We start from the raw sequence: 72,089 nt of genomic DNA on the forward strand, positions 1-72,089 counted from the left end.
GACCCAGGGCACCTGAGAGCAGGAAGGGCTTAGATTGATCTCAGAGGACTCAGGCCTCTGCTGGTGCCTCAGTACAGAGAGCAGAGCTGCATTTCCAGCAGGTTCTGCCACCTGCCCCAGGGGAGACCTTGGGAGCTTAGCAGCAACGTGGCATCTCCTGAGTCGCCAGAGAGAAGCTGCCTTGTTGTACTGAGTGCTGAGGAGGGGCGCCAGGTGGCTTCCCTGGGCAAGCTGGTTGCTGAGCTGCATAGGCCTTTGCATTTTCTGGGCTGTTCCCGTGTTTCATTCCACCCCTTCCCAGACAGTTTTTGAACAACACGTATTTTACTTATGGACTTGTGGATTGCGTGGTCCCACGACATCACCTCATAGATGCAGTCGATGTTTTGTTCCAGATTCAGGCTTGTTTCTGGGAAGTAACCCTAACAGAAATTCAGAAGCACGGGAGCTGCATTCAATTAGGACGTGGATCCATGAAATGCTCGTCTCACGACCTTCTAGAAGAATGAGCTGGGACCCATGTTCCGAGTCCTGCTGGAACCAGAGACCAAGGTAAGGGCACAAACTGTCCCGCACATCATACATGCTTTTTTAAAAATTTCATGGTTATTTTTCCAACCTAGTGAAGTGATTGAAAACTACAGAAAACCTGGTAGGTAAGTCTCATTAACCTTATGTTATCTGTTAATTTAAATTCCAGTGAGTGAAGACACAGTGTAATATTAGTTTCGGGTGTCCAATATAGAGCAACCCTTCCACGTGTCACCCGGTGCTCATCCCAGGTGCACTTCTTAATCCCCATCAGCTGTTTCACCCATTCCCTCACCTCGCTGTGGAACTCCTCAGTTTGTTTCCTAGTTAAGAGTCTGTTTGTCTCCTCCCCCCCCTTTGTTTTGTTTTCTTGCCATGTGTTAGTGAAATCATTGGGTATTTGTCTTTCTCCGACAGGCTTATTTCACCCAGCATAACATTCTCTCTCTCCATCCACCTCGTGGCAAATGGCAAGATTTCATGTTTTTATGGCTAAATAATATTACATTCCATATACCACATCTCAATTTATTCATCCGTTGATGGGTGCTTGGATAGTTTCTGTCATTTGGCTTTTGTAGAAAATGCTGCTGTAAACATCATGGTGCATGTATCCCTTTGAAGATTTTGTATTCTTTGTGGAAATACCTTGTAGTGAAGTTGCTGGATTGTAAGGTACTTCTATTTCCAGTTTTGTTTTGTTTTTTGACATCTCCATGTGGTTTTCCAGAGTGGCTGCACCAGTTTGCATTCCTACCCACAGTGCAAGAGGGTTATTCTTTCCCCACACCCTTGGCAACATCTGCTGTGTCATCCTTCATTGATTTTAGTCATTGTGACAGATGTGATGTGTTCTCTCATTGTACTTTTGAATTGTATTTCCCTAAAGATGAGTATTGTTGAACATTTTTTCATGTGTCTCTTGGCCATGTGTATGTCTTCCTTCGGGAAATGTCCATTCGTGTCTTCTGCCCATTTTTAATCAGATTTCTCATTTTTTGGGTGCTGTATAACTGTATATATTTTGGACACTAACCCTTTATCCGATGTCGTTTGCAAATATCATTCTGTTGATATTTTAGTTTTGTTGATTATTTCCTTGGTGACGGAAGGTTTTAATTTTTATAAAGTCTCATTATTTTTGCTTGTGTTTCCCTTACCTCTAGAGATATATCTACAAAGACGTTTGTACAGGCAATGTCAAGTAAGATACTACCCGTGTTATCCTCTGGGATTTTTATGGTTTCAGGTTTCACATATAGGTCTTTGTCCATGTTGGATTTATTTTTGTGTATGTTGTAAGAAAGTGGTCCGTTGTTTTTGTTTTGTTTTGCAGATTGCTGTCCAGTTTTTCCAAAACCATATGTTGAGGAGCCTTTTATTTTAATTTATGTATTTATTTTGAGAGAGAGAGAGAGAGAGAGAGAGAGAGAGCGCGCGCATGCAGAAGAGGGGCAGAGAGATACAGAGAGAGAGAATCCCACGCATGCTCTGCACTGCCCTGAGATCATGACCTGAGCTGAATCCACCATCACACGCTTTCGTGACTGGGCCACCCACGTGCCCCAAGACTATCTTTTTTTTCCATTGGATGTTCTTTCCTGCTTTGTTGAGAATTAATTGACCATAGAGGTGTGAGTTTATTTCTGGGTGTCCATGCTATTGATCTATGCGTATGAGTTTGTTGTTGTTGTTATTTTTTGTTGTTGGTTTGTCAGTACTGTTCAGTACGGACATACTGATCATACTGTTCTGATCAGTATAGCTTTGTAATATAACCTAAAGTCTGGAATTGTGATGTCTCCAGCTTTGCTTTTCTTCTACAAGTTTGTTTTGGCTGTTTGGGGACTTTTGTCATTCCATACAAATTTTGAGATTATTCTTGTTCTGTGACAAATGTTTTTGTTAGTGTGATATCCCTATCACACTTCATTTCATTATATGTGTAGATTGTTTTGAGGAGTGTAGACATTTTAACAGTATTTTGTGCTTCCCATCCATGAACGTGAAATGTATGTCCATTTCTTTGTGTCATCTTCCATTTATTTCATCAGTGTTTCATAGCCTTTAGAGTACAGGTCTTTCACCTCTTTGGTTAGGTTTATTCCTGGTTTCTTGTGGTATTTGTGAGCCTGTCAATGGGATTGATCCCTTACTTTTTCTCTGTGTTAATTCATGATTTGTGTTAGAAATTCAGTACATCTATGTTCCTTGATTTCTGTATATTGTGACTTGTCGAATTCATATATCAATTCTAACAATTTTTAAGGGAGCCTTTCATGTTTTTTATAGAACATATCATGTCAGTTCCAAATAGCGAAAGTGCTACTTCTTCCTTGCCGATTTGGATGCCTCTGATTTCTTTTTGTTGTCTGAGTGCTGTGGTTAGGGTTTCCCATACTATGTGGGATAACAGTGGTGAGAGGAGTCATTCCTATCTTGTCCCTGACTTTGGAAGAAAATCTTTCAATTTTTACCCATTGAGGATGAGATGAGCTGTGGGTTTTTCATAGATGACCTTTATTATGTGCAGGTAGGTTGACTCTCAATGTACTTTGCTGAGGGTTTTTATCATGAATGGATTTGACATTTTATCAAATAGTTTTCCTGCGTCTGTTGAAAGCATCATATTGTTCTTATCCTTTCTTCTATTACTGTGGTGCATCATGTTGGTTGATCTGTGAATGTGGAACCACCCTTGCAGCCCAGGGATATATCCCACTTGATTATGGTAAATGATTCTATTAATGTATTGTTGACTTTAATTTGAAGGTATTTTAATGAGAATTTCGGCATACATAGTCATCAGGCTATTGCTCTGCAGTTTTGTTTAAAATTTTTTAAACATCTTTTTAAATGCTTATTTCTTTCCTTAGATAGAGTACATAAAAGTGAGGGAGGGGCAGAGAGACAGGGAGAGAGAGAATCCTGGCCATGCCCCACACTGTCATGGCAGGGCCCAACGTGGGACTCGAACCCACGCACTGCAAGATAATGTCCTAATCCAAAATTAAGAGTTGGACAGTAAACCGACTGACCCACACAGGTGCCGCTGCAGTTTTCGGTTTTAGTGGAGGCTTCATCTTGTTTTGGTATCAGGGTAATGATGGCCTCATACGATGAATTTGTAAGTTTTCCTTCTTTTTTTATTTTTTGTAATAATTCGAGGAGAATACATATTACCTCTTCCTTAAATGGATGGTAGAATTCATCAATGAAGCCATCTGGCCATGAACTCTTGTGTTGGGGGGGAGATTTTTTTAATTACTGATGGGGTATCTTCCTGTTTCAGTTTTGGTAGTTTGTGTGTTTCTTGGAATTTGTCCATTTTTCTCAGAGTGTCCAATTTGTTGCATATAGTTTTTCATAATATTATCTTCTAATTGTATTTTTGTGGTGTTGACTGTTATTTCTCCTTTCTTATTTGTGATTTTATTTATTTGCGTCCTTTCTGTCTTCTTTGTGAAGAGTCTTCCTAGGAGGTTTTCAAGTTGATTACTGCTTTCAAAGAACAAGCCCCTGGTTTCATTGATTTGGTCTAGTGTCTTTTTGGTTTCTATATTCCTTATTTCTGCCCTAAACTCTATTATTTCCTTCCTTCTGCTGCTCTTTTTCTCATTCCTTTAGTTGTAAGTTAGGATTGCTTGAGATTTTTCTTGCTCTTTAAGGTAGGCTTGTATTGCTATATACTTCCATCGTAGACTGCTTTTGCCGCATTCCAAAGGGTTTTACCAGTGTATTTTCATTTTCATTTGTTTCAGTGTATTTTCTCATTTATTTCCTGTTTGACCCATTCATTTAGTAGCATGTTATTTAACCTCCCTTTATTTGTGGCCTCCCCCACCCCCCCCCCCCCGCCCTTTTTTTGTGGTTGACTTCAAGTTTCCTAGCTTTGTGGTTAGAAAAGATGCTTGGTCTGATCTCTGTCGTTGGGTACCTCTTGAGGCCTGATTTGTGACATAGAATGTGATCAATTCTAGAGAATGCCCCAGGTATGCTTGAAAAGAATGTGTACTCTGCCATTTTAGTATGGAGTGTTCTGAATGTATCTGTTAAACCCTTCTGGTCCAGTGTGTCATTCAAAGCCATTGTTTCCTTGTTGACTTTCTGTTTATAGGTTCTGTCCATTGATGTGAGTGATGTGTTAAAGTCCTCTACTATAGTTATATTATTATAAATTAGTTCCTTTATGGTTGTTGCTAAATGTTTTATATACTTGGTGATCACATGTTGGGTGCATCAAAATTTACAATCATTGGATCTTTTTGTTTGGCTGTCCCCTTTAGTATGAGATCGTGTCTGTCTTCATCTCTTGTTATGGATTGCTTGCTTGCTTATTTATTTATTTATTTATTTATTTATTTATTTATTTTAATTTAAGTCTTAGTTGACATACAGTGCATTCTCAGATTTAGGAGTAGAATTCGGTGATTCATCGTTTACATACAACACCCAGTGCTCATCACAAGTGCTCTCCTTAATACTCGTCCTCCATCTAGCCCAGCGCTGACCCATCTCCCTCCATTAACTTTCACTTCTTTTTCCTCTAACATTAAGAGACTCATGTGGTTTGTTACCACGCTTCTCTTTTCCTGCCTCCTTCCCTAGTTTTCATGTGTTTTGTTTCTTAATTTCCACATGAGTTAAATCATATATGTGTCTTTCTCTGATTGACATATTTCACTTAGCATAATACATTCGAGCTCCATCCACATCGTTGCAAATGGCAAGATATCATTCTTCTTGAAGCTGAGTTATGTTTCATTGTATATACGTATGTATGTATATATGAACATACACATATGTCTATATGCATATACATACGTATACATACACACACACACCACAACTTCTTTACACCTTCATCAGTTGATGGATACTTGGGCTTTCTCCATAGTTTGGCTACTGTTGATAATTCTGCTATAAATATTGGGTGCATGCAATGTCACTATTAGGTATTTACCCAAAGGGTACCAAAATAGAGTCTCGGGTTTAAAGTTTATTTTGCCTGATATAAGTATTGCTACTGGCTTTCTTTTGACATTATTGGCATGATAAATATTTCTTCATTCCCTCACTTCAAATCTGCAGGAGACTTAAGTCCAAATAAGGCTTTGTAGGCAGCATCTAGATAGACATTGTTTTTTGTTTGTTTGTTTGTTTGTTTGTTTGTTTTGTCCATTCTGACGCCCTATCCAATGTCTTTTGATTGGAGCATTTAGTCCATTTATATTCAGAGTGATTATTGATAGGTATATATTTAGTCCCATTCTACTAGTTGTTTTGTCATTGTTTCTTGATGTTTTCTCTGATCCTTTCTTGTCTGTAACACTTTTAGTCTTTCATTTCCACTCAAGGGCCCGATTTAAATATTCTTTTCTTTTGATTGGTGGTACATTTCTTTACTTATTTTTAATATTTCTTCTTTTTAAAATTTAAGCCCAAGTTAGTTACCTTTTAGAGGAATACAGTTTCAGCAGTAGAATTTAGTGATCCATCAAGTACAAAATATACCCAATACTCATCCCAAGGTCCACCCCTAATGCCCATCACCCATTTAGCCCATACCCCTATTCAGTACCCCTCCAGGAACCCTGAGCTTCTTCCCTCTATTTAACAGTCTCTTATCATTTGACTCCCTCTCTGTGTGTATCTTATTTTTGCTTTCCTTGCACTATGTTCATCAGTTTTATTAAATTCGACAGATGAGAGAAATCATAGGATGTATGTCATTCTCTGACATATTTTGCTTAGCTTAATAAAGTCCAGTTCCATCCACGTTGTTGCAAATAGCGAGATTTCATTCTTTTTGATCGCCGAGTAATAGTCCATTGTATCAATATACCATATCTTCTTTATCCATTCATCTGTCAGTGGTCATTTGGGCTCTTTGCATAACTTAGCTATTGTTGATAATGCTGCTATAAATATTGGACTACACGTGCCACTTCGAGTCAGCGTTAGTGTATCTTTTGGATAAACACCTAGTAGTGCAATTGCTGGGTCCTAGTGTAGTTCTATTTTTTGTTTTTGTGACGAATCTCCATACTGTTTTCCAGAGTGGCTACACCACTTTGCATTCCCACCAGCATTACAAAAGGGTTCCCTTTCCCTACATCCTTGCCAACATCTGTCATTTCCGGAGATGTTAATTTTAGCCATTCTGATAGGTGTGAGGGGATATCTCATTGTGGGTTTGATTTGTATTTCAGTGATGACGAGTGAGATTGAGCATCTTTTCATGTGTGACCAATCTGGATGTCATCTTTCTTAAAGTGTCTCTTCATGTCTTTTGCCCATTTCTTCACTGGATTATTTGGTTTTTGGGTGTTGAGTGTGATAAGTTTTTTATAGATTTTGGATACTAACCCTTTATCTGATATGTCACCTGCAAATATCTTCTCCCATTTCATTCAGTTGCCTTTTAGTTTGGCTGATTTTGTCCCCTGCTGTGCAGAAGCTTTTTATATTCAGGACCCAATAGTTCATTGTGGTTTTTATTGCCCTTGCTTCTGGAGACATGACAAGTGAGAAGTTGCTGTGGCCAGGATCAAGGAGGTACATTGCCTGGTAACTCCTCTAGGATTTTGATGGTTCCTGACTTACATTTAGATAATTCATCCATTTTGAGGTGTGTGTGTGTGTGTGTGTGTGTGTGTGTGTGTGTGTGTGTCGTTTAAGAACAGTGTCCAGGTTCATCATTCTCACTGTCCAGTATTCCTAGTACCATTTGCTGAAGAGACTCTTATTCCATTTGATATTCTTTTTGTGTTAACAAAGATTACTCACCATATGTTTGAGGGTATATTTCTGGGTTCCATATTCTGTCCCATTGACGTCTGTCTCCGTTTCTGTGCCTGTACATACTGTCTTGATGAATGCAGCTCTCTAATACACCATAAATCCAAAATAGTTATGTTTCCACCTTTGTTTTCTTTTTCAGCATGACTTTGGCTTTTGGTATCTTTTCTGGCTCCTTACACATTTTAGGGTTGTTTGTTCTAGCTCTGTGGAGAAAGCTCGTGTTATTTTGATAGGGATTGCATTGAGTGTGTTGATGGCTTTGGTAGTATTGACATCTTAACAATGTTTGTTCTTCTAATACGTGAGCATGGAATGTTTTCCATTTCTTTGGGTTTCTTCAATTTTTCTCATAGACAATTTATGGTTTGTTGCTTACATCCCCATTGGGAGAGAGTCTGAGCTAGGGTTAGGGTTCAGTCCAGGACGTTGCCAGGGCCAAAGCAACTCCAGTCTCGTGATCTCCCTAGAGGAATGAAGTAAGGGACCAGGAGACATCGGGAGTCAAGTGTTTGATTAGGTTTCAAGATCGGGTTAGGATTCGGTTGAGGTTTCCGGTTAGGGGTAGGGTTTGGGTTAGGACCCAAGAGGCTCCAGGTACTGAATGGGCTAAGTTGAGGGCACAGGGGAGAGGGCCGGTAAGGTTCAGTCTTTGGCTTCAAAGGCCACGCAACTCTATGGGCCACTGGTCGGGTAGGCCTCAGGAATTCTCTCAGACAACTGCAGCCGGGCCTGCAGAATGGCATTGTGAGGTTCCAGGCACCATGTCGAGTGACACTGCCCCGCGTCTGGAAACCCAGGCGCATGGTGTTGCCAGACCCTGGAATTGGGTCCCCAAGGGGAGAGAGCCTTAGCTACGGTTAGTGTTTGGACCAGGGACATAGCCAGGATTGAAGCGACTCCAGTCTCGAGATCTCCCTCAAGAGATGAAGTGAGGGCCCATGCGAAGGTGAGGTTAAAATGAAGGGATAGGGTTCAAGTCCGGCTTAGGATTCGGTGGAGTGTCCGGTAAGGGTAAGGTTGGGGTTAGGTCCCAGGAGGCCCCAGGTGCTGAAGCCAGAACAGTGCAGTGGTCTCCCCGAAGGACTGAGTTCAGGGCCCAAGGGAGAGTGCCGGGCAGGATCAGACTCTGTTCTTCCAAGGCCACACAACTCTAGGAGCGCTTGGTCGGGGAAGACTCAGGAATCCTCTCTGGCAGCTGCAACAGGCATGGGAAACGATATGGTGAGCTTCCAGATACCATACCAAGTGACCATGCAATCCTTCAGGACCCAAGGCGCATGGTGTTGTCAGACGTAGGGATTGGGTCCCCATGGGGAGAGAGCCTGAGCTAGGGTTGGGTTTGGTCCAGGGATGTCGCCAGGTCCGAAGCCACACTGGTCCCGTGATCTCTCTCAAGGCCTGAAATGAGGGCCTATGAGACGGGGCGGCTCAAGTGGAGGGTTAGGTATCGAGGATGTCTGAGATTTCGGTGGAGGGTTCTGACACAGGGTAGATTTAGGGTGAAGTTTACATCCCAGTAGGCTCCAGGCGACGAACCCACAGCAAGGCAGTGGTCTCCCTGAAGGGCTAGGTTGAGGTCACAAGGGAGGGTGCCGGCCAGGACCAGTCTAGGCTGCCAAGGCCACATGCATCAATGGGCTGCTAGTCTGGGAGGTCTCAGGAATTCTCTGGGGCGGCTGCAGCCGGGACTGGGAAACGATATTTTGAGTTTCCAGGTTCCAGGCTGAGTCAGCCTGCACCGCTTTTGGACCACAGGCGCGTTGCGTTGTGAGACTTTGGTAATGGGTCACAATGGGGAGAGAGCCTTAGCTAGGGTTAGGGTTCAGTCCAGGGACGTCGCCAGGGCCAAAGCGACTGTGCTTTTGTGATCTCCCTCGAGGGCTGAAGTGAGGGACTATGCGACGGGGCGGGATAAGGTTAGGGTTAGGGTCCGAGGCCGGGTTAGGTTACGGTGGAGGGCCCCGGTTTGGGGTAGGGTTAGGGTTAGGGCTACATCCCAGGAGGCTCCAGGCGCCGAACCCACAGCAGGGCAGTGGTCTCCCCAAAGAGCTGAGTTGAGGGTACAAGGGAGGGTGCCGTTCAGGATCAGTCTTTGGCTGCCAAGGCTACACACGTTATTGGGGCCCTGGTCGATGAGGCCTCTGGAATCCTCTCCGGGAACTGCACCTGCGCCTGGGAAACGACATGGTGAGCTTCCAGGTTCCATGCCGAGGCAGTCTGCACCGTTTCTGGACCCCAGGCGCGTGGTGATGTAAGATGTTGGAATTGGGTCCCCATGGGGAGAGAGCCTTAGCTAGCGTTCGGTTCGGTCCAGGGACGTCGCCAGGGCCAAAGCGAGTCCGCTCTCGTGATCTCCCTCGAGGGCTGAAGTGAGGGCCTATGCAGCAAGGCGGCTCAAGTGCAGGGTTAGGGTTTGAGGCAGGCTTAGGTTTCGGTGGAGGCTCCCGGTTTGGGGTAGGGTTAGGGTTAGGGTTAGGTCCAAGGAGGCTCCAGGCGCCGAACGCACAGCAGGACAGTGGTCTCCCCGAAGGTCTGTTTTGAGGGCACAAGGGAGGGTGCCGGTCAGGATCCGTCTTTGGCTGCAACGGCCACACATGTGAATGGGCCCCTGGTCGAGGAGGCCTCGGGAATCCTCTCGGGTAGCTGTAGCCGGGCCTGGGAAATGACATGTTGAGCTTCCAGGTTCCAAGTCGTGTGAGCCTGCACCGCTTCTGGACCCCAGGCGCGTGGTGTTGTCAGATGTTGGAATTGGGTCCCCATGGGGAGACAGCCTTAGCAAGGGTTCAGGTTTGGTCCAGGGACGTCGCCAGCGCTGAAGCGACTCTGGTCTTGTGATCTCCTTGAGGGCTGAAGTGAGGGCTTATGCCACAAGGCGGCTGAAGTGCAGGGTTAGGGTTCGAGGCAGGCTTAGGTTTCTGTGGAGGGTCCCAGATCGGGGTAGGGTTAGGGTTAGGGTTAGGTCCCAGGAGGCTCCAGGCGCCGAGCCCACAGCAGGGCAGTGGTCTCCCTGAAGGGCTGAGTTGAAGGGACAAGGGATGGTGCCGGTCAGGATAGGTCGTTGGCTGCCAAGGCCACACACGTGACTGGGCCCCTGGTCAAGGATGCCTCCAGAATCCTCTTGGGCGGCTACAGCTGGGGATGGGAAACGACATGGTGAGCTTCCAGGTTCCATGCCGAGTCAGCTTGCACCACTTCTGGACCCCAGGCGTGTGGTGTTTTCAGACGTTGTATTTGGGACCCCATGGGAGCAAGCCCTAGCTAGGGTTAGGGTTCGGTCCAGGGACGTCAGCAGGGCCGAAGCGATTCCGGTTTTGTGATCTCCCTCGTGGGCTGAAGTGAGGGCCCATGCCAGAAGGTGGCTCAATTGCAGGGTTAGGGTTCGAGGCAGGCTTAGGTTTCAGTTGAGGGTCCCAGATAGGGGTAAGGTTAGGGTAAGAGTTAGGTCCGAGGAGGCTCAAGGCGACAAACCCACAGCAGGGCAATGGTCTCCCCAAAGGGTTGAGTTGAGGGCACAAGCGACGGTGCCGGTCAGGATCCGTCTTTGGCTGCCAGGGACACACACGTCGATCGGCCCCTGGTCGAGGAGGCCTCTGGAATCCTATCGGCCAGCTGCAGCCTAGCCTGGGAAATGACATGGTGAGCTTCCAAGTTCCATGCCGAGTCAGCCTGTACTGCTTCTGGACCCCAGGCGCGTGGTGTTCTCAGACGTTGTTATTGGGGGCCCATGGGGAGAGAGCCTTTGCTAAGGTTAGGGTTCGGTCCAGGGACGTCCCCTGGGACAAAGCGACACCGGTCTCGTGATCTCCCTCGAGGGCTGAAGTGAGGGCCCATGGCAGAAGGGGGCTCAATTGCAGGGTTAAGGTTCGGGGCAGGCTTAGGTTTCGGTGGAGGGTCACAGATCGGGGTAGGGTTAGGGTTAGGTACGAGGAGGCTCCAGGCACTGACCCCACAACAGGACAATGGTCTCCCTAAAGGGTTGAGTTGAGGGCACAAGCGACGGTGCCGGTCAGGATCCGTCTTTGGCTGCCAAGGACACACACGTCGATCGGCCCCTGGTCGAGGAGGCCTCCGGAATCCTCTCGGGCAATTGCAGCCGGGACTGGGAAACGAGATGGTGAGCTTCCACATTCCATGCCGAGTCAGCCTGCACTGCATCTGGACCCCAGGCCATGGTGTTGTCAGATGTTAGAATCGGGTTCCCATGGGGAGAGATCCTTAGCTAGGGTTAGGGTTCGGTCCAGGGACATCGCCAGGGCCGAAGCGAATCCGGTCTCGTGATCTCCCTGGAGGGGTGAAGTGAGGGCCCATGCCACAAGGCGGCTCAATTGCAGGGTTAGGGTTCGAAGCAGGCTTAGGTTTCAGTGGAGGGTCCCAGGTCGGGGTCGGGTTAGGGTTAGGGTTAGGTCTGAGGAGGCTCCCGGCGCCGAACCCACAGCAGGGCAGTGGTCTCCCCACAGGGCTGAGTTGAGGGCACAAGGGTTAGTGCTGGTCAGGATCTGTCGTTGGCTGCCAAGGACACACACGTCGATTGGCCCCTGGTCGAGGAGGCCTCTGGAATCCTATCGGCCTGCTGCAGCCGGGCCTGGGAAACGACATGGTGAGCTTCCAGGTTCCATGCCGAGTCAGCCTGCACCGCGTCTGCACCCCAGGCGCGTGGTGTTGTCAGACGTTGGATTTGGGACCCCATGGGAGCTAGCCCTAGCTAGGGGTAGGGTTCGGACCAGGGACGTTAGCAGGGCCGAAGCGATTCCGGTTTTGTGATCTCCCTCGTGGGCTGAAGTGAGGGCCCATGCCAGAAGGTAGCTCAATTGTCGTGTTAGAGTTCGAGGCAGGCTTAGGTTTCAGTGGAGAGTCCCGGATCAGGGTAGGGTGAGGGTTAGGGTTAGGTCCCAGGAGGCTCCAGGCGCCGAACCCACAGCAGGGCAGTCGTCTTCCCGAAGGGTTGAGTTGAGGACACCAGGGACAGTGCTAGTCAGGATCCGTCTTTGGCTGCCAAGGCCACACACGTCGATCGGCCCCTGGTCGAGGAGACCTCTGGAATCCTATCGGCCAGCTGCAGCTAGGCCTGGGAAACGACAAGGTGAGCTTCCAGATTCCATGCCAAGTCAGCCTGCACCCCTTCTGGACCCCAGGCGCGTGGTGTTGTCAGACATTGGATTTGGGTCCGCATGGTGAGAGAGCCTTGGCTAGGGTTAGTGTTCGGTCCAGGGATCGCCAGGGACAAAACGACTCCGGTGTGGTGAACTCCCTTGAGGGCTGAAGTGAGGGCCGATGCCAGAAGGCGGTTCAATTGCAGGGTTAGGGTTCGAGGCAGGCTTAGGTTTCAGTGGAGGATCCTGGTTTGGGGTAGGGTTAGCGTTAGGGTTAGGTCCCAGGTGGCTCAAGGCCCTGAACGCACAGCAGGGCTGTGGTCTCCCTGAAGGGCTGAGTTGAGGGCACAAGGGACGGTGCTGGTCAGGATCTGTCTTTGGCGGCCAAGGAAACACACGTCGATCGGCCCCTGGTCGAGGAGGCCTCTGGAATCCAATGGGCCTACTGCAGCCAGGCCTGGGATACGATATGGTGAGCTTCCAGGTTCCAAGCCGAGTCAGCCTGCACCGCTTCCGGACCCCAGGTGCGTGGTATTCTCAGAGGTTGGAATTGGGTCCCCACAGGGAGAGAGCCTTAGCTAGGGTTAGGCTTTGGTCCAGGGACGTCGCCAGGGCCGAAGCGACTCTGGTCTCATGATCTCCCTCGAGGGTTGAAGTGAGGGCCCATGCCAGAAGGCGGCTCAATTGCAGGGTTAGGGTTCGAGGCAGGCTTAGGTTTAGGTGGAGGGTTCCAGCAGACGGCGTAGGGTTAGGGTTAGGGTTAGGTGCCAGGAGGCTCAAGGCGCCAAACCCACAGCAGGGCAGTGGTCTCCCCGAACGGCTGAGTTGAGGGCACAAGGGACGGTGCCGGTCAGGATCCGTTGTTGGCTGCCAAGGACACACACGTCAATCGGCCCCTGATCGAGGAGGCCTCCGGAATCCCTTCGGCCTGCTGCAGCCGGGCCTGGGAAACGACATGGTGAGCTTCCAGGTTCCATGCCGAGTCAGCCTTCACCGCTTCTGGACCCCAGGCGCGTTGTGTTGTCAGACGTTGGAATCGGGTCCCCATGGGGAGAGAGCCTTAGCTAGGGTTAGGGTTCGGTCCAGGGACGTCGCCAGGACGGAAGCGACTCTGGTTTCGTATCTCCCTCGAGGGCTGAAGTGAGGGCCCATGCCAGAAGGCGACTCAATTGCAGGGTTAGGGTTCGAGGTAGGCTTAGGTTTCGGTGGAGGGTCCCGTTTCGGGGTAGGATTATGGTTAGGGTTAGGTCCCAGGAGGCTCTAGGTACTGAACCCACAGCAGGGCAGTGGTCTCCCTGAAGGGCTGAGTTGAGGGCACAAGGGACGGTGCCGGTCAGGATCCTTCTTTGGCTGCCAAGGCCACACACGTCGATCGTCCCCTGGTCGAGGAGAGCTCCAGAATCCTCTTGGGCAGCTGCAGCCAGGCCTAGGAAATGACATGGTGAGCTTCCAGTTTTGATGCCGAGTCAGCCTGCACCGATTCTGGACCCCAGGCGCGTGATGTTGTCAGATGTTGGAATTGGGTCCCCATGGGGAGAGAGTCTTAGCTAGGGTTAGGGTTTGGTCCAGGGACGTCGCCAGGGCTGAGGCGACTCCGGTCTCGTGATCTCCCCTGAGGTCTGAAGTGAGGGCCCATGCTGAAGGCGGCTCAATTGCAGGGTTAGGATTCGAGGCGGGCTTAGGTTTCCGTGGCGAGTCCTTGTTCAGAGTAGGGTTAGGGTTAGGGTTAGGTCCCAGGAGGCTCCAGGCCCCGAGCACACAGCAGGGCAGTGGTCTTCCCGAAGGGCTGAGTTGAGGGCACAGGGGTCGGTGCCGGTCAGGATCCCTCTTTGTCCTCCACGGCCACACACGTGATTGGGCCTTTGGTCGAGGAGGCCCCCAGAATCCTCTAGGACAGCTGCAGTGGGCCTCGGAAACGACATGGTGAGTGTCCAGGTTCCATGTCGAGTCAGCCTGCACCACTTCTGGACCCCTGGCACGTGGTGTTCTCAGACGTCGGAATTGGGTCCTCATGGGGAGAGAGCTTTAACTAGGGTTAGGGTTCGGTCCAGGGACGTCGCCAGGGCCAAAGCAACTCTGGTCTCTTGATCTCCCTCGTGGGCTGAAGTGAGGGCCCATTCCACAAGGCGACTCAAGTTCAGGGTTAGGGTTCGAGGATGCTTACCTTTCGGGGGAGGTTCCTGGTTAGGGGTAGGGTTAGGGTTAGGGTTAGGTCCCTGGAGGCCCCAGGCGTCGAACCCACAGCAGGACAGTGGTCTCCCCGAAGGGCAGAGTTGAGGGCACAAGGGAGCGTGACGGTCAGGATCAGATTTTGGCTGCCAAAACCACACACGTCGATGGGCCCCTGGTCGAGGAGGTCCTCGGAATCCTCTCGGGCTGCAGCAGCTGGGCCTGTTAAAGGACTTGGTTAGCTTCCAGGTTCTATGTCAAGTGAGCCTGCACCTCTTCTGGACCCCAGGCACATGGTGTTGTCAGACGTTGGAATTGGGTCCCCATGTTAAGAGAGCCTCAGCCAGGGTTAGGGTTTAGTCCTGGGACGTCGCCAGTGCCGAGGCGACTCCAGTCTCGTGATCTCCCTCGAGGGCGGAAGTGAGGGTGTATTCTACGGGGCGGCCCAAGTGCACGGTTAGGTTTCGAGGCAGGCTTACGTTTCCGTGGGGTCCCGTTTCAGCATTGGGTTAGGTTAAAGTTAGGTCCCAGGATGCTCCAGGCGCCAAACCCTGAGTAGGGCAATGGTCTCTGCGAAGCCCTGAGTTGAGGGCACAAGGGAGTGTGCCGATTAGGATCAGTCTTGGCTGCCAAGGCCACACACATTGAAAGGTCCTTGGTCGAGGAGGCCTCCAGATTACTCTCGGACAGCTGCGGCCGTGCCTGGGAAACGACATGGTGATCTTCCAGGTTCCAGGCCGAGTGAACCTGCATCGCTTGTGTACGCCAGGCACGTGGTGTTGTCAGACGTTCGAATTGGGTCCACATGGGGAGAGAGCCTTAGCTAGGGTAGGGTTTGGTCCAGGGACGTCATCAGGGCCGAATCTACTCTGTTCTCGTGAACTCCCTCAAGAGCTGAATTGAGGGCCGATGAGATGGGGCTGCTCAAGTGTAGGGTTTGGGTTCTAGGCCCCTTTAAATTTCGTTGGAGGGTCCTGTTTTGGTGTAGGGTAATGGTTAGCGTTAGGTCCCAGGAGTCTCCAGGTGCCGAACAAACACAGGGCAGTGGTCTCCCCGATGGGCTGATTTGAGTGCACAAAGGAGGGTGCTGGTCAGGATCAGTCTCTGGCTGCCAAGGCCACACGCGTCGATCGGACCCTGGTCAGGGAGGCTTCTCGAATCTTGTCGGGCAGCTGCAGCCGGGCCTGGGAATTGACATGGAGAACTTCCATGTTCCATGCCGAGTGAGTCTGCACCGCTTGTGGACCCCAGGCACGTGGTGTTTTCAGACATTGGTATTGGGTCCCCTTGGGGAGAGAGCCTTAGCTAGGATTCGGGTTCAGTTCAGGGTCGTTGCCAGGGCCAATGCGACTTTGGTCTCGTTTTCTCCCTCGAGGCCTTAAGTCAGGGCCCATGCGACGGGGCTGCTCAATTTTAAGGTTAGGTTTCTAGGTCCCCTTAGCTTTCTGTGGATGGTCCGGGTTTGGGGTAGGTTTAGGGTTAGAGTTAGGTCCCAGGAGGCTCCAGGCGCCAAACCCTCAGTAGGTCAGCGGTCTCCCCGAAGGCTGAGTTGAGGGCACAAGGGAGGGTGCCGGTCAGGATCCGTCTTTGGCTGCCAAGGACACACACATCGATGGGCCCCTGGTTGGTGAGGCCTCAGGAATCTCTTCAGGCAGCTGCAGCTGGGTCTGGGAAATGACATGGTTAGCTTCCAGGTTCCATGCCAAGTAAGCCTACACCCTTTGTGGACCCCAGACGCATGGTGATGTCACACTTTGGTATTGGGTCCCCATGGGGAGATTGCCTTTGCTAGGGTTAGGGTTTGGTCCAGGGACGTCGCTAGTGTCAATGCGACTCTGGTCTCGTGTTCTCCCTCGAGGGCTGAAGTGAGGGCCCATGCGACGGGGCAGCTCAAGTGTAGGGTTAGGTTTAGAGGCCGGCTTAGGTTTCATTGGAAGTTCCTGGTTCGGATTATGGTTAGGATTACGTCCCAGGAGACTCTAGGCGCTGAACCCACAGCAGGGCAGTGGTCTCCCTAAAGGGCTGAGTTGAGGGCACAAGGGAGCGTGCTGGTCAGTATCAGTCTTTGGCTGCCAAGGCCACACAGGTACATTGGCCCATGGTCAGGGATGCCTCAAGAATCCTCTCTGGGAGGTGCAGCCGGGCCTGGGAAACGACATGTTGAGCTTCCAGGTTTCATGCCAAGTGAGCCTGCACCGCTTGTGGACCCCAATCGCGTGGTGTTGTCAGACTTTGGTATTGGGTCCCCATGGGGAGAGAGCCTTAGCTAGGGTTAGGGTTCGGTCCAGGGACGTTGCCAGGGCCGAAGTGACTCTGGTCTCATGAACTCACTTGAGGGCTGAAGTGAGGGCCCATGCGACGGGGCTGCTCAAGTGTAGGGTTAGGGTTCTAGACCCCCTTATGTTTCGTTGGAGGGTCCCGTTTTGGGGTAGTGTTATGTCTAGCGTTAGGTCCCAGGGGTTCCCAGGTGCCTAACCCAAACCAGGGCATGGGTCTTCCTGAACGGCTCAGTTGAGGGCCCAAGGGAGGGTGCCGGTCAGGATCACTCTTTGGCTGCCAAGACCACACACATAGATGGGCCCCTGGTCAGGGAGGCCTCAGGAATCCTCTCAGGAGCTGCAGCCCGGCCTGGGAAATGACATGGTGAGCTTCCAGGTTCCATGCCAAGTCAGCCTGCAACTCTCGTGGACCCCAGGTGCGTGGTGTTGTCAGACCTTTGGTTTTGGGTCCCCTTGGGGAGATTACCTTAGCTAGGGTTAGGGTTCGGTCCAGGGACCTTGCCAGTGCCGAAGCCACTCCGGTCTCGTGACCTACCTCGAGGGCTGAAGTGAGGGCCCATGCGACTGGGCGACACAAGTGTAGGGTTAGCGTTCCAGTCCGGCTTAGGTTTCGGGGGTGGGTTCCTGTTCGAGGTAGGGTTAGGGTTAGGGATAGGTCCCAGGAACCTCTAGTTGCCGAATCCACAGCAGGGCAGTGGTCTCCGAAGGCCTGAGTTCAGGACACAAGGGCGGGTGCCACTCAGATTCAGTCTTTGGCTGCCAAGGCCACACATGTCGATGGGCCCTGGTCGGGGAGGCCTCCGGAATCCTCTCGGGCAGCTGCAGCCAGGCCTGGGAGACAACATGGTGAGCTTCCAGGTTCCATGTCGAGTCAGCCTGCACCGCTTCTGGACCCCAGGCGCGTGGTGTTGTCAGACGTTGGAATCGGGTCCCCATGGGGAGAGAGCCTTAGCTAGGGTTAGGGTTCGGTCCAGGAACGTCGCCAGGGCCGAAGCGACTCTGGTCTCGTGATCTCCCTCAAGGACTGAAGTGAGGGCTCATGCGACGGTGCGGCCGAAGTGTTGGTTTAGGGTTCGAGGCAGGCTTAGGTTTCGGTGGAGTGTCCCGGTTAGGGGTAGGGTTAGGGTTAGGTTATAGCTCCGAGGAGGCTCCAGGCGCTGAACCCATAGCAGGGCAGTTGTCTCCCCCAAGGGTTTAGTTAAGGGCACAAGGGTGGGTGCTGGCCAGGATCAGATTTGGCTGCTAATGCCACACACGTCGATGGTCCCCTGGTTGGTTAGGCCTCAGGAATCCTCTCGGGCAGCTGCAGCCGGGCCTGGGAAATGACATGGTGAGCTTCCAGATTCCATGCCGAGTGAGCCTGCACCATTTCTGGACCCCAGCCGCGTGGTGTTGTCAGACTTTGGTATTGGGTCCCTTTGGGGATAGAGCCTTCTCTAGGGTTAGGGTTCTGTCCAGTGAGGTCGCCAAGGTCGATGCGACTCCGTTTTCGTGATCTCCTTCGAGGGCTGAAGTGAGGGCCTATGCGACGGTGAAGCTCAAATGTAGGTTTAGGGTTCAAAGCGGCTTTGGTTTCGGTGGAGGGTCGTGTTTCGGGGCAGGTTTATGGTTAGGTTTAGGTCCCAGAGGACTCCAGGCGCCGAACCTACAGCAGGGCAGTGGGCTCCCCGAAGGGCTGAGTTGAGGGCACAAGATGCGTGCCGGTCAGTATCAGTCTTTGGCTGCCAAGGCCACACACGTCCATGGGCCCCTGGTAGGGAGGCCTCAGGAATCTTCTCTGGCAAGTGCAGCTGGGCTTGGGCAAGGACAGAGTGAGCTTCCAAGTTGCATGCTGAGTGAGCCTGCACTGCTTGTTGACCCCAGGCTTGTGGTGTTGTCAGACATTGGTTTTGGGTCCCCATGGGGAGAGAGCTTTAGCTAGGGTTAGGATTCGGTCCAGGGACGTCGCCAGGGCCGAAGCGTCTCCAGTCTCGTGATCTCCCTCGAGGGCTGAAGTGAGGGCCCATGCCACGGGGCTGCTCAACTGTAGGTTTAGGGTTCTAGGTCCCCTTAGGTTTCGTTGGAGGGTCCCGTTATGTAGTAGGCTTATGGTTAGCATTAGGTCCCTGGGGTCTCCAGGTGCCAAACCCTCAGCAGGGCAGTTGTCTCCACGGAGGGCTGAGTTTAGGGCAGAAGGGAGGGTGCCGCTCAGGATCACTCTTTGGCTTCCAAGGTCACAACCTCGCTGGGCCCATGTTCTGGGAGGCCTCAAGAATCCTCTCGGGCTGTTGTAGCCTGGTTGGGAAACGACATGTTGAGGTTCCAGATTCCATGCCGAGTTAGCCTGCACCGCTTCTGGACCCCAGGGGCGTGGTGTTTTCAGACTGTGGTATTGGGTCCCCATGGTGAGAGAGTGTTAGGTAGGTTTAGGTTTTGGTCCAGGGACGTCACCAGGACCGATGCGACCTGGGACTCTTGATTTCCCTGGAGGTCTGAAGTGAGGGCCTATGTGACCGTGGGGCTCAAGTATAGGGTCAGGGTTCGAGGTCGGCTTAGACTTCGGTGGAGGGTTCCGGTTAGGGGTTGTGTTAGGTTTAGGGTTAGGTCCCAGGATTCTCCAGGCGCTGAATCCACAGGTGTGCAGTGGTCTCCCCAAAGGTCTGAGTTGAGTGTACAGGGAGGGTGCCGATCAAGACCAGTCTTTGGCTTCCAATTTCACACAAATCTAAGGCCCCCTGTAGGGTAAGCCTCAGGAATCCTCTCGGGCAGCTACAGCCGGGCCTGGGAAACGACATGGTGAGGTTCCACGTTCCATTCCGAGTGACCCTTTACTGCTTCTGGACCACAGCCACGTGGTGTTGTCAGCGGTTTATGATTCATTCCAGGGAAGTTGCCAGGGTCGAAGCGACATCAGTGTTTTGAATTCCATGGAAGGCTGAAATGAGGGCACATGCTCCGACATGGATCTGTTGTAAAGTTAGTGTGATATATATGGTTAGGTGTCGGGTGAGTATTCTGGTTAGGGTTACCATTATGTTTAGGGTTAGCTCCCTGGAGGCTCCGGGTTGTTACCCCAGAGCAAAGCAGGTGTATCCCCAAAGGGCTGAGTAGAGTCACAATGGTTTGTGCCGGTCAAGATTATTCTATGGGTTCCAAGGCTAGACATATGTATGTGCCACCCTTACTGTAGGCATCAGGAATCCTCTCGTGCAGCTGCTGTCTCGCTTTGGAAATGACATGGTGATATTCCACGTTCCATGTCGAGTATTTCTTCATCAATTCTGGAACCCATGTGCATGCTGTTATTAGAAAATATACAAATGTATATTTTCTGATAGAATGATATCTCCTTGATGTCTCTGCGGTGTTAAAGTGCCCTTCTATGATTGTATGAGTATCAAATCTTTACTTTAGGTTTTCAGTGTTTTGTGTATGGGATGCTCTCAGGTTGAGCACATATATGTTTTCAATTGTTGTATCTTTCGTTGGATTATACCTTTTATCATTATAATTTCCTTCTTTCTTCTTAGAGTTTAATTTTTAAATCTATTTGTCTGTTATAAGTATGGCTACTGCTGTTTTCTTTTGATAATTTACTTCTGTAATTACTCTCTTGTAGGTAGAGGATAGATAGATCCTATATTTCATTCATTCTCTCACCCAGTGCCTTTTATTATGAGGAGAGAGAGCTCAGGGATGGAAGGGCGGGTTGGGGGAAATGGGGGAAGATAGAGAGCAAGAGAGAGAATGAGACTGAGTATGTATCTTAAGCAAGTTCCATGCTCAGTGCAGAACCCAATTAGGACTCAGTCCGATGACCCTGGCATCATAGCCTGATCCAAAATCAAGAGTGGAAATCTCAAGTGATTGAGCCATCCAGGCGCCCCTACCTATCACCCTGTGCCTTTGATTTGAGCATTTATCCTGTTTCCTTTCAAAGTAATTGATAGACATATACTTGTCCTTTTATTACTTGATGATTGTTGTTTCTGAGTCTTTCTGATCCTTTCTTCTCTTCCTCTTTTTTATGGTTTGCCGGGTTTCTTTAGTACCACAGTTGAAATTGCTTGTCTTTATAGTCTGCATATGTATTTGTGGTGTTTGATTTGTGGTTATTATTAGGTTTGTACCTAACCACTTGTGCATCTAGAAGTCTATATTTAGTTGATAATTGTTTAAGTTTGAACCAGTTCTTTACTCCTCTCCTCCCCGTGTTGTAGATATGTAGTGTCATACTTCAAAACCTTTCATATCACGAATACTTTGGCTGATGTTGTATAGATGTACTCATTTTTATTGCTTTTGCGTTTCGCACTTTAATAGTGTCACTTTAGGTGTTTCTTTTCCACTTAAAGAGTCTGCTTTAACACTTCTTGCAGGTGAACATTTCTTGTTGGTTGTGAACTCGCTGAGTATTTATTTGGGAACCTCTTCATCTCTCCTTCCATCTGAATGATAGTGTTGTGGATAGACTCTCTGGCTGCAGATGTCATCCATTCAGCACCTTTACCATACCATGCTGCTCACTTACGGTTTCAGAGTTTCTTCTGAAAAACATCCAGTGATAACCTTATCGGGTTTCTCTTGTAGGTAATTGTCATCTTTTGGTTTTTCTGCTATTAAATTTTTTCTTTATCACGACATTTTGCATTTTAATTACTATATGACTTGATGTGGATCTGCTTCTGTTGAATATTTTGGGGGTTCTTTTTGCCTCCTACTTCTGGATCTGTTTCATTCCCCACATTAAGGAAGTTTTCATCTATTGTGTCTTCATATACATTTTCTGGTTCCATTTCTCAGAGTTTGGAGAGTGAGAAATAGGGCAGAAGAGACCTATTGAAGGTTCTCTGATGAGTCACTGGTTTTGCATGCGTGGAGGGTAGATTTGGGACTCAAATGAACAACCTACCTTTAATTTAAAAGAACTAGAAAAAAACAACAATCTACCAATGTCCAGTGTTCTCAAAAGGGAGGAAGTAATGCATATGAGAGTGGAAACCAATGAAACTGAGACCATGAAATCAATAGAAAATATGAAGAAGGCCAACAGTGGGTTTTCTGAAGAGTGAAACAAAAATTTCAAGATTATGCATAGAATATGCTAAGACAGAGAGAGGACCCAACTCAAAATAATTATAAATAAAAGTGTAGACATTACACCTGATACCAAAGAAACATAAAGGAGACAAAGAGGCAACCATGGCCAAATTAGATGCCAGAAAACCGCCTACATAGAAGAAATGGATAGGTTCTTAGAAACACACAACCTACCAAGACTGTATCAGGAAGAAATAGAAGGTTTGCACAGACCCATTAAAGAAAGACTGCATCAATACAAGAAGATAACCAAAGTAAGTAAATTGAATCAGTAATCGAAATTCTCTCAGGGAAGAAAAGCCCAGGACCAGGTAGATTCACTGGTGAATGTGACCAAACGTTTGTAGAAGAAATAACAGCAGTCCTCTCACTGATTCAAAAGGAATGAGCACCATAAACTCATTTCATGAGACTGGAATTACCCTGGTAGGAAGCCAGAAAGGATACTACCTGAACAGAAAACTATAGGCCAGTATTCCCATGATGAATATAGATGAATAATTCCCAGTGATATACAGGCAAACCAAATTAACCATCACATAAAAAGGATCATTGACCGCGACGTAGGGTTTTTCCCTGTAAAGGAAGGATGTTTGAGAAATGCAAATCAATCAGTATGACCCCTCACATAATTGAATGAAAGAAAAACCATCCAGAAACCAGACTCAACTATAAATAGCAAACGGCGGATTACTAGAAGGGAGGTGGGCAGGGGGATGGTTTAAATGGGTGATCAGCTAAGGAGGGCGCTAGTAGTGAGGAACACTGGATGTTGTATGTAAGTGATGGATGACTACATTGTATACCTGAAACTAACATTACACTGTATGTTAACCAACTGGAATTTAAATAAAAACTTGAAAAATATATACTAAAGAAATACATAAATAAATTTAAAGTAAATAAAATAAATACATTTTTAAAATTTTTCTTAATGTTTATTTTATTTTTTTTTTTTGACAGAGAGAGAGAGACAGAGAGAGAGAGAGACAGGGCATGATCAGGGGAGGGGCAGAGAGAGTGTGAGACACAGAATCCAAAGCAGGCTCCAGGCTCTGAGCTGTCAGCACAGAGCCTGATGCGGGGCTCAAACCCATAGACCATGAGATCATGACGTGAATCAAGTCGGACGCTCAACCAACTGAGCTACCCAGGCGCCCCATACATTTTAAAAATTAAAAAGAAAACTGCTGTGACTATGTCAATAGACACAAAAAAAAAGTTCTGAGAAAATTTGGTATCCATTTGTTCTAAAAAAAACTCTTTAAAAATTCCCCATAGAGGGAACATCTCAACATAAGAAAGGCCATGTATGTGAAGCCCATATCTAACATCATACTCTATAGTGAAATTGTGAAAGATTGTCCTCTAAGATCAGGAACAAGACAAGGATGCCCTAGATATGTGAAGGGGATTGGGTGATGCAGGCTTCTGGTTATGGAATAATAAATTACAGATAGAGGATATAGCATAGGGAACATTGAGAATGGTACTGGAATAGTGATGCATGGTGACAGATTGTAGCTACACCTGTGTTAGCGTAGCAGAATGTATACACTTGTCCAATCACTATGTTGTTCATCTGAAACTAATGTAACATACTGTATCAGCTATTCCCAAATAACATGATTTTTTTAATAAGGTAAAAGAATGAAATAAATTTCAGTGTAAAAGAACTTGTTAATATCTAATCAAGAAATACATTAAAGTTCCAAACTAGAAAGTCACTATATCAAATTCTGTAGCTTTCCTATACACTAACCAAATTATCTAAGAAGAAAAGAAAACAATCCATTTACAATAGCATCAAACACAATAAACTGTATAGGAATAAATTTAGCCAAGGAAGTGAAAGATCTCTCTACAGAAAACTATAACACCCGTGTACTGAAATGGAAGAAATTCAATTTGGATGAAAGAAACAGGAGAACACACAAGTCAGTGAAAAGCCTTCCCACGTCTGTCTTTCAGAGGAATTAATATAGATACAATGTCCATATTACCCAAAGCCATCTAGAGATTCAGTGCAATCTTTATCAAGACTCCAATGCAATTTTTATGCAATTAGAAAAACATATCCTAAAATGTATTTGGAACCACAAAAAGACCCCAAGTAGCCAACGCAAGAAAGAACAAAATAGGAGGCATTACACTTCTCGATTTCAATCTGCATTCTAACACAAATCAGTTATGTCACTGGCATAAGCACACACACAAGACAATGGAACGGAAATTGAGAGCCCAAACTCAACCCTTGCATGAACAGTCAACTAGTATTTGACAAGGGAGTCAAGAATACACAGTGGAGAAGGGTAGTCTCTTGAATAACTGGGGCTGGGAAAATTGGATATACACGTGCATAAGAATAAAGCTTAGCACCTTATGTTATACCACTCCAAGAATTAACTTGAAATGGATTAAAGATGTAAATGAATAGTAAGGAAACAAAATTCTTCCTCATTGTTACAGCTCTTACTATGCCAAGACGGAGCTGTTGAGGTGGTGAAGGGCTGGGTGGAGAGTAGTCCTGGACATAGAAGACTGTGTGTGTGGAACAGACTTTCTTTAGTAGTCTGGAATTATCCCTCTGATCCTTTAAGACTAGCCACTTCCTTCCCCACATATACAGACACAGCTAGTACCATGCTGCCAGCAATGCACTGCTTTGCCTCCTCCAACTCTTAGAAATTCTAGGTGGGACCCAGTGGGAAGGGTGGAGTTTAGAAGCACTGATGCTGCCCTGTTGAAACCAGGTGGAGAGGAAGGAGACAGGTGCCATTCGGCTTCATTGGGGTTCAGGTATGTTAGTGTTGGTGTTGGTGTTGGATTTTTCACCTTTTGCCCTAACACATCTTAAAAGTTTATTTTTTGTCCTGCACGTCCACGTGGTTTCCAGGATATTTCCTCCTTTCCCAGATGTGCCCTCCATGTCATACCCCGTAGGCTGACATTTATCACCACCCATGGGCTTTGGACCACCCCCACCTTCTCCAAACTGGGGTCCTCTGGGACCTCACCTTCTTCCTCCACCATGTGGAAAGATGATATGACCAGTATGAGTTGACTTATAAAACACGTTGTGTCTTTTACTTGTTATGTGTTTGGAGGAGATGCAGTGATGGCACCACAGGGCTTTCAGGTCAGCCTGAGTGAGGACGTTGTAATGTTCTTCAAGTTTCTCAGGACATGCATGAAATGGGCAGTCATTTCCACATAGTGAGCTGGGCAACACATGTCTCTGATAGAGAAGGAAAGAGGCCTTATACATGCTGACAGACATAGCATTCCCTAGGATGTAGCTTGTACAGAGACCATGTGCTGGGCTCTCTGACGGATGAAACACACCCCTAACATACTTTCTAGCGAGTTGAGACCTGAGCTGTTCACAGCTGCTTGATTAGTTATAAAAACACCTGAACCAGGGCCCTGTAAACCTTCCTCAAGAGACAGGATCAGATCTCCCTCTTGTCCTCAAGGGTCACCCGAGGCACGTGGAAAATGCTCTTTCCCTGGTAAGGGACCCGAGAGTGTGAATGAGTTGAATATAATGAAACATGTGGCGGATAGTTTGTTTTTCTTCCACATAGTCTATGCAAGTCAGAATCAACCTCCATCCACCTCCATCCTTTATGAGACATAAGACGCAATGCAGCTCCAATGGGAAATATCAGTTGTGTCTCTACCAAGGATGCAGAAAAAGACAAGGTAAATTCTGTTGCCAGTTTCAGTTGCAATACTTTCTGGAAACTTTTATCTGGCCTTGTCTGTTTTTTGTTTTTTTTTTTGTTTTGTTTTTGTTTTTTTTTTCCTCTGGTGTCTTTACTGTTTGATTTACGTCCTCACAAGCCTCCAGGCTTCTCCAATGTAACATCATCATGTTAGCTAGTGCCTCTGGACGCCACAAGTGCATAGAGGCTGAGGACCACGTGGCTCTCACTTAGTGTTTGTGGAAATAACTTGAGGAGGATGACACTTCACCGCACCCTCAAGTCTTCTGGAGCGTCTGACTCCTTCCACACCTTCTTTACACAGGATTATCCTGATTATTTTCATTTTTTCCTATTTCAGTGTAGGCCATGAATGTGTTCAGAATGTCTGCTATGAGCCTCATGACTGGAATAGATAAAAACTCTTTCCAACATTATATTGTGTGCTTTGTGCAGTGCTGAGGGTTCTTAGAAAAATTTCAGAATTCATTACTGGTCCTTCTGTGTTGGTAAATGTACGATAGAGAATTTCTCCAGTTGTCCCCTAGGTGGAAATACTCTGAATTTTCAGAAGTGGCACGTGTAATAAAAAATGTACGTGGAGCTGCAGAGAATCAGTGATTACCTGCAGGGCCAATACCTCACAGAGTTATTCAGTTGTGTTTATATGAGTAGGTTCTCTTGTGTCCCGGGAGCAGTTGTAATTGGTACTATGTCTCATGATACCTTATGGGAGTTTTCCACCTGAAATTGAGACATGTTTGTGTTCATTCTTTTATGTAGAATTTCTACCTCCCTTTTACAATGGCACAAAATAGCTCTGCAACTCATATTGTATTTAAAAGCTGAATTACCTGTGAATTAAGATAAACATACTTGAGACCAATGAATATGCACAGGTAATGTGTTTCCCTCAGAAAACTCATATCCAGGCCCCAATGCTGGACTCCAGGAATCCCCATCTCCTCAGAGGTCTCCGTGGCCTTGCACAGAAGATGTGTTTGTAAGGGAGGGAAGCAGAGTGAGGACAGGCATGGGATCGTAGGTAGAGCTTTGACCTTGGGGTGGCCCTGGATCCCTGTGTGGTTCTGGTCATTTCTTTCATTCCTTCATATTCTGTCTGTTCTCAATGTGAAAAGAAAAAGTCTGCAGATCTGGTGGAAGAGGACACCAGAGGGATCCTGGACACAGATGCTTGCCTCTCTGGAATACGTTCCTTTATTAGACTGGCATTACTGCCATCAATCTTCTAGAACAGGACTCCTTGGCTTTCTGCATTCTTAAACATGGGCAGTGACGTGTGGCGACAGTCGTTTTTCCTTGTGGCATCTGGTACTTTCAGGATATAGGTGGGACCTCATAGAAGTGTAGAGTATTCTGACACTGATGCTCTGTTCTACTAGAACCCATGAATGAACAAGGGGCCAGGTGATGACACCTGCTTCATTATGTTTCAGCTCCTATGGGCGTTCTGCTTCTGTCTGTCATACCAACACAGCTGTCACTTCTGTAGGTCACTATGGATGCAAGAGGACCTCATTCTTTCCCAGGTCCACCCTGCACAGATACAATTTATCACGGTTCATGGGCTCTATGGGCTGCCTCCAGCTCCTTGATGGTGGGACAGGACCCACCACCTCCACCTCGACTATTTGTGAGATGAACTGAGCTGTATGAGTTGACATGTTCAGCATGTTCAGCTTCTATGTTGTTGAGTCTTTGAGAAGATGTAGAGATGGCCTCACACGCTTTGTAATGCAAGGGTGCTGCTGGATGAGGACATTGTTAAGATTCCTCAAGTTTCTCAGGACATACATATGTTGGGCTGTGTCATTTCCATTACTGAACTGGGCTGCATATATCCTTTGTGGAGAAGGAAAGAGTCTTTTAATAGAAAAGCAGGCATATCAGTTCTCCAGATGTGCCCAGCACACAGTCCATGTCCCTGGCTCTGTGAGAGATGAGGCAAACCCTTACCATCAGGGGCTTCAACTGTCCTAATGGGGAGAGAGTCACATGCGTTAAATTACATGGAGCTTCTGGTCTACAATAATGGCAGCTCCAGTAATGGGTCCTCAAGTACAAGAGACGGAGACATGAAACTCATGGAAAGGAATTGGAGACTGTGCATGAGAAGGGAGAGCTGAGATGGTACAGAGAGGAGGGTGTTGGACTCAGTGAGATGGAGTTGGAGGCCATTTGTGGCAGGGCCCACAACCTGGGCAGGGATAGTGAGCGCAGAGTGGCATCCACACAGGGCTGCTGTATGGGTTCAAGGATGGTTCATGCAGGTATCATCTCTGAAATGTCATTGTGGCCAAAGTGCACCTAGTTCATTATCTAAATAAAGACTGTTGTTTCTCTTGGAGGTTCTCCTGAAGATTCTGGATCCTTGTGAAAGAATGCCCTGGAGATTTGTAGTTTTCCTTGGTTCTTATGGGATGCTTGTCTGCCTAAGTTCATGTGCCTCTGTGAGACTAAATGTGATGAAAGGTTGTAGATTATCTGTGTGGCTTCCTTGGCCTTCAGCCTGAATCAGACTCTTAGGAGGGAAATCAGGGTTGACCAGGAAACGTCCCTGCTGGAATCTTGTCACTGCACCCCTGAACCTACTGTCATGACCCTGCATGAAGGTGTGCATCTCTGAAACTTCCCTCACAATTTTCAGAGGCACTGCCTGTGATCCTGCTGTCTCAGCCCTAATGCCAGCTCTCAGTGGGGCCATCTCAGAGCCTCAGCATTGTAATCTGAGAAGCAGGAACAATGTTGGTCTCTGAGGTCAGTGCGATGAAGAGGTGGTTAAGCACATAAGGAATTTGTAAAATGTATGGGATGAGTGGGCATTCACCCTTGTCAGGGTGGAAATGAATGTATCTGCACACAGAAGATCATCAACAGATGTTCATTCAGTTTCATGAAACTAAGTATATAATGCCTGAGGTTGGGAGATTGGCAATTCCTGTTTCAAAAGATACAACAAAGACCCCTGTGTTTTTTCTATTAAAATTCAGGTCCTACTTTACAAAGAAGGAAAAGATAAGAATGAGAATGTGTATATTCAGGCATCTACATCTAAGATCTGAGGTATACATACAAATGCAGCCACACAAATATGTGCTCATCCAAGGCCACAGGTGTATTGTAGAAGACAAAATGCATAGAGAAGAACAGAAGATCCCTTTGCAATAAGTCAAAATCACTTTGACGTAGAGGACAATCCGTTTGAAATTTGGAGAGGACACTGAACCATTACAAACCAGCTATGGTTATTATATATTTAGAGATGGTGTCTAATCTGCCCCTTGGTCTGAATGCTTTCCCTGCCCACCCTGTCCACTCTACTTTGTCCTTCCTAATGTCCCCTAATACACTTGTCACAGTTGTGTTTCTGTGTCAGCGTCAGCTTCCAGGAAAATCAACACTCATTCCCCATCAAGCGTATACTTTGGGGTTCCTGTATATGCAGTCAGCCAACACATAGTATGTACAGGATTGGTGGAAGAAGACAGATCATTCTTTGGGTTGTAATGCCTGGAAGGGACCTATAGTTCCATCTGAGGAGTTGGATACATCCTTTAGGGAGATCTGGTGGTGGTTGTTATATCTATAGATAGATACTCATGAGCACATAGCGTGCGTGCTAGTTGATGAGGAGGGCAGGTATCTGTCTCCAGGAAAGGGTCTCTTCCGATGGTGAGGAATGGATTCAGGAGACCGGTAAGGAGGCCCTGCATTAACTCAGCTCTTGTGCCCTTGTGCACCTTACCAGCTTCCCCCAATAGCACCAATCTAGGTGGCCTCAAGGGGGCAAATGGCGCAGCTTTTGTGGTGAGTCCCACATGATGTCCCCCATGATGTCCCACAAAGCTTCCCCCGTTGCCTTATTGAGGGATCTGGAGGGCAGAGTTCCATGGTCTGAGATAGGTTCCTTGGACACCACCCAGGAGAGTTGTGGGTAAGCATATGGCTCCTTCTACATCGGCCAAGCCAATCCACTTTGCCCCAGGCACCCCGAAACCTCTGAGCCCCTTTTTCCTCCCAGCTTAGGGAAGCAGCCAGCCCTCTAGAAGCTTTTGGGTCATGGATTAGCCACCAAGGGTAAATGTCTGGCTGTCCACATGCTGCCAGCATTGCTCTAGCAAATGTCAACATGAGCAGCTGCTGTACAGGGGATTCTCCTCCATTGTGATCAGGGCCTGGGACAAAACAAGACATGAGAGAGGGAGAGACAGGAGTGCCCTGTTCTCCTGGACAGGGCTGCATGCACAAAGCAGATATCCTGAAGCCTGGGGAGAGGTGGAGAAAGAGACAGGCAGGGAGAGAGACATTGAATTTGTAATAGGGGAATTGGGCAAGTCCTAGAGAGTGAAAGGAAGAAATAGAGAGAGATGTGGTTAGAGAGAAACAGAGACAAAGAGGAAGTACAAGGAGAAAGTAGAGACCTGGTCCAGGAATGTGGATGGGGTGAGATGGGCCAGGGGAGAGGGGATGTATGAAGTGTCTCTGAGTGCTGGGGCAGAAATGGCAGGTATCATGGGCATCAGTGTTGTCTGACTCCAAGACTCCAACATCCCTGGGGCCAAGCTTTGCAGAGGCTATTGCATTTGAAAAGATGGGTATCCCTCATTTCTCCTGGAATTGTGGGGTCACAGCCTCATTTTCTGTCATGGAGAGGGATGTCTTGAGGGAGAGTGTGCTGCTCTTTGGCAGGTAAACACTAGAGCCGCCCTGTGGGGAGGGAACCCGGACCCATCTCCCTCACTGCCCCAGGCCCTGTTGGATTTCCCCGCCGCTCCCTACCAGCTGGTCTTCCTCATGTTCTGAACCCGGGCATCAGGCATTGTGTTGCCCCCAGGTCCAGCAGTCTGGACCTGGCAGAGTTGAACTGCTGATATTGATAAAAAGTATTTGACAAGAAGGTCCATATTCTCCCTCTGGAGCTAGCGGTGTGCATCAAGATCGTGGGTTTTTATCTTCCTGTCCTCTGCGAAACTGAGGATGCCAGATGGTAGGTGAACCTTTTAAAACACCATAGTCTTCTCTTACATCAAATTCAAAGACATTTTCTTGTCCCAGCTTTCTTTTAATTTTGAAGAGATGGCAATTAGTAATTGAAGGCATAATGAATGGTCCTATAGGAATTTGACCTATATGACTGATGGACATTATTTCATACATCTGTATCCCTAAAGCACATTTCATTGGAAATATTAGCCAAGGATACCTACAGTAAATTCATAACAGATGTGTAGCTCCCTGTAAGTTGCATTCTGACCCTGTCACATATGGGTCATCAAAGATATTATTAGTGACTATTCAGATAAGCTCTCAACATCAAGATGGTGATGTTAGAGAATCTAGTATCAATGGAATTTCACAGATTCTAAATTAGGAATGATTTTTTTTAATTTATAATGTTTCTGTTTTTCTTTTTTGGAGAGAGCCTGAGGGAGGGAGGGGGGAGAGAGCAGGAGACACCGAATCTGGGGCAAGCTCCAGGCTCTGAGCTGTCAGGACAGAACCTGACGCAGGGCTCAATCTCATGGACTGCAAGATCATGACCTGAGGGGAAGTCGGACGCTTAACTGACTAAGCCACCCAAGCGCCCCAGGAATGATAGTTTATTGGCAAAAAAAGATAAAGATAGTGTAAAGGATGTCAACTTTTCATTGAAATATTCTTCACACATTTGTTGTATTAGTTTTAGGCATACATTGTAGTCATTCCATGTGTCTATAAATTATGTTGTATTTCAGCACAAGTGTAGCTATCCTGTGAAAGCATGCAACAATATTATTACAGGATTGACTCTATTCCATTGGCTGTCTCTTGTATCCCTAGGACTCATTCGTTCCATAGCTGGAAGCAGTTATCTCTCTCTCAAAGGTGTCAATTCTTTATCTAACCTAAATACTCTGGTGGTAAACACAATTACTTGCTCAGCATGTGTAAATTGGCGGTCTATTTTTCTGTGGACATTGCTTAAAACATTACAAATGATGTCATTATGTTAATAAATTCTGTTTCATTCTTCACTCAAAAAAAAAAAAAGGAGAAGGAAAAGATTTCTTTGTGTCGCAGACCCTGTCACTAAGACCCTTTCCATTGTGGAGAACAGGCGGAGTTGCCCAGAGCACCTTCAGTCCCTCAGCTGAGGGACCAGGGCGTTCAACATTGCAGGAATTCCCATGGTAGCCAGCAGAGAGAGCTCAAGCACCACAGACCCGGAGGGGCGGGCTCCTCTGCCTAGGCAGTAATGGCCAGCAGAGGGCGCACCATCGGCTCTTCTGACCCAGGGCACTTCAGAGCAGGAAGGGCTGCTGTTGCTCCCAGAGCACACAGGGCCTCTACCGCTGTCTCAGGACAGAGAGCAGAGCTGTGTTTCCAGCGGGTTCTGCCGCCGGCCCCAGGGGAGACCTTGGGAGCTTTGAAGCAACTTGGCATCTCCTGAGTCGCCAGAGAGAAGCTGCCTTGTTGTACTGAGTGCTGAGGAGGGGGCGCTGGGTGGCTTCCCTGGGCATGATGGTTGCTAAACAGCACAGGCCCTTGCATTTCCTGGGTTGTTCCCGTGTTTCATTCCTCAACTTCCTGGACAGTATTTGAACAAGTCGTATTTTACTAAAGGACTCGTGGATTGCGGGGTTCCACGACATCACCTCATAGATGCAGTTGATGGTTTGTTCCAGATTCAGGCTTGTTTCCGGGAAGAAACCCTGAGAGAAATTCAGAAGAACGGGAGCTGCATTCCGTTAGGACTTGAATACACGAAATGTTCGTCTCAGGACCTTGTAGAAGAATGAGCTGGGACCCACTTTCCAAGTCCTGCTGGAACCAGAGACCGAGGTAAGGGCACAAACTGTCCCCCACATCATACATGCTTTTTAAAAAATGTATGGTTATTTTTCCAACCTAATGAAGTGATTGAAAACTACAGAAAACCTGGTAGGTAGGTGTCTTAACCTTATGTTATCTATTACTTTAAATTGAACTTAGTAAACATACAGTGTAATACTAGTTTCAGGTGTACAATATAGAGCAGCACTTCCATGCGTCACCTGGTGCTCATCCCAGGTGCACTTCTTAATCCCCAGCAGCTGTTTCATCCATTCCCCCACCTCACTGTGGAACCCCTCAGCTTGTTTTCTAGTTAAGAGTCTCCTCCCCCCCCCCCCACTTTGTTTTGTTTCATTTCCATGTGTTAGTGACATCATCTGGTATTTGTGTTTCTCTGACAGGCTTATTTCACCCAGCATAACATTCTCTCACTCCATCCACCTCGTGGAAAATGACAAGATTTCATGTTTTTATGGCTGAATAATATTACATTCCATATACTACATCTCAGTTTATTCATCAGTTGATGGATGCTTGGTCAGTTTCTGTAATTTGGCTTTTGTAGAAAATGCTGCTGTAAACTCATGGTGCATGTATCCCTTTGAAGAATTATTTTTGTATTCTTTCTGTAAATACCTCGTAGTGAAATTGCTGGATCGTAACATAGTTCTATTTCCATTTTTTTTTTTGACGAATCTCCATGATGTTTTCCAGAGTGGCTGCACCAGTTTGCATTCCTTCTCACAATGCAAGAGGGTTTCTCTTTCCCCACATCCTTGCCAACACCTGCTGTTTCATCATTCATTGATTTTAGTCATTCTCACAGATGTGACGTGTTGTCTTGTTGTACTTTTGAATTGTATTTCCCTGAAGATGAGTAATGCTGAGCATCTTTTCATGTGTCTCTTGGCTATGTTTATGTCACCTTGGGAAAATGTCCATTCATGTCATCTGCCCATTTTTAATTGGATTTCTCATTTTTGGGTGCTGTATAACTTTATATAATTTGGACAGTAACCCTTTATCAGATGTCGTTTACAAATATTATTCTGTTGGTGTTTTAGTTTTGTTGATTATTTCCTTTGTGACAGAAGCTTTTTATTTTTATGAAGCCCCATTATTTTTGCTTGTGTTTCCCTTACCTCAGGAGATATATCTAACAAAGATGTTTGTACAGCCAGTGTCAAATAAGATACTGCCTGTGTTAGGTATCCTCTGGGATTTTTATGGTTTCAGGTTTCACACATAGTTCTTTATTCATGTTGGATTTTTTTTGTGTATGTTGTAAGAAAGTGGTCCGTTTGTATTTTTGTTTTGTTTTGCAGGTTGCTGTCTAGTTTTTCCAAAACCACATGTTGAGGAGACTTTTTTTTAAGTTTATGTATTTATTTTTGAGAGAGAGAGAGAGAGAGAGAGAGAGAATGCAGAAGAGGGGCAGAGAGAAATGGAGAGAGAGAATCCCACGCATGCTCTGCACTGCCCTGAGATCATGATCGGAGCTGAATCCACAGTCACACGCTGTGGAGCCACACATGTGTCCCAAGAGTATCTTTTCCCCCCATTGTATATCCTTTCATGCTTTGTTGAGAATTAATTGACCATATATGTATGAGTTCATGTCTGGGTTTCCATTCTATTGGTCTGTGTTTTTGTTGTTGTTGTTGGTTGCCAGTACCATACTGTTCTGTTCAGTATAGCTTTGTAATATAACCTAAAGTCTAGAAGCGTGATGTCTCCAGCTTTAGTTTTGGTCTTCAATTTCTTTTGGCTGTTTGGGGTCTTTGTCACTCTGTACATATTTTGGGACTATTTGTTCAAGTTCTGTGACAAATGTTTTGTTTGTGTGATAGGGATTTCATTACATGTGTAGATTGTTTTGTGGGGTGTAGACCTTTTAACAGTATTTTGTTCTTCCTATCCATGAACATGAAATGTATTTCCTTTTCTTTGTGTCCTCTTCCATTTCTTTCATCAGTGTTTCACAGCCTTTAGAGTACAGATCTTTTACCTCTTTGGTTAGGTTTATTCCAGGTATCTTGGGTTATTTGGTGCACCTGTCAATGGGATTGATCCCTTACACTCTCTTTCTGTTAATTCATTATTTGTCTACAGAAATGCAATAGATTTATGTACACTGATTTCTGTATATTTTGATTTGTCGAATTCATATATCAATTCTAACAATTCTGGGGGGAGTCTTTCATGTTTTCTATAGAGAGCATCATGTCATTTCCAAATAGTGAAAGTTCTATTTCTTCCTTGCCAATTTGGATGTCTCTTATTTCTTTTTGTTGTCTGATTGCTGTGGCTAGAACTTACAGTACTATGTGGAATAACAGTGGTGAGAGGGATCATCCCTGTCTTGTCCCTGACCTTGGAAGAAAAACTTTCGATTTTTCCCCATTGAGGATGAGATGAGCTGTGGGTTTTTCATAGATGACCTTTATTATTTGCAAGTAGGTTGAGTCCCAATATACTTGCTAGGGGGTTTTATCGTGAATGGATGTGACATTTTGTCAAATCGTTTTCCTGCATGTCTTGAAAGCATCATATTGTTCTTATCCTTTCTTCTATTACTGTGGTGCATCATGTTGATTGATCTGTGAATGTGGTTCCACATTCACATACCACCCTTGCAGTCCGGGAATATATCCCACTTGATTATGGTAAATGATTCTATTAATGTATTATTGACTTTAATTTGAAGGTATTTTGATGTGAATTCATGCATACATATTCATCGGGATATTGGTCTGTAGTTTTATTTTAAATTTTTTTAACATTTAAAATATTTATTTACTTAGAGACATAGAGTACATAAAAGTGAGGGAGGGGCAGAGAGACAGGGAGAGGGAGAATCCTGGCCATGCTCCACACTGTCAGCACAGAGTCAAACGTGGGACTCGAACCCATGCGCTGCAAGATAATGTCCTAATCCAAAATTAAGATTTGGACACTAAACCCACCGAGCCACAGAGGAGGCTTCATTTTTAGTGGAGACTTTAACTGGTTTTGGTATCAGGGTAACGATGGCCTCATAAGATGAATTTGTAAGTTTTCCTTCTTTTTTTATTTTTTGTAATAATTCGAGAAGAATACATATTATCTCTTCCTTAAATGGATGGTAGAATTCATTAGTGAAGGCATCTGTCCCTGAACTCTTGTGTTGGGGGGAAATTTTTTTATTACTGATTTATTTCTGTTTTCAGATTTTATGTATCTTCCCGTTTCAGTTTTGGTAGTTTGTGTGTTTCTAGGAATTGTTCCATTTTTCTCAGAGTGTCCAATTTGTTGCATATAGATTTTCATAATATTATCTTCTAACTATTTTTGTGGTGTTGACTGTTACTTCTCCTGTGTTATTTGTGATTTTATTTACTTGAGTCCTTTCCTTCTTCTTTGTGAAAACTCTGCCTAGGAGGTTTTCATGTTAATTACTATTTTCAAGGAACCAGCCCCTGGTTTCATTGATTTGGTCTAGTGTCTTTTTGGTTTCTATATTCCTTATTTCTGCCTTAATCTCTATTATTTCCTTCCTTCGGCTGTTCTTCTCATTCCTTTAGTTATAAGTTAGGATTGTTTGGGATTTTTCTTGCTCTTTATGGTAGGCTTGTACTGCTATATACTTCCATCATAGACTGCTTCTGCCGCATTCCAAATATTTTTACCAGTGTATTTTCATTTTCATTAGTTTTGGTGTATTTTCTCATTGATTTCCTGTTTGACCCATTCATTTGGTAGCATGTTATTTAACCTCCCTTTATTTGTGGCCTTTCCCCCTTAGTGTGTGTGTGTGTGTGTGTGTGTGTGTGTGTGTGTGTGTGTGTGCACGTGGTTAACTTCCAGTTTCTTAGCTTTGTGGTCAGAAAAGATGCTTGGTCTGATCTCTGTCTTTGGGTACCTGTTGATGCCTGCTTTGTGACCTAGAATGTGATCAATTATGGAGAATGCCCCATGTGCACTTGAAAAGAATGTGTACTCTGTCATTTTAGTATGGAGTGTTCTGAATATATCTGTTAAACCCATCTGGTCCAGTGTGTGATTCAAAGCCATTGTTTCCTTGTTGATTTTCTGTTTACAGGTTCTGTCCATCGATGTGAGTTATGTGTTAAAGTCCTCTAATATCGTTATATTATTATAAATGAGTTCTTTTATGGTTGTTGTTAAATGTTTTATATACTTGGTGGTTGCATGTTGCGGATCAAAATTTACAAGCATTGGATCTTCTTGTTTGGTTGTCCCCTTTAGTATGAGATAGTGTTCATCTTCATCTCTTGTTACAGCTTTATTTTTTTAAATTTAAGTCTTAGTTGACATACAGTGCATTCTCGGATTCGTGAGTAGAATTCACTGATTCATCCCTTACATACAACACCCAGCGCTCATCACAACAAGTGCTCTTCTTAATACAGGTCCCCCATCTAGCCCAGAGCTGACCCATCTCCCTCCATGAACCCTCACTTTTTTTTCTCTGTCATTGAGACACATGTGGTTTATTACCACTCTTCTCTTTTCCTGCCCCCTTCCCATGTTTTCATCTGTTTTTTTTCTTCAATTCCACATGAGTGAAATCATTATTTGTCTTTCTCTGATTGACATATTTCACTTAGCATAACACATTCTAGATCCATCCACATCGTTGCAAATGGCAGGATTTCATTCTTTTTGAAGCTGAGACATATTTGATTGTATATACATATGTATGTATGTATGTATGTATGTATGTATGTATGTATGAATATATACACAGACACACACATACTCAGACCCCACAACTTCTTTGTACCTTCATCACTTGATGGATACTTGGGCTTTCTCCAAAATTTAGCTGCTGTTGATAAAGCTTCTATAAATATTGGGTGCATGCAATTTTACTACTAGGTATTGACCTAAAGGGTACCAAACTGCAGTCTCGATTTTAAAGTTTTTTTGCCCGATATAAGTATTGGTACTGGGTTTCTTTTGATATTATTGGCATGAAAAATGTTTTTTCATTCCCTCAATTTAAATCTGCAGGTGACTTAAGTCCAAATAAGGCTTTGTAGGCAGCATCTAGATAGGCCTTGTTTTTTTTTGTTTGTTTCTTTTCTTTTCCTTTTTTTTTTTTTTTTTTTTTTTTTGGTCCGTTCTGTCACCCTATCCAATGTCTTTTGATTGGAGCATTTAGTCGATTTACATTAGAGTTATTATTGATAGGTATATATTTAGTGCCCTACTAGTTGTTTTACCATTGTATCTTGATGTTTTCTCTGATCCTTTGTCTGTAACAATTTTGGTTCTTTCATTTCCACTAAAAGAGCCCGATTTATATATTCTTTTCTTTTGACTGGTAGTATATTTCTTATTTTTAATATTTTTTCTTTTTTAAAATTTAAGCCCAAGTTAGTTACCTTATAGTGGAATACAGTTTCAGGATAAGAATTTATTGATCCGTCAATTACAAAATATATCCAGTACTCATCCCAAGTGCTGTCTCTAATGCCCATCACCCATTTAGCCCATACCCCTATTCAGTAACCCTCCAGGAACCCTGAGCTTCTTCCCTCTATTTAACGGTGTCTTATCGTTTGACTCCATCTCTGTTTATATCTTATTTTTGCTTTCCTTTCACTATGTTCTTCAGTGTTATGAAATCTCTCATCTGTGGAATTTAATATGATGTGTGTCTCTCTCTGACATATTTTGCTTATCATAATGAAGTCCAGTTCACTCCACGTTGTTGCAAATAGCAACATTTCACTCCTTTTGATCACCGAGTAATATTCCATTGTATGAATATATCACCTCTTCTTTATCCATTCATCTGTCAATGGTCATTTGGCCTCTTTGCATAATGTAGCTATTGTTGATAATGCTGCTATAAACATTGGAGTGTATGTGCCACTTGGAGTCAGCATTAATGTATCCTTTGTGTAAATACCTAGTAGTGCAATTGCTGGGTCCTAGTGCAGTTCTATTTTTGGTTTTTGTAGCGAATCTCCATACTATTTTCCAGAGTGGCTACACCATTTTGCATTCCCACCAGCATTGCAAAAGCTTTCCCTTTGCATCCTTGCCAACATCTGTTGTTTCCTGAGATGTTAATTTTAGCCATTCTGATAGGCGTGAGGAGATATCTCATTGTGGTTTTGATGTGTATTTCACTTATGAGGGATGAGGTTGAGCATCTTTTCACTTGTGACCAATCTGGATGTCCTGTTTGTTAAAGTGTCTCTTCATGTCTTTTGCCCATTTCTTCTCTGGATTATTTGGTTTTTGGGTGTTGAGTGTGATAAGTTCTTGATAGATTTTGGATACTAATCCTTTATCCGATATGTCACCTGCAAATATCTTCTCCCATTCCGTTAAGTTTCATTTTAGTTTTCCTGATTGTGTCCTCTGCTGTGCAGAAGCTTTTTATCTTGAGGTCCCAATAGTTTATTTTGGTTTTATTGCCCTTGCTTCTGGAGAAATGACAAGCAAGAAGTTGTTGCGGTCAGGATCAAAGAGGTAGGTTGCCTGTTTTCTCCTCTAGGATTTTGATGGTTTCCTGTCTTACATTTAGATCTTTCATCCATTTTGAGGTGTGTGTGTGTGTGTGTGTGTGTGTGTGTGTGTGTGTGTGTGTGTGAGAGAGAGAGAGAGAGAGAGAGAAGTTTAAGAACATAGTCTAGGTTCATACTTCTCACTGTCCAGTTTTCCCAGTACCATTTGCTGAAGAGACTCTTCTTTTTCCTTTGGATATTCTTTCCTGCTTTGTGAAAGATTATTCAGCCATATGTTTGAGGCTCCATTTCTGGGTTCCGTATTCTGGTCCTTTGATCTATGTGTCCGTTCTTGTGCCCATACCATACTGTCTTGATGATTGCAGCTTTCTAATGCACCATAAAGTCCAGAGTTGTAATGTCTCCATCTTTGTTTTTCTTTTTCAACATTACTTTGGCTCTTTGGGGTCTTTTCTGGTTCCATACAATTTTATGGTTGTTGTCTCTAGCTCTGTGAAAAATGCTGGTGTTATTTTGATAGGAATTACGTTGAATTTGTCAATTGCTTTGGATAGTATTGACATTTTAACAATATTTGTTCTAATCCATGTGCATGGGATGTTTTTTTTTTCATTTCTTTGTGTCTTCTTCAACTTATTTTATAGATGTTGTATGGTTCTTTTAATTTTTTTAATGTTTATATTTGAGAGAGTGAGCGAGCAAGTGAGAGCGCATGGGGGGGGGGCACACAGAGAGAGAGAGGGAGACACAGACTCTGAGGCAGGCTCCAGACTCTGAGCTGTCAGCACAGAGCCCATCAAGGGACTCAATCCCACAAATGCAGGATCATGCCCAGAACCGAAGACAGCACTTAACCGACTGAGCCACCCAGGAGACCCTCTATTGTTTTAACTGTACTGATCTTTTCCCTCTTTGGTTGGGTTTATCCCTGGGTATTTTATGGTTTTCAGTGCAGTTGTAAATGACATCAATTCCTTGATTTCTCTGTTGATTCATTACTGGTGTATTGAAATGCAATCAACTTCTGCATATTGATTTTATTTTCTGATACTTTCCTGAATTCCTGTATCAATCCTAGAAGTTTTTTGGTGGAGTCGTTCGGATTTTCCACGGAGAGTATCGTGTCTGTGAGCAGGGAAAGATTGATTCCTCCTTGCCAACTTAGACACCTTGTATTCTTTTTGATGTCTGATTGCTGAGGCTAAGACTTCCAACAGTATGGTGAATAACAGTGCTGAGAGTGGACATCCCTGTCGTGTTCCTGACCTTAGGGGGAAAGCTCAGTTTTTCACCATTGAAGATGATATGAGCTGTGGGAATTTCATATCTGGATATTCTCATGTTGAGGTATGATACTTCTATCCCTCCTTTCATGAGGTTTTTTTTTTTCACCAAGAAAGGATGCTGCTGCATTTTGTCAAACGTTTATTCTGCATCTATTGAGAGGATCATGTGGTTGTTATCCTTTATCAATGTGATGTATCACATCAGTTGATTTGCAGATATTGAATCTATTGTGCATTCCAGGAATAAAATCCACCTCATTGTCCTGAATAATCCTTTTTATGTATTGTTGGATCCGGTTTGCTACTTTTTGTTGAGAATTTTCGCATCCAGGTTCATCAGGGAAATTGGTCTGTAGTTTTCCTTTCTGGTGGGGTCTTTGTGCAGTTTGTGGACATGGAGGCCTCATAGAATGAGTTTGGAAGTGTTCCTTCCATTTCTCTGGCCATGACCTTATCTTGTTCTTTCATTTGGGATGCATTCCTCTTGTCTTGGCATTTTGGTTGAGTATTTGCCTTCTCTGTTACCAAAGCTCATTATGTTACCTGCCTCTGGGATGAATGGCTTTATAAAGAGGAGATCATCTAGTGTCCAGGGCCTGGCACATCACGGAGTGTCTGTGGTGTGTGTTGCATGCACTGTTTTGTGTTCTGGCTGCACTATCCTTCAAGCCAGTTGTATGAGCAATGTATGGTCCTTGGCCAAATGTGGTGAGACTTATCTAGGTCTGCTCCAATCTGCTTGTTAAGTGAGACTTGAAATGATTGCCACTAGAAGTGAAGCCCTGCATAACTGTCTGGTCAAGAGAGGTGGTATGGTCATGGGCTTCCCCTGGTCTTCTGGGGAATGGGCCAGCTCCATTGGGACTGAAGCAAGATTGAATGACCTTGAAGGCCAGTCTCACCAGGACACAGGAAGTTGGGGTTGTCGTAAGCAGCTTAGGCACCCAGTGTGGGGATTGCCTTGGTTCCAGCAGATGGCTCTGTGTTGTTTGTTTTTTTTTTGCTAGGGGGTGTGCAGAGCAGGGTAATGGCACCACGCAGCTTCTCTGTCCTAGCTCTTTGTCCCATCATTGTGAACACTGCTTCTCAGGGATGCTCTCCAAGATGAGTGTATGATCTCCCCCAGTGTGTGCACCAGGAGTTGTACAGATCACTGTTTCAATGCCATCTGCCTGCAAGTTGTTGGCTGCCTTCTCTTCAGGAGTAGGCCAGTGCCCTCATGGCTGTATCCCAGCCAAGCATGCTAACCCTTGAAACTACACATTCTCGGCGTGCCTAGATGGCTTGGTTAAGTTTCTGACATTTGATACTGGCTCAGATCATGACCTCTTGGTTGTGGGATTCTCTCTTTCCCTGTTGTCTTGCCCCTCCTTTGCCTGTGCTCTCTGTCTCTAACTTGAATAAACTTAAAAAAAAATAGTGGCATGGAATACCTTATTTAGGCAAGACTGCCTCTCTGAGGGGAATGGCAGGAATCTATCAGTTAAATTTCCAGCACTGACTAGGAAATTCTTTGCTGACTGGTTAAAGGTTACATTCCTGCAGGAATGAAATTAGGTTTAGTGACATGTGGCCTTAACGTAAGTAACTCCATGATGGGCCTGTGATTTTTCTTAACATTCCAAACCCAAATTTTTACACATACATTTTTTTCATTAAATGTATAGCCCTAAATAATATTTTAGGCATCTACTGCTGGCCCAAAGATCATATCCTGTGAAACTGTGACCATCTCCTAATCATAGTTGAAAATCGACTCTGTGGCTCTAAGATCTTTGTGGCTCTAAGTTACTTCGATCTATGTTACTAAGATCTTTGTGAGTATAGGTTACTGCTGGCCTTTTGAAGTCTTTGACGCAGGGACCCCCAGCCAGGTTGCTGACCCTCACTTAGGCACAGAAGCACCCTTTCCAAGTCACCCCGCTCTAAAGCGTTGTCTTTCCCTCTGGTACTTCTGGGACTTACCCTTTGGCAAGTCACATATCCTCATGCAGACATGTCAGTGTGGACCAGAGAAAGCTGCTTGCCTGTGACTCCCCCTTCATGGTCACATCTTATCCTTCTGAAACCCTTTGAACTCCCTATCGTTCTTCCAGTCTTTGAATATCTTTTTGATTTGGAAATATTTGATTCTCTTGTATTCCTGCTAAAAATATACGTGAAAATATGAAAGCAAGGGTTCTTTACAGTAAGTGAGCCAGTCACAATGCTTCATCTGGCTGCGTGTATGTTTTTATTTTTGACAATATTCAGGCATGATGTGACATACATCGTGTAAAATCTGAGTATCATTCATGATCTAGCATAACCACCTTTATGGAAAGCCATTCAATGACATGCTCGTTCAAGATCAGAAAAACACTTAATTTACATACCACATAATAGAGTGGTATATACATACGTTATTATCTTAAAATATGTAAAGTAGATGTTTCTATGAAGTGTTTATCATGCATTCAGTTTTCTGTACCATGAATGCTATTATTTAAATTAAACAATAGTAAGAACAACAAGAATAGGTACATGTCCATCACTAGTAACTAATAATGGAACTAGTTATATAATCTTATGTGTTGAAAAACCATGATTACTAATAATCTTTTCTTTCATGATGGGTTTCTAGTTACCAAAAAAAAAAAAAAAAATTGGGAAGATAATACTCAGTATCCACCTACATCAGACTGTTTTCTCACTATTGATGTCATAATGGTTGCTACATGATCACAATCAATGTATCAAAGAGATATGGTAGTATGAAGTAAGGTTTATATTTGTATTCAGATTGCTGCGGTTAAACCTCTCCTACCCCAGAATCATCCCACCTGGCAAATTACAGTCATCCTATCTCCTTAGGCCCCACTTGGCCATGACAATTTTTAGACTTTTCCATGTTTTTCATACTCTGCAAAGTTTTGAGGGTACATTTGTAGAATGTATTTTGTAGAATGATCCTTGGTTGGGATATGTCTAACGTTTGTTCAAATGCTTAAGTTATTGTGTTTTGGAGCAGAAGATCCAGAGGCATAGTGTCATCCAAAATTATCACTTCACATTAAGATTGTTTACTCTGAAGCTTAGGGTCTTTTTTGGTTCCATACAAATTTTAGGACTGTTCTCGTTCTGTGAAAACTGCTGTTGGTATTTTGATGGAAATTGCATTAATTCTGTCAATTGCTTTGGGAAGTATAGACATTTTCACTATATTTGTACTTCTGATCCGTGAGTGAGGAATGTCCTTCTATTTCTTTGTGTCATCTTGAATTTCTTTCATCATTGTTTTATACTTTTCACAGTATAGGTCGCTCACCACTTTGGTTAGATTTATTCATAGATATCTTATTTTTGGTATACGACTGTAAATGGGACTGTTTTCTTAATTTCTCTTTCTACTGTTTCTGTATTGTCTACAAATGCAACAGATTTCTGTACGATGACGTTGTATACTGTGACATTGCTGAATTCATTTATCAGTTCTAGCAGTTATTGGGTGGACTCTTTAGGGTTTTCTATATATAGTGTCATGTAATCTGCAAATGGTTTCATTTCGTTTGTCTGCTGGCTGTGGCTAGGAGTTCCAGTAATTTGTGTACTAAAAGTGGTAAGAGTAAACATCCTTGTCTTCTTCCTGACCTTACAGGAAAAGCTCTCAGCTTTTTCCCATTAAGGCTGTTATAACTGCAGGGTTTTCATAGATAACCTTTATGACATTAATGTATGTTTCCTGTAAACCTACTTTAGGGGGTTACATGCATGAACGGATGTTGTACTTTGTCAAATGTTCCTTTCTGCATGTATTGAAATGACTGTATGCTTCTTTTCTTTTAACATTTATTAACTTGAAGAGAGGCAGAGCGTGAGCAGGGGAGGGGCAGAGAGAGAGGGAGACATAGAATTCGAAGGAGGCTCTTGGATATGAGCTTTCAGCACAGAGTCTGACGCGGGACATGAACTCAGGAATCATGAAGTCATGACTTGAGCTGATTTCAGACTGTTAAAGGATGAGCCACCCAGATTCCCTGATCATCTGGTTCTTATCCTTTCTCCTGTTGATGTATTGTATCACATTGATTGATTTGCGAATATTGAACCACCTTTGTAGCTTGGGAATAAATCCCACTTAATTGTGGGATATATTGGGGCGCCTGGGTGGCGCAGTCGGTTAAGCGTCCGACTTCAGCCAGGTCACGATCTCGCGGTCCGGGAGTTCGAGCCCCGCGTCGGGCTCTGGGCTGATGGCTCGGAGCCTGGAGCCTGTTTCCGATGCTGTGTCTCCCTCTCTCTCTGCCCCTCCCCCGTTCATGCTCTGTCTCTCTCTGTCCCAAAAATAAATAAATGTTGAAAAAAAAAATTTAAAAAAAAAAAAAAAAATTGTGGGATATATTTACAGTTGTTATATCTTCTTTTTGGATTGTACCATTTACTGTTACAGACTGTCCTCCTCTGTCTCTTATTATGTACTTTTTTTAAGTGTATTTTTTTCTGATACAAGTATTGTTACTCCAGCTTTCTTTTGACATTCATTTGTGTGATGTTTCTCTATCCTCACTATCATTCTTGAGGTGTAAAGTGGGTCACTTGTAGGCATCTGAATCTGTTTTGTTTTTTCATCCATTCTTACTCCCTACATCTCTGGATTGGAGCATTCACTCCATTTCCCTCAAAATTGATTGATATGTATATATGTATTGCCATTTTATTGCCTGTTTTGTTGTGGTTTCTAATGATTTTCTCTGATCCTTTCTTGCCTTTCTTTCATGTATTGCTTATTTTCTTTACTGATATATTTTGATTTCTTTATCTCTATTCTTAGCATATTTATGACTGGTTTTAGTATATGGTTACTGTTAGGTGTTTATATAACCTCTTCTGCATTTAGCAGTTTGTATTAAGTTGATGGTCATTTACCTTTGAACCCATTACTTTCTCCTCCCTAGGTTTTTGGTAGAGGTTATTATATTTCAAACCATTTCTCTGAATTCTTTAACTGATTTTTTTTCCAGAAATGTTCACTTTTTACTTGAATTGTGTCTTCTACTTCTATACTGTCACTGTTGGTCTCCCCTTTCCACTCAAAGAATCCCTCTTAATATTTCTTGCAGGACTGGTTTAGTGGTACAAACTCCTTTAGTTTTTCTTTGGGAAAGTCTGTGTCTCCTTCATCCTGAAAGATAGCCTTGCTGAATAGAGTATTCTTGGCCGCTGATTTTTCCATTCAGCACTTTGAATATGTGATGTCACTCACTTCTGGCTTGCCAAGTTTCTGTTCAGAAATATATAGCTAGCCTCATGAATCTTCCCTTGTAAGTTAAGGACTGTTTTGCTGCTTTTACGAGTTTTTCTTTATTCTCACCATAATTTGTAAGTTTGTTTACAATAGGTTTGTGTGTAGGCCTGATTTTGTTGATTTTGATGGGAGTTCTCTAGTCTCCTGGATGTGGATGTTTGTTTCCCTCCCCCCAGTTAGGGAAGTTTTCAGCTATTATTTCCTCAAATAAATTTTCTGCCCCATTCTCTCTTCCTTCTGGGACACCTACAATATGAATACTATTATCTTTCCTGTAGTCACTGAGTTCCCTTAGTCTCATCTCACATTGCAGAATTCTGTTCCCTCTCTTTGGTTTAGTGTGATTAATTTCCATCACTCAGTCTTCGAGGTCACTAATTTGTTCCGGTGCTTCTTCCACCACTCCATTCATTCCAGCAAGCATGTTTCTCCTTTATTGTGTCCTCAGTGTCTATGTTATATCTTATCTCTGTCAGGGGTCTCACTCTTCTACTCATTTTGCAACTCCAATGAGTATCCTTATGATCATTGCTTTAAATTCTGTATCAGGTATGTTACTTCTATCTCTTTGGCTTAGATCTCTGGCTGTGGCTTTGAGTAGGTCTTTCATTGTAGATAAACATCTCTGTTTGTCCATTTTGTTTGTCTCTCTGGCTCTATTTCTCTGTGTTAGGAAAGTCAGCTGTGCCTTCTGATCTTGGAATTAATGCCGTTATGAAGAAGATGTCCTGGAGTCCTCAGCAGTGCACGTCTCCATTTATAGAACCTGGACCTTCAGGAGGATATCATATGGGTATTTCTCACTCCCTGCTATTGTGTCTGGGTTACATTTCCTTTTAGTGCAGGGGTCTGCAATGATTGCGTGCCTGTTGTGGGCTCTGCTTGCTCTCAGTGGTGTCAGTGGGACCCAGGCAGGCCAGCTGAGTCAAGAATCAAGAATCAGCATGAATACATGTGTCTCCTGTGGCCTGGGCACTGTGTAAAATGCCATGTTTACGTAGCCTCTCTACACAGGCAGGGACCTGGCTATCACTCATCCTTCTGGATCACCCAGTGCTGGGTCAGCTGACCTCCAAAGCTCCAGGATCTAAACTCAAGGGAATTCAGCTCCCCTGGGTTTTAATGCCAAATGTTATGGAGATTAGTCTTCCCTGTGTCAGCTCCCTGGTGTGAGGGCTCACTTTCTCTGCTCCTTCTGCAGACATCCAACCTCCACCTTTCTGACCTTCCTAACCTTCCTGATGCAGCTTCTATTTAGGTGTGGAATTTGTTTTGCCAGTCTTGGATCCCTCTCTGGTTCATGGACTTGGATGTGGAAGTTATGTAGTTGAAACCATGGGACAGGGTGAGCTCAGGGTCTGCTTACTCTGCTATTATTAATTTTTTTAAATGTCTTATTATTTTGGATTTTTGAGACATGGGCTGACTCATATCGCCTGTGCACTTCAGGATTAGAAAGGAACGTTCCCACATTTGCTTCTAGTATTTTGTGTTTTGAAACTCTCTTTAATGAGGTAAAATTTACATATAACAAAGAGCCTCAATTTAAAGGGTATAATTTGATGAGACTTGATCTCATGGATACAGCACCATGAAGTCATATGGTTGCTCTCTAAACCTTAAATCATGATCCCTTTGTGTCTAGAGCTAATGTTGCTTTTGAAGTAAGGACTTTTTTTTTTTTTTTAAACGTTTTCAGATATCGGCCAGGTGTCTGAAGGCCTGCACTAGGGTACCTACCTCCTTTTCTGATAGACTGTATTCCCGTAAGTATTGCTGTCGCTCTACCTTTGGACTTTATCCTGCGTTGTATCTTTCAGTCTGTTCACTTAATTTTGTTGCAGTACTTTAATGCTGAGGGATGCATAATCGGATTGATTTTCACTAAATGGTACGAGCTGCAGTTCCAATCATGACAGAAAGCACATGCTTCCTGTGTTAGGTACTCAAGAGCAAGGCAGATACCCTGGAGACTTGAGCTGAGTATGTCACTCGGTGCTTTGCCAGCCCTCTTCCCTTCCCTGGGAGACAAGGGTCTCGTTTTGGTCACACAGAAATGTAGGTGAAGTCAGCAGAGAAGGGTCCCTTCTCTTCTCTTCCGTTTGTCTCTCAAACTCCCTGTCACTACCTTCTGCCTGGCTCTTTCCCTGACTCAATCCCCCAGGCCCACTGCTCCATTCCAGCCATGATAAGGGTGTCCTCCAGCTGCTGGCCTCTGCTTTGGCCATCGCTCAGTGAGGAAACTGCAAGAGGATTATGTAGTTCATGGGTCTGATCAAGAAATCTCTGCTCCTCAGAGTCCTCCTACACGTGGTGCTGTCTGTGGAGACCTGGCATCCTGGGCGTGGGTCTGACCCTAATTCCTCTCTACAGTCACTGCTGGTCCCTCATCCTTCTCCACCATTAGAACTCAGCCATTTCCTAGGGACAGATACCTGTCTGACCCCAAGGCACCATGGAGTCAGGGAATATTTCCAAAATAATTGAGCATAAGCACCCCATCAATCTAGATATAGGAAGTTCCCATCACCCCGGAAAACTCCCTCAGGCTCCCCTGCACACAGGGTGATCTTGCTTCTATCCTCCCTCACCACCATTTCTGGAACTTTGTTACCTGTGTGTACAGGAACCTCATTGTGTGCACTCAATGGGGAGCGAGAGTAGATGGCCCTAGAAGCAGACGCTGACACAGAGACAGAATGATGAAAGGTAGATTAGGGGACAGTAGGAAGGACAAAGTGGGAGGGACAGGATGGGCCAGGAAAGCATTCAGGTAGATCTGACACCTTCTTAAAATGTATATACAAACACGATTGTCTGTCACCGTGCACAGTCCTCTTCAAATTTCAAAAGAGTTGTCCTATAAGGCAAAGAGATTTTGGTTTATTCCCCTGTGATCTTATGTTTTCCTACATGCATTCTGTCTTCTGTCGTTTATCTGTGGCCTCAGATGAACACTTTAGTGTGTGGCTTCATCTGTGAGGTTATGTGTAATAGAAAATGATTGTCTTCAGATCTAGGTCTCTGAATTTACACATTCTCATAATTATCTTTTCTTTCATGGTGTGACAGGGCCTGAATTCTAATAGAAAAACGAGGGACATTGTCTTATTTTTTAAAACAGTGATTCCCACTCTCTGGGCTGAGTTGTTAACAGTCTTAGTTTAATGAACTCCTGTGACCATCTTTTTTGGAGGATCATTGTGTGGAGAGATCTTAATGGAAACTGTGAGAAGCATGAGGGGACACTTCCCAGAGATTTTGCAGATGCTTTCTGCACTGAATGTCTTCTTTTTCTCTTGTTCTTGGAAACGAATGTTATCCCTGTTTTCACAGATAACACAGCTGAGGCTCTGTGTAGGTCCCACTGAGAACTGGTATTAGGGCTGAGACAGCAGGAACACAGGCAAAGCGTCATAATATTGTGAGAGAAGTTTGAGGAGATGCAAAGCTGTAGTCAGGATGATGACAGGGGTCCAGCAGTGGTGTCATCTGGCCAGCCCTGAATTGTAGGATGACTCAGCTGATCTAGACTCTGTATCCACTTTTAGTCTCACTGAGGGATATGAACTTGGGCATACGGCATTTTCATTAGACCAAGTTAAACTCCCCATATCTCCAGGGCTCTTTTTCCCCCCACAAATACCAGACCCTTCAGGAAAATCCCGGGAGACAACAATCTTTTTAGATGATTACCTGTGTGCACTTTGGCAACACACTGACATTTTGGAGATGATCGGTGCATTGTGCACTGAGAGCGATCCCACATAGCAGCTCCGTATGGACCTCACACTCCCTGCTCAGGCTGTGGCCAGGAATGACCTCCAACTGCATCTCACTGACCCCAACACCCTCCCCTCTGCACCTCCTCAAACTCTGCTTACTGTGCTCAACTTCCCTTCTATTCCTGTATGATTCAAGGTTCCCCCGTTTTTGCCCTGGATCCTTCACTGGTGTTTCCATTTTGGTGATTACAAGGTCTGCATCATTTAATGAATGTCCCTCTTTCACACAGGACACTTGATGCTCTAAAAGTTATAGAACCCAACACATTGTGTCTCCAACATACGCACCAGTACTGCTGATACGTCTGCTTTTGTGTAAAAAATCCTCTTTCATTTGACAAGAGAAACGTATAGCTCACTGTATTACAGGGACATGACACTGTCCATTGTATGTATGTCCTGAGAAACTTGAGATATGCTACAGTGTCCTCAGGCAGTTTGTAGTTGGATTGCCAAGACTCACAACCATCTCTACATCATTGCCACAAAGTCAATCATGAAGAAGATGAATATACTTTACCAGCCACTCATCCAGTTCAGGTCATCTTAACAAATAGAGTAGGTGGAGGAGGGGGATGTGGCCTATAGCCCATGACTGGTGGTGAAGGGTGGTCCACGGGGTACAGCCTGCAAGGCAATCCTGGGAAAGGACCAGGACTCTTGCATACAAAATAGCCTGAGGAAAAGAAATGAGAGGTATGTTCATAGTACAGAACAAAGCACCAACACCAGAAAAAAGCAGAAACCTAAAGCAGCAGTGCTCATATCCTACTAGCTTCCCCACCACCTGGTTCCAAGAGGGCAGCATCAGCGCCAAAATCTCTACCCATATGTGGGTTCCACTTACAGCTTTGGGGTGGGAAGAGGATGTGATTGGGGTAAACTAATGTCCCCACATGTCTGGAAATGTAGAAATAGCAAGGGCCCTTTTCCTAGAAGATTTATAGGCTGAATACTAAATTAACAAAGTAGCATATTCCAAATAGGAAGGCAACTATGTCCAGGATCACACTCCACCCTTCATCCCCTCCACCACAGAGGCTGTTTATTGTGTTGTGAAGAACTACAGAATGAGAAGGAATGACAATCCCAGTGTCCACACATGGAATCATAGCCCTCGTGGCTCAAAGTTCTGCCTCTAAGCCCCTGCCTGTGCCCAAACTACTGTCCCGACAATGGGGTCTCTTCCTCTCTGGAAGTGCTATCCATGGTCACAGAGACATATGGGGAGATGGGGATCTTGAGGGCCTGTAGAGGACCTGGGAAAGCATGCTCTTAGAGAAACAGGTAGCCTATACATGTTAGTTGGCCTATACATGTTAGTTAGGTTCAGCTAATTTATTTGAATTCAGAGGGTACTTCTCAGCTGAAGTACAGTACATTTTGCAGGGTAATTGTGTTCTCTGGAAAAATGAGCTGAAATTCTAAAAGACAAAATTGACACAAATGCACTTTGATGTCTGGTGTAAGTTTCCATGTTTTAGCTGTACCTGTGACACAGGACACGAGAGAACGTGCTCATGTGAACACAAGTGAAGGACACCGTGAGGGCTTGCCACACAGGTAATTTTGGATTTTTTCTCTTCACAACTTAAGTTTCAGTGCATGTTTTCTATGACAAATATGCCACCTCTTATAGTTCAGAGTATTTGTGACCAGGGCACACCTGAGGGGATTCTTGACAGCATGTTTACCCACATGCTGATGGGTATGAAGTTTACTTTGTCTAAGACCATTCTAAATGACACATACAAAAATATAAGTTGGAGTGAAGGCAGTTCGCATTTTGAAATTGTAAGGATACCCACAGATTTTTCTGACCATGTTAAAACCCTCAATAGAAGGAAACAGGAGAGGGAGAAACAGCAAGAGCAATGATTCCACATTGAGGAGATCCACAAAGAATGAGGCAATGTAGGAGACTTCCAAGTGGAATATGGTGTTACCCTCCTTGATTTATTCCAGGAACACATTGGAAAGGCCCTATGGTCCCTACCTTTAGGCACGCTTAGCTGCTCAAGTTACCAAAAACAGATGCCAGCTGGAAAACAGGGAAGCCCATAGACTCGGCGGTAAAGGTTTTGCATTTGGGAAAAAAACAAAAACAGCAGACAGAACATACTTCACACAAACCAGAGACAATGGCAGGCGAGTGTCCTGTACAGAAAGATGTGGCTGTCCGTAAAGACTTAGAACTGAAAATGGCCACAGCATTTACTTTGTGCTTCTTTGCAGTTTTGGCAGAGCCAGTGTCGATGTCACTCTTGGTTGTGACACCTACTTCTGGACCTGCAAAAAATCCTGGAAGGGATGGAGGTTTATTCTGATTTGAGTAGACTGGAGATCAAAAACAAAAGACCCTCCCCTGATACTTCTGACAACTTAAACTCTTTGCCCCAGTGAGATCCCAAATTACATGCACAGGGTGTCCCACATGCCTCCAGTGATCCCCAAGAAGCACTTGAAGAACCATCCCTTATAACGTGATGAAGACTCATAAAAGCCCTGATTCAGATGTATTCATCACTCATCGAACAACTATGGATGGCTCGGGGCACAACTAGATGGACATACGTTACGTTGTGCCTCATGCCTCACAGATACCAGCACGTGGACTGTGTACAGGGCATTTCTGCTGAAACGCTATGTCTGATTTTCTGCATACAGCCCCATTCCTTCTCTCCAAGAGACGCCTGTACCAACCCATGGTGGGGGAAAGGACAAAGATGAGATCCTGAGAAACTTGAGGAATGTGGTAATGGCAGCAGACACATTCCCCTTGCATCACAATGGTCTGTGGTACCACCTCTGCACCTTGGCCCAAGACCTAACAGCAACAAAAATAAGGTGAGTGTGTTTTACAAGTCAACTCCTAGTGCTTAGATCATCTTACCAAGTGTTGCAGGTGGAGGGGTTCCGGGTGGCCCCAGGGCCACCAAGGTTCAGGAGGTGGACGTGCCTAATAGTCCATGGGGGCAGGGCGTCTCCAGGGCAGGGCATGCAGAATCGTCCAGTTAACTGAGGAGGTCCCCAGGATCCAGACTGTCTTGCAGAATTGACAGCTACATCCATATGCCAGACAAGAGAACCAATACCAAAAGCAGCTGTAACCCAGAGAAGAATGTGTCAGCACCTGCCACCAGGATCCAAGAGAGTAGCATCAGTACCTGAAAACTCTGTCCCTGCCACTGGATACCACCTACAGCTTGGGGTAGTAGATGCAAGAGGTTAACCTACTGCCACCACACATCACTGCCCATGTCTGTGGAAGAAAATGGCAAGGGTCCTGTCCTAAAGGGTTAACAGAAGTAATTACAGATTAATGAAGTAGCATTCTCCAGACAGGCAGCCATCGATGTCCAGGTTCACCCTGCATCCCTCCTCTACGGCAACTCCAGGTGCTCTGTTTTTGCTATATTAAGAACACAAAAAAATGAGTGGGAATACACGGCTCATATTCTGCTCATGGAATCACAGCCATTCCTGGCAAAACATTCTGCAGTCGGACCCTCTCTGTGCCTCCTCTGCTCCTCTCCCTGAGAAAGGAGTCTTCCCTCTTGAAGTGTTGTCAAAGGCCTCGGAGACCTCTGGGGAGTGGAGGATGCCTGGAATCTTGCAGGGGAATGAGAGTCTTCTGTGAAGAACGAGTTACTTGTGGTGAATGTCTACAAAGCTCAGATGTGTTCATCTTAATTCATAGGGAATTCTGACTTTAAGCATAGTACAGGGCACAGAGTAATTATGTGCAACAGAAAAAAAAGAAGAAATTCACATAACAGATTTCATGCAAGTGTTTTGGTATAAAACTCCTGGTATGTGTCATGAGACTGTATGAGCTCTAACAGTGACTGGGGACATAACCAAAAACTGCTCATAGAAACACAATTGAAGGACACGGTGTTCAAACTATTTTTACCTAAGGTATAGCTGGAAGGATTCCAGGCTAGTCATTTACCAACAAAGACAGGAAGGTGATGAGTGATGACACTGGCTTTATCTAGGACCACTCTAAATGGCACAGGGCACAAAATATAAAGTTGGAGTTATGAGGTCGTTTCTAACAGGTTCATCTCCTAGCCAGAATCAAGAAAGAAAGACACAGCAACCACACTCTTCCCACAGAGGTGAGGTCTGGAAGGGGTCACCCAGGCCAGGAGACTTCTGTTTGGAGTGTTTAGTCATCCTCCTCTTGTTATTTCTTGAAAATCACGGAAAAACCTCAAGGTACTCAGTCTTTAAGCGCTTTTGGCTTCTAAACTTACCATGGAAAGCTGACAGACTAAAAATTGAGAAGCCTGTGGGCTCCTGGGTTATGAGTATGCGTTTCGAAAACAAAGAAGAAACAGACATATCACACAACACACAAAACAAGACAAGGCTGGGAGAGCGTGCTGTACATAAAGATGAGGGTTTGCCAAAAGAGTTACAACTGAGAATGGCCCCGGCATTTACCTTGTCCTTGTCTGCATTCTTGGTACAGCCAGAGCCGCTGTAACTCACAGAGGTTTCAGCAGTTTCTCGATCTACTAACGACCATAGAAGGGACAGAGGTTTATTCTGCTTTCAGAGGACTGGGCATAATGAAAACAATCCCTCAACTCATTCCTCAAATATCTTAAACTTTTCCCTACAGTCAGGTCCCTGACCAGAGGCAGAGGGTATCCCACATGCCTCAGGTGACCCCCAAGGATAAGGGAGAGAACCATCCCCTCACCTTGATAAAGACCTCACAGTGCTCTAGTTCATGTTGTTTCATAATTAATCACATAACTGTGGACAGGTCAGGCACAACTAACAATTTAGAATTCATCAGTAAAACAGTTTTCTCAGTATACATCATGGGAAATCACGATTTCATTACAGATATAGAATTAATATGAGGATGCTTGGATTCAGCATCCGACTCTTAATTTTGGCTCAGGTCACGATCTCACAGCTTGTGAATTCAAGCCCAGCGTTGGGTTCCTCACTGACAGTGTGGAACCTGCTTGGCATTCTGTCTCTGCCTCTCTTAAAATAAATAAACTTAAAAAAAAAAATAACATTGAGACTACTGGTTTGGTGTATATCCTCAATGAGTCCTCAAGAAGCGCGCATTTCTTCAGACTTCAGGCAAATTGTTCAATCTCTCAGCTTATCTACAAGCTGCCTTCCACATGAGAGCAGTTAATATATAACTAAAGACTAATTTTACACTATAGAGAAAAGGAAAACTGTGGGAAGTTAGCAGTGAAGCTACAGAGTTACACTGATACCATCAGGGGACTAAGCTAAGCTTTATGGAACTTGAAGTGAGGGATGTAGGGCTACAGTTCCCAAAAACAAACAAAAAGAAAGACCGTTAAAACTAGTGAATAAATGACCTTCTCCTCAAATAAACTAAAGTCTTCACATTGAGTCTGGGTGGGAAGAAGGAATAGGCCCACGTCCTGTCATCCTTTCCAGGCTCTTCAGACAGGGGGATGCTAGAGGAGTTGGGAGGGTCACCGGCAGAGGAGGGGCATGAGCTCCACCAGTCTCAGGGACAAGTGTCTCACTGTCTGTGGCGCCAGAGGAGAACACCCTTCTGTGACCCCTTCAGACCACCTGCCGTCCTTAGTGCTTGTGATTCTTTCCAGACCACACAATGATCATCCACAGGAACAAGCTGCACAGCAGAAGTTAGATTGCGGCACATCACAATGTGCCTCTTACCTCTCCTCGGAGGGTTCTGCGTCTCTGGTCTTGTAGCCATTGGTTTCTGCCCCGTGTATCCCTCAGGCAGCCTCTTTGGTTCCATCCCTTCCAGGACTTCTATAAGAGTTGCAACACCACGTCGTCTACTAGACAACTAACAGTGCAGGCGTCATCCCTGGAAACACCCATAAAAACGCAAGTCAAATGACCACACCTGTATTTCAAGTAAGCAACCTCCCTGCCCTGCTCCACCATCTCCCTGTCCCAGATCTGAGTCTTGATCTGGGGGAGAAAAAACACATCCACCTTCAGTCGGAAGGTGGTGCCACACTGTGCACCAAAGAAAGAGGAGGAAACAAGAAAACACTTACCTAGTTGTCCTGAGCATTCTTCTCATGAACTGCAAGCTGAAAAAGCCAACAATAAAAAGCCCGTGGTTAGGGATTCCAAAGGCCACTACACTCACCCGCGTGAGGTGCTAAGGGTTCAGTATGTCAGGGCAGAACTCAGGTTACCTGGTATCTAAAGGTGAGCTCTGCCTGCTGCAGCTGTTCCCGTGTTTGTTCAATTTGTTGCCTGTGAGTTACAATTGCTCTTGTCAGATAAGGCCCAATATTGGGTATGATTTTAAATAAGCTGCCCACGTTCCCAACAACCTCATATCTGTCCCCTGATACAATTTATTCTTACACATGAAACACTTTGCCCATGATTATCAATGTACAGTAGGATCAAAGCTATTGTTACATCCTTTCCTTACTCATTATTCCATGCCTGTAGGGTTCAGAGTTCATAGATTCCTTCCCATTTTCAATCTTTCTCTAACTCATCATGTGACAAGTGTCTTTTATCATAAAGATATATTCTTCTATAACTTATATCCTCACCATGTTTCCCAGGGTTGCAAAGACGAGGGCCATGAAATGGCACTACCACGTTGATGGGTATGATTCATTGTATGACACACTGCTTTCCTACAGATGATGACAATTGACACCACCCTCGAGGAATGTTAGCATGGACAAAGTTTCCACACAGTCTGGTCACTACTTGAGATCTGCAAATGTTTAGAAACTTAATTGTTTTATTCTTTCTAAAACTTACCTTTTTTATCTGTTAATACTCTATGCACATGTTGACTTTAAACATTGCAAAAAGATTAAAAACCAAAAAATAACAGCGGTTTCATGAGCTGCTGGTAATTACTAGCTGAACTCACTTGTACTTGTTTATTTCTTCTGTAGCTATTTTCTTTTTTTTCCTAATGTTTACTTTTGAGACAGAGAGAGAGTGAGCACATGCATGAGCGGGGGAGGGACAGAGAGAGATGTAACAGAATCTGAAACAGGCTCCAGGCTCTGACCTGTCAGCACAGAGCCTGACACAGGGCTTGAACTCCTGGACTGTGAAATTATGACCTGAGATGAAGTTGGATGCTTAAACGACTAAGCCACCCAGGCGCCCCTTCTGTAGCTATTTTCAAATTTTACCTGCAGCTGCAAGCTCATTCTTCTTTGCCGCCAGTGTCACTTTCAGCTTCCTAAGTTCCCCCTTTTTACCTCCCAGCACTCTTGCAGGCCTATGCAAATATCCCTTCCCCCACTTTCCCCTAAACGCACAGACTGACAACCCAATCAGAGAAATGAAGTGAACACCCCATTTAAGCTCAAGAAAATTCAACCTCTGTCTGCTGCCACGTCTCTAATATTGGAACTGTCTTTCTAGTTCTCTTGTTTCCTCTCCTTTATCATAAAGTCATCAAAAAACATTGTACTTTGTGCCTTCCCAGAGTTGGTCTTTTGTTTGATATGGCGAAGACTCATTTCATCACTGAGTGAAAAACCATATCTGACCAACTGTACCCATTAGGATGAAGCAGGGGATCATCACTAGTCTTACACCTCCGTGGGGAGCCCTGATTCTCAGTCCAAAAGTTGTACCATGACACAGGCAATCACCTGAAAGACGACCTTCCAGAATATGGTTTCACTAACATTGCAGCTCACTCCCAGACATCGCTAGTGTTCAGGACTGCAACCCCTGCCTCCACCTTCAAAAGGCCAATCTTAGAACAACATCATCTCCTGACGTACAACCTGATATGAACTGTCACACAGTCTGGGTTTACTTCCAGGAAAGAGATTTCAGGTGGAAAACTCTCAACTTCATGGAGCCAAATCTACTTTAACAAGACTCATTCCATTGATAGTGAAGGCAGCAAAAGGCAATGCTTGGCAAGGATGGGTTACTGTGTTGCCCTCAGACTATTTTCTTTGTGGTGTTGACTGAGATGGTTTCAACTTGACACTTGATGTACTCAAGAATCACATGCAAAATTGAAAATCTCTTAGAAAATGACACAAAAGCACTAGACAGAGAAAGGCACATGCATTTCCTTCTGGCCTTTCAGGCAGTCCTTCGGCAAATGCGTGCTGGAATGGTTGTAATGTAGTGGCTCTGTTGTAAGGGGTTGAAGATAGAGAGGTGGTCAGGGTGCTGTACCCACTCACAGAAAGAGCTTATGAGTTAACAAAAACAAGATGCCAGTGAGACAGAGCAAGCCCTAACCCCAGCTGTGGGAAGGACGAACATAAAGGTGAGTCTCCAGGGAAGAGAAGACTTCACTTTCCAACACGAGTGAGGGACTCTAAAGTCCCCCATCTCCTCCTGAAAACAAAAGGAAATACTGTACAAAGGAGGAAACATGTGACTGAATGCACCAAGTATCTGACAACCCCACAAAGACACACAAGACCAAGATGGAGAAGAAGGAAGCCCAGGACAAAGCCAGCCTTGCAGTTGGACCCAAACTCCCTAGGACTCATCATTGATGTGGGGGGCATACATTTGAATGGCAAAGAAGCTGAAAAACTTTATGGGTACAGACTTAGAAGTAAACAAGTGTAGTTCAGGGGCGGCCAGCAAAGATGAGCCCTAGTGAAGCTGCGGGCTTTGGCCAAGACTCAGAAGAGTTACACTTGAAAAATCAGGGGACAGGAAACAACTTGACTTTCTTAGGGATTGGGCCTGCAGTGAGCAATCTCACTGGAAGAATGGATGCAGGGATCCAGTACTGCTGGTACCCCTACCCACTTTCCAGAAAGCAACTTCCGTTGTTTCTGCAGCAAGATAATTCATTTTTTTCCCCACACATTTTTGACCCATGCCTGGTCCTGAACAAAAATGACCTAATTGCTGGGTGACAAAACAGTGTGATGTGATTGAAACCTATAGGACAGTGTAGGTGGATCCAGAGTGGATCCAGGTATTAAAGTTATTAATGATGGTACCTTCCCTCTTCTGCCCCCAAAACATGACAATGTGTGGCAAGCACTTAGGACAGAAAGGAAAATGCAGGTTACGTTACAGAAAGCAAGGTAGGAAGGAAAGGTCCAATTCTACTGAATGCATTGGGCAAAAATACTCTGGAACCAGTTCCAAAAGAAATACAATTATCTCTACTGGCTGCCATGTTCTCCCATACAATCCGGTCCTTGTGACAGTTCTCACATTAACATCTTACTTTTCTAATTTTTTTTTAACGTTTATTCATTTTTTGATAGAGACAGAGTGCGAGTTAGGTAGGGCCAGAGGAAGATACAGAATCCAAAGCAAGCTCCAGGCTCTGAACTGTCAACACAGAGCCCGACATGGGGCTGGAACTCATGGACCGTGAGATCATGACCTGAGCCAAATTTGGACGTTCAACCAAATGAGCCACCCACGCGCCCCCATCTTACTTTTTTGTAGGCACTTTTCTTTGTTCATAGAATTCTTCCAGGTTATGTGCTTTCTCCTTCAGCTGTTTGACTTTCGCTTCCTTTGTGGCTTTCACAGACCTCAATGTGGCACGCTTGTCTTCCAGGGCGTTTTTATTTTCTGGAAAAAAAAAAAGGTGTTTTCTTGATAAACGTGCACATGACCTGAGTCTTGATTTTGGTGAGAGAGAAAAAAGGCAAGAACCCTGAAGGCATGAAAGTATTCTTTCCCTTACCAATGCAAAGTCATTGCCATCATATGGGGATATCTTCCCAACAGAAAATATAACTTCTAGTTGACAGTTATTGGACCTCAAGGCTCTTAGCTCTGCATCCTCGAATTCAACATTTGCATCGTGTGGTTAAGGCAGATGTGAGGAAAGACTTTCACGGAAAACTGATCACACAACAATTTGTACCTCACACAGCAAGATCGTGCATTGCAATCAAAAAACACCTTGAGGCATGAATATAACTAGAAGACAAAGATGATGGAATATAGTTCATGTCTAACAACTCATGGCTTGCTTAGTGGTATACATATGTATGTATGTATGTATGTATGTATGTATGTATGAATAAATGTATGTATGCCTGTTTATCCCCCATTCACGTTGAAAATTTACTATTCAGCATTCAGAAAGAAAGAGACTATTGAGCACCTGGGTAGCTCAGTCAGTTGAGCATCAGACTCTTGATTTTGGGTCAGGTCATGATTGTAGGATCATGTGATCCAGACCTGTGTTGGGCTCCACACTGAGTGTGAATCTTGCTTAAGATTCTCTTTCCCTCTGCCCCTCTCCCCCACTTGCATGCCCCCTCACTAAAATTTAAAAAAAATCATAAAGCATAATTTAAACATTTTTTAAAGGGGAAGGTTTATACACTTTGGCTATCACCCTTTCTCTCTCAACTATATTTGGGTATTTTCTACATATCTTGGAGGGCAGAGTTGAATGATGTGATAATTACCTAGTTGTGAAAATAAAAGATAACTCCTACTCCTTGAAATACCAAATCTCATCTTGGTGGTCCTAGTAAAATTCCAGCTCATTGGTCAGAAAGAGTTTTGGCTCCCAGAGGCCCACTGTCTACTGTGGTAAATGGCAGGCAAATATGCTGTGCTCACTTCACCCAATGAACAAAAACCCTCCAAAGCCAAATTACAGTAAAACTCAGCAGCCAACTCTTAACCACTTCCTGATTCTTCACATTTCTTTCTCTCTCTCTGAATTTGCAAGATAGCAAGTGCACTTTGAACGGTGTCATTTAAAATTTCATTAAAGTGTGTGCCTGGGAGGCTCATTCAGTTAAGTATCTGACTTCAGCTCAGGTCATCATCTCACGGTTTGTGACTTTGAGCCTTGTGTCGGACTCTGTGCTGACAGCTCAGAGCCTGAGGCCTGCTTCGGATTCTGTGTCTCCCTCTCTCTCTGCTCCTGTCTCTCTCTCTCTAAAATAAATAAACAAATAATTTTATGTTTACTTGTACTCAACAAGTACAAAAAGATAGAGATCATACCGTGCACAGTTTCAGACCCCAATGCTATGAAACTCGAAATCATCCACAAGAAAAAATTTGGAAAGATAACATACTTGTAGACTAAAGAACATCCTACTGAACAATGAATAGTGGAATGCAAGCTGCTGCAGCCACTCTGGAAAACAGTACAGAGGCTCCTCAAAAAGTGAAAAAGAGAACTATCCTACGACACAGCAATTGCAATACTAGGCATTTATCTAAGGGATACAGGTGTGCTGTTTTGAAGGGACACATGCACCCCCATGATTATAGCACCACTATCAACAATAGCCAAAGTATGGAAAAAGCCCAAATGTCCATTGATGGATGAATGGATAAAGAAGATGTAGTGTGTGTGTGTGTGTGTGTGTGTGTGTGTGTGTGTGTGTGTGTGTGATGGAGTATTACTCAGCAATCAAAAAGAATGAAATCTTGCCATTTGCAACTACATGGGTGGAACTAGAGGGTATTATGCTAAGTGAAATTAGTACTCAGAGAAAGACAAATATCCTATGACTTCACTCATAGGAGGTCTTTGAGACACAAAACAGATGAACATATAATGGAAGGGAAACAAAAATAAAAACAGGGAGTTGTACAAAAGAAGTGCACACATAAATATGGGGAACAAACAGTGGGTTTCTGGAGGCGTTGTGGGGGGGATGGACTAAATGGGTAAGGGGCACTAAGGAATCTACTCATGAAATAACTGTTGCACTATACGGTAACTACTTTGGATGTAAATTGTAAATAATAAAAACTAAAATTAAAAAAAAAAGAATGAATGGGTGAACCAAGAAGTTAAAGGGAAAATTAAAAAGTACATGGAAGCCAATAAAACTGATAACACCACAGTCCAAAACCTCTGGGATGCAGCAAAGGTAGTCATAAGAGGAAGTTTAGCAATCCAGGCCTTCCTAAAGAAGGAAGAAAATCTCAGATACACAATGTAAGCTTATACCTTAAAGTAATGGGAAAAAGATCATCAGATAAAATCCAAATCTAGCAGAAGACAAGAAATGATAAAGATTACAGCAAAAATCAATGCTTTCAAAACTGAAAACAAAACAAAAACAAACAAACAACAACCACCCCCCACACACACACACAAACAGTAGAAGAGATCAATGTAACCAGAAGCTAGTTCTTTGAAATTATTAAAAAAATTGATAAACCACCACCCAGTTGGATCAAAAAGAATAAGGAAAGGACCCAAATAAATAAAATCAAGAATGAAAGAGGAGAGATCACAACCAACACAGCAAAAATACAAAAAAGAATAAGAGAATATTATCAGTAATTATATACCAATAAAATAGACAATCTGGAAGAAATGGACAAACTCCTAGAAATATACAAACTATGAAAACTGAAAGAGGAAGAAATAGAAAATTTGAACAGACCCATAACCAGTAAAGAATTGAATTAGTAATCAAAGATCTCCCAAAAAACAAGAGCTCAGGGCCAGATGGCTCTCCAGGGGAATTCTACCAAACATTTAAGGACGAGTTAACACCTATTCTCTTGAAGCTGTCCCAAAAATAGAAATGGAAGGAAAACATCCAAACTCTTCCTATGAGTCGGCATTACCTGGATTCCAAAACTAGACAAAGATCCCACAAAAAAGTAGAAGTATAGACCAATTTTCATGATGAACATGGATGCAAAAATCTTCCACAAGATATTAGCCAACCAGACCCAACGATACATTTAAACTTTATTCACCACGACCAAGTGGGATTTAACCTGGAATGCAAGGCTGGATCGATATCCACAAAATAATCAATGTGATTAATCACATCAATAAAAGAAGGGACAAGAACTGGGGCGCCTGGGTGGCGCAGTCGGTTGAGCGTCCGACTTCAGCCAGGTCACGATCTCGCGGTCCGTGAGTTCGAGCCCCGCGTCAGGCTCTGGGCTGATGGCTCAGAGCCTGGAGCCTGTTTCCGATTCTGTGTCTCCCTCTCTCTCTGCCCCTCCCCCGTTCATGCTCTGTCTCTCTCTGTCCGAAAAATAAATAAATGTTGAAAAAAAAAAATTAAAAAAAAAAAAAAAAAGAAGGGACAAGAACTACATGATGCACTCAACAGATGCAGAGAAATCATTTGACAAAATACAGCATCCTTTCTTGATAAAAGGATTCCACCAAAAAACTGTTAAATGATCCATGAATTCAGCAAAGTGGCAGAGTATAAAATTAATGCACAGAAATTAGTTGCATTCTTGTACACAAAGAAGCAACAGAAAGAGAAATCACAGAATTGATCCCGTTTACAATTGCACCAAAACCCATAAAATACCTAGGAATAAATCTAACCAAAGTGGTGAAAAATCTATACACTGAAATCTATAGAAAGATTATGAAAGAAATTGAAGATGACAAACACACAAAACCGAAAAACATTCCATGCGCCTGGATAGGAAGAACAACTATTGTTAACATGTCAATAGTACCCAAAGAAATCTACATATTCAACCGAATGCCTATCGAAATAACACCAGCATTCTCCACAGAGTTACAACAAACAATCCTTCAACTTGTATGGAACCAGAAAAGACCCCGAATAGCCAAAGCAATCTTGAAAAAGAAAACCTAAGTAGGAGGTATCACAATCCTGGACTTCCAGCTATATTACAAAGCTGTAATCATCAAGACAGTATGGTACTGGCACAAGAACAGACACTCAGATCAATGGAACAGAACAGGAACACAGAATTGGACCCACAGATGTATGGCCAACTAATCTTTGACCAAAAGAAAGAAGATCCAATGGAATAAAGACAGTCTCCTCAGCAAGTGTGCTGGGAAAACTGGACAGTGATATGCAGAAGAATGAGCCTGGACCACTTTCTCACACAAAAAGACACTCAAAACGGATGTAAGACCTAAATGTAAGATAGGCAGCCATCAAAATCCTCAAGGGGAAAGCAGGCAAAAACCTCTTAATGTTGGCGTCCACATCTTACCCAACACATCTCCAGAGGCAAGGGAAACAAAAGCAAAACTGAACTATTAGGACCTCATCAAAATAAAAAGCTTCAGGGGCGCCTGGGTGGCGCAGTCGGTTAAGCGTCCGACTTCAGCCAGGTCACGATCTCGCGGTCCGTGAGTTCGAGCCCCGCGTCGGGCTCTGGGCTGATGGCTCAGAGCCTGGAGCCTGTTTCCGATTCTGTGTCTCCCTCTCTCTCTGCCCCTCCCCTGTTCATGCTCTATCTCTCTCTGTCCCAAAAATAAATAAACGTTGAAAAAAAAAATTTTATAAAAAAAATAAAAAGCTTCTGCACAGAGAAGGAAACGATCAGCGAAACTAAAAGGCAACCAACAGAATGGGAGAAGATATTTGCAAACGACATACGAGATAAAGGATTAGTATTCAAAATCTATAAAGAACATGCCAAACGCAACACCCAAAAAACAAGTAATCCAGTGAAGAAATGGGCAAAGACATGAGCAAACACTCCTCCAAGGAAGACATCCAGATGGCCAACCGACACATGAAAAAATGCTCAAAGTCACTCATCATCAGGAAAATACAAATTAAAACCACAATGAAACACCCCTCACCTCTGTGAGATGGCTAACATTAACAACGCAGGCAACAACAGATGTTGGCGAGGAAATGGAGAAAGAGGAACTCTTGCACTGCTGGTGCACTGGCTTGCACTGCTGGTAAAGCCATTCTGGAAAACAGTACGTAGGTTCCTCAAAAAATGAAAAAGAAGACTGTTCTACAACCCAGCAGGTTCACTAGTAGGTATTTATGCAAGGGATACAGATATGCTACTTCGAAGGGACATGTGAACCCCAAAGTTTATAGCAGTACTATCAACAATAGCTAAAGTATGGAAAAATCCCAAATGTCCATCAATGGATGAATGGATAAAGATGTGAATATATATATATATATATATATATATATATATATATATATATATATATATGCATACATACATACACACACATACATAGTATGTCTATGTGTATGTGCGTGTGTGTGTGTGTATACATATACATACATACACACGCCATGGAATATTAGCCATCAAAAAGAATAAAATCTTGCCATTTGAAACTACATGGATGGAGAGCCTCCTGGGACCTAACACTAACCATAAACATAACCCTAACCATAACCCTCACCCTACACTTAACCCTATCTAGCACATGAAAAGTAAACCAGATCCACAGCCACACACGTGCCCTCACTTCAGCCCTCCATGGAATTAACAACATTGGTGTCGCTTCGGCCTTAGCAACTTCCCTGTACCGAACCCTTACCCTAGCTAAGTGTCTATCCCCATGGAAACCCAATTCGAAAGTCTGACAACAGCACGCACATGGGTTCGAGAATCGGTGCAACAATACTCGGCATGGAACATCACCATTTCTTTTGCAAGGTGTGATTGCAGCTGCACGAAAGGATTCCTGAGGCCTATTCCAAGGGTGGCCCAAACATCTCTCTGGCCTTGGATCTTATGAAATGATACTGACCGGCACGCTCCCTTATGTACTCCACTCAGTCTTTCGGGGAGACAACTGCACTGTTGTGGGTTCAGTGCCTGGAGCCTCCTGGGACCTAAAACTAACCCTACCCGTAACCCTAAACATAACCCTCAACTTACACCTAACCCTATCTCTAATTAAACCCTATACTTGACCCCCACTTTCTCTAGGGCCCTCAACACAGCCCTCAAGGGAGATCATGAGACTGGAGTCGCTTCAGCCCTGTCGACTTCCTTGAACTGAACCCTAACCCTAGCTAAGGCTTTCTTCCCATGGGGACCCAATTCTAAAATCTGGCAACAGCACCCACAAGGGTTCGAGAATCAGTGCAAAAATACTCAGCATGGAATGTGGAACATAACCATGTCATTTCAAAAGCATGACTGCAGTTGCACAAGAGGATTCCTCAGGCCTACCCGAAGGGTGGCCCATACATTTGCCTGGCCTTGGAAACCAAAGACTAATCCTGACAGGCACCCTCCCTTGTGTCCTACACTCAGCCCTTTGGGGAGACAATTGTTCTGCTGTGCGTTCAGTGCCTGGAGCTTGCTGGGTTAGGACCTAATCATAACCCTAATCGTAAACTTCAACCTACACCTAACCCTATCTCTAACCCAAACACTACACTTGACCCGCACACTCACATGGGCACTCAATTCAGCCCTCCAGCGAGATCACGAGACTGGAGTCTCTTTGGCCATGGCCACAACGCTGGAACGAACTCTAACCCTAGCTATGGCTCTGTATGCATTGGGACCCAATTCAATGTCTGACAACAGCTCTCACACTGGTTCAAGAATTGGTCCAGAAATAGTTGGCATGGAACTTGAAACATCGCCATGTCACTTCCAAAGCACGAGTGCAGCTGCACCGGAGGAATCCAGAGGCCTACCCAAAGGGTGGCCCATACATTTGTTTGGTCTTGGAACCCAAATACAAAGACTGACGGGCACCCTCCCTTACAGCCCTGAGTGTAAGGCTCACTACACTCAGCTTTTCAGGTTGACACCTGCTCTGTTTGGGTCAGTGTCTGGAGTTTCGTGGGACCTAACCTAAACCTAACAGCAACCCTAACCATAAATATCACCCTACACCGAACCCTATCTATCTCATTAAGTCTACACCAGACCCACAGCTGTGCATGTGCCCTGACTTCAGAGCTCCATGGAATTCACAACACTGGAGTTGCTTTGGCCCTGGTAACATTCCTGGACCAAACCCTAAACCTATCTAAAGTCTCTCCCATGGGGAAACAAGTCCAAAATCTGACAATAGCACACACAAGTGTTCAAAAACAGGTGTAGAAATACTTGGCATGGAATATATATCATCACCATGTTATTTCCAAACCATAACCCTAACCATACCCCTAACAATTACCCTCACCCTACGCCTACCCCTATATCTAACCCTACCCTACATTGAACCATACCCTCGCATGTGCCCTCAATTCAGCCCTCGAGGGAGATCATGAAACTGGAGTTGCTTTGGGCCTGGCGACTTCCCTGGACCAAACCCTAATGCTAGCTAAGGCTCGGGGACCCAATTCCAAAGTCTGACAACAGTACCCACACGGGCTCGAGAATCAGTGCAGAATTACTTGGCATGGAACGCGGAACATCATCATGTCATTTCCAAAGCGAGACTACAGTTGCACGAGAAGGTTCCTGAGTCCTACACGAAGGGTGACACATAAATTTCTCTGGCTTTGGAAGTCAAAGGCTAATCGTGACCGGCACCCTCCCTTGTGTACTCCACTCAGCCCCTCGGGTTAACACCAGCTCTGCTGTGGGATCAGTGTCTGGAGTCTTCTGGGACCTAAACCTAACCCTAATCCTTACCCTACACCTAACCCTATCAACCTCAATAAGCTACACCAGACACATAGCCACGCACATACCCTCACTTCAGCCCCTCATGGAATTCACAACACTGCTATGGCTTCTGCCATGGTGATGCCCCTGGACCGAAACCTAACCCTAACTGAGGCTCTGTCCCCATGGGGACCCAATTCCAAAGTCTGACAAGAGCACGCACATGGGTTCGAGTATCGGTGCAGAAATACTTGACATGGAACATGGAACATCGCTATGTCATTTTCAAGGCAGAACTGCAGCTGAACGAGAGGATTCCTGAGGCCTATATGAAGCTTGCCCAATATTTGTTTGGCATTGGAAACCAAAGACTAATCCTGACTGGCACCTTCCTTTGTGTACTCCACTCAGCCCATCGGGAAGACAACTGCTCTGCGGTGGGGTCAGTGCCTAGACACTCCTGGGACCTAACTCTAGCCCTAATAACCCTAACCATAAACCTCACCCTAAACCTAAACTTAACATTAACCCAAATCCTACACTTGACCCGAACTGTCGCATGGGCCCTCAATTCAGTCCTCGAGGGAGATCTCAAAACTGGAGTTGATTCACTCCTGCTGACTTCCCTGGACCTAACATAAACCCTAGGTAAGGCTCTCTCCCCGTCGGGACCCAATTCCAAGTCTGACAACAGCATGCACACGGTTTTGAGAATCTGTACAGAAATACCCGACATGGAATGTGGAACATCACTCTATCATTTCAAAAGCGTGACTGCGGCTGCACAAGATGAATCCTGAGGCCTAACCGAAGGGTGACCCTTACATTTGTCTGCCCTTGGAACCCAAAGACTAGTCCTGACTGACACCCTCCCTTGGGGACACCACTCATCCCTTCACGGAGACAACACCACTGTTGTGGGTTCAGTGCCTAGAGCCCCCTGAGACCTAACCCTAACCCTAATCATAACCCTAACCATAACCTTCACCTGACACCTAACCCTATCTAGCACACTAACTCTATAGCGGACTCACAGCCACACATTTTCCCTCACTTCATCTTCCATGGAATTAACAACACTGGTGTTGCTTCAGCCCTGGCAACTTCCCTGGACCCAATCCTAAACCTAGCTAAGCGTCTCTTCCCATGGGGTCCCAATTCCAAAGACTGACAATACCATGCAGACGGGTTCGAGAATCAGTGTAGAAATACTCGGTATGGCGTGTAACATCACCATGTCATTTCCAAAGCGCGACTGCATCTGCACAAGAGGATTCCTGAGGCTACCCGAAGGATGGCCCATACATACATCTGGCCTTGAAACCCAAAGACTAATCCTGACAGCACCCTCCTTGTGTCCCCCACTCAGCCCTTTGGGGAGACAAAGGCTCTGCTGTGGGGTCAGTGCCTGGAGACTCCTGGGACCTAACACTAACCCTAAACATAACCCTAACCATAACACTCACCCTACACTTAACCCATTCTCTAACACTAACCATACACTTGACGCACACCCTCCCATGTGCCCTCATTTCAGCCCTTGAGGGAGATCACAAAACTGGAGTCGCTTGAGCCGGGTCTATTTCCCTGGACCGAATCCTAACCCTAGCTAAGACTCTCTCACCATGGGGACCCAATTCCAAAGTCTGAAAACAGCCCACTCAAGGTTCAAAAATTGGTGCAGAAATACTCGGCATGGAACGTGGAACATCAGTATGTCATTATCTAAGGGTGACTGCAGCTGCAAGAGAGGTTTACCAAGGCCTACACGAAGGGTGGCCCAGATATTTGTGTGGCCTAGAATCCAAAGGCTAATCATGACCGGCACCCTCCCTGTGTCCTCCACTCAGCCCTTCGGGGAAACATCTGCACTGCCTTGGGGTCAGTGTCTGGAGGCTCCTGACCCTAAACCTGACAGAAACCCTAACCAGAACCCTCAGGCGAACCCAAACCCTATCTCGAACTCTAACCCTACACTTGAAGCACACCGTCACATGGGCCCCCACTTCAGCCCTTGAGGTAGGTCACGAGACTGGTCTCGTCAACACTGGCGATGTCCCTGGATCGAACCCTAACCCTAGATAAGGCTCTCTCCCCATGGGTACCCAATACCAAAGTCTGACAACCCCAACGCCTGGGGTCCTGAAGCGGTGCAGGACCACCTGGCATAGAACCTGGAACATCACTATGTTGTTTCCAAGCCCCACTGTAGCTGCCCCTGAGAATTCCTGAGGCCTACCCGACCAGTGGCCCATAGAGTTGTCTGGCCTTTGGACCCAAAAATTAATCCTGACGAGCACGATCCACTGTGCCTTCACTCAGCCCTTCAGGGAGACAACTGTACTGCTGTGGGGTCAGTGCTTGGATCCCCCTGGAAACTAACCCTAACCCTAACACTAGTCAGAACTCTCAACAAATCCCTAACCCTATTTCAATTCAAAGCCTACTCATGACCTGCACCTTCGCATGGGCCCTCACTTCAACGCTCCATGGAGATCACAAGACTGGATTCGCTTCGGCACTGGTGATGTCACTCAATCGAACCCTAAATTTAGCTAAGGTCTCTCCCCATGGGGACCCAATAAAAAAGTCTGAAAACACCACGTGTCTGGGTGCATGAAGCGGTACAGAATCACTCGGCAAAAAACCAGAAACATCACCATGTCCTTTCAAAGGCCTGGCTGCAGCTGCCCAAGAAGATTCCTGAGGCCTCCCTGAAGGGTGGCCCATACATTTGTCTGACCTGGGAACTCAAAGACTAATCCTGACCAGCATCTTCCCTTGTGTACTCCACTCAGCCCTTTGGGGAGACAGTTGCTCTGATGTGGGGTCAGTGCCTGGAGTCTCCTGGGACATACCCTAACCCTAACCATAATCTTAACCCTAGCCCTCAACCTGCTCCTAACCCTATCTATCACACTAACTCTACAGCAGGCCCACAGCTGTGCATGTGCCGTCACCTCAGTCCTCCATGGAATTCATGATAATGGTGTTGCCTCAGCCCTGTCGATGTCCCTGGTCTGAACCCTAACTGTAGCTATGGCTCTCTCCCCATGGGACCCAATTCCAAAGTCTGACTAAAACACTCACACAGGATCGAAAATAGGTGCAGAAACACTTGGCATGGAACCTGAAACATCACCATGTGATTTCCAAAGCGCGAGTGTGTCTACAAGAGAGTATTTCTGAGGCCTACCTGAAGAACGTCCCATAGAGTTTTCTGGTCTTGGAACCCAAAGACTAATCCTGACTGGAACCCTCCCTTGTGTACTCTACTCAGCCCTTCGTGGAGACAAGTGCACTGTTGGGGTTTCAGTGCCTGGAGCATCCTGGGTCCTAAGTCTAACCCTAACCTTAACCCTAACCATAACCCTCAACCTATACCTAACCCTGTCTCCTTAACAAGGACAACATCAGAATCAGAGGGCTCCCAGAAGATGAAGAGAGAGACAAAGGGATAGAAGTGTTAAGTCAGCAAATCATAGCGGATATATATATATATTTTTTTTACCTAGGAAAGGGCACAGACATTAAAGTCCAGGAAGCACAGAGGACTCTCATAAAATTCCACAAAAATCCACCAGTAAAAGAAATATCATATTCAAATTCACAAAATAGTCAAGGAAAGAATCATGAATGCAGCAAGGGAAAAAAGTCCTTAACCAACAAGGGAAGACAACAAAGATCAGGTTTGCAGCAGACCTACCCACAGAGGCTTGGCAGGCCAGAAAGGAGTGGCAAGATATACTCAATGTGCTGAATCAGAAAACTATGCAGCCAAGAATTCCTTATCCAGCAAGTCTGTCGTTCAAAATAGAAGGACAGATTAAAAGTTTCCCAGACAAATAAAACTTAAAGGAGTTCGTGACCACTAAGCAATTCCTAAAGGATTTTCAGGGGAGCTCCCTGAGGGGAGAAAAGATAAAAAAAAGAATAAAAAAACACCAAAAGTACCAAAGACTGCATAGCACAAAAAAACACCACCACAAAATCCAATGTTACAAGACACATAATGACAATAATCTCATATCTGTGTGTACTCACTCTAAACGTCAATGGCATAGATGCTCCAATCAAAAGACACAAGGTAACAGGGTGGGGAAAAAACAAGATCCATCTATATGCTGTTTACAAGAGACCATATTAGACCTAAAGACACCTTCAGATGAAAGTAAGAGGCTGCAGAACCATCTATCATGCTAATGATCGCCAAAGAAAGACGGAGTAGCCTTACTCATATCAGACAGTCTAGACTTCAAAATAAAGACTGTAACAAGATATGAATAAGTGTGTTGTATCATAATTGAGGGGGTCTATCCACCAAGAAGACTTAACAATTGTAAACATTTATGCTCCCAATGTGAAAGCACCCAAAGATATAAATCAATTAATCACAAATATAAAGAAGCTCATTGATAATAAAACCATAATAGTATAGGACTTCAACACCCCATTATGACAACAGAAAGATCATTTAAACAGAAAATCAATAAACAAACAATGGATTTGAGTGAGACACTGGACCAGATGGACTTAACAGTTATATTCAGAACATTTCATCCTAAATCAGCAGAATGTACATTCTTCTCCAGGACACATGGAACGTCTGCAGAATAGATATCATACTGGAAAACAAATCAGCCCTCAACAAGTACAAAAAGTTTGAGATCATACCGTGCATATGATCAGCCCACAATGCTATAAAACTCAAAATCAACCACAAGAAAAAATTTGGAAAGATAACAAACACTTGGAGACTAAAGAACATACTAGTAAAGAATGAATGGTGGAATACAAGCTGGTGCAGCCACTCTGTAAACAGTATGGAGGTTCTTCAAAAAACTAAAAACAGAACTACCCTACGACCCAACAATTGCACCGCTAGGCATTTATCAAAGGGATACAGGTGTGCTGTTTTGAAGGGACACATGCACCACCCCCATGATTATAGCAGCACTATCAACAATAGCCAAAGTATGGAAAGAGCCCAAATGATGATGTCCACCAATGGAAGAATGGATAAAGAAGTGATATATAAATATATATATATATATATATATATATATATATATATATATATATACACACACACACACACACACATACATAAGCGATATATATATATAAGTGATATATATATAAGTGATATATATATATATATATATATATATATATATTTCAAAAAGACTGAAATCTTGCCATTTGCAACTACGTGGTTAGAACTGTAGGGTATTATGTTAAGTGAAATTAGAGAAAGACAAAAATCATATGACTTCACTCACATGAGGACTTTAAGAGACAAAACATATGAACATAAGGGAAGGGAAACAAAAATAAAATAAAAACAGTGAGGGGGACAAAACAGAATGGACTCATAACTATGTAGGACAGACAGAGTGTTACTGGATGGGATGTGGGAGGGGGTTTGGCTAAATGGGTAAGGGGCATTAAGGAATATACTCATGAAATCATTGTTGCACTA

General features: G+C 44.7%; 3 long non-coding RNA genes across 3 annotated transcripts; 1 reads left to right on the forward strand and 2 right to left on the reverse strand.

The window, feature by feature from the left end:
- The first annotated feature begins 359 nt into the window (after nt 1-359).
- LOC147579578 (uncharacterized) lies at nt 360-56,223 on the forward strand. Its single transcript, XR_015254093.1, has 6 exons — nt 360-552; nt 32,346-32,502; nt 47,248-47,314; nt 50,804-50,896; nt 52,001-52,180; nt 55,909-56,223. It is a non-coding gene; the product is annotated as an uncharacterized LOC147579578 (long non-coding RNA).
- Nucleotides 47,034-52,442, reverse strand: LOC147579579 (uncharacterized). The gene is made up of 3 exons (XR_015254092.1): nt 52,227-52,442; nt 49,854-50,009; nt 47,034-48,408 (listed from the first exon to the last, which is right to left on the reverse strand). It is a non-coding gene; the product is annotated as an uncharacterized LOC147579579 (long non-coding RNA).
- Nucleotides 55,127-55,909, reverse strand: LOC147579580 (uncharacterized). Its single transcript, XR_015254094.1, has 3 exons — nt 55,525-55,909; nt 55,381-55,416; nt 55,127-55,291 (listed from the first exon to the last, which is right to left on the reverse strand). It is a non-coding gene; the product is annotated as an uncharacterized LOC147579580 (long non-coding RNA).
- Nucleotides 56,224-72,089: the final 15,866 nt, after the last annotated feature.

This window comes from Puma concolor, chromosome B4, assembly GCF_028749965.1.
Source record: "Puma concolor isolate L17-30 chromosome B4, mPumCon1.1.hap2, whole genome shotgun sequence".
Taxonomy (NCBI): Eukaryota; Metazoa; Chordata; class Mammalia; order Carnivora; family Felidae; genus Puma; species Puma concolor.